This window comes from Rhinopithecus roxellana, chromosome 8 (genome assembly GCF_007565055.1).
Source record: "Rhinopithecus roxellana isolate Shanxi Qingling chromosome 8, ASM756505v1, whole genome shotgun sequence".
In the NCBI taxonomy this organism is placed as follows: Eukaryota; Metazoa; Chordata; class Mammalia; order Primates; family Cercopithecidae; genus Rhinopithecus; species Rhinopithecus roxellana.
The window spans coordinates 13,511,613-13,581,546 of record NC_044556.1 but is presented as its reverse complement, the minus strand read 5'-3'; the positions used below and the strand labels follow the sequence as shown (position 1 = coordinate 13,581,546).

Here is a 69,934-nt window from a genome sequence, read left to right as displayed (position 1 = left end):
GCATCCCTGGCCTCCACTCACACCTCCCCAAGGCGTGAGGACCACAAATGTCTCCAGACACCGTCCAGTGTCCCCTGGTTGGGGGTGCAGAATTACCCCCAGGTGAGAACCACTGGCCTGAGATTGCTCTTGGCCGGGAGCATTTCAGGAAGGCGAAGGCAAGGATGATTTTAGATGATACAAGTTCTGTGGCTTTTTGCGTTGTTTTTGAGACAGGGTCTTGCTCTGTCGCCCAGGCGGGAGTGCAGTGGCGTGATCATAGCTCACTGAAGCCTCCACCTCCTGTGCTCAAGAAATCGTCACATCTCAGCTTCCCCAGTAGCTGGGACCACAGGTGTGCACCCCCAAGCCCAGCTAATTTTTAATATTTTTTGTAGAGACAGGGTCTTGCTATGTTGCCCAGGCTGGTCTTAAACTTCTGGGCTCAAGTGATCCTCCAGCCTTGACCTCTCAAACTGTTGGGATTCCAGGCATGAGCCACCGAGCTCAGAGTCTGTGGTTCATTTTAACATGTGTCAGAAAATCCAGGTTTCCTCATGTCATGTCAGAAAGGTTTCTCTTCAGAGGAATTTAGTTAAAAATCAATAAATTAGGCCGGGCGCGGTGGCTCACGCCTGTAATCCCAGCACTTTGGGAGGCCAAGGCGGGTGCATCATGAGGTCAGGAGATTGAGACCATCATGGCCAACATGGTGAAACCCTGTCTCTACTAAAAATACAAAAAATCAGCCGGGCATGGTGGCGGGCGCCTGTAGTCCCAGCTACTCGGGAGGCTGAGGCAAGAGAATGGCGTGAACCCGGGAGGCGGAGCTCGCAGTGAGCCGAGATCCTGCCACGGCACTCCAGTCTGGGTGACAGAGGGAGACTCCATCTCAAAAAAATAAACATAAATAAGTAAATAAAATAAGTGGGACTTGTAAAGTAAATACAGGCCAGGCGCAGTGGCTCACGCCTGTAATCCTAACACTTTGGGAGGCCGAGGCAGGATCACCTGAGATCAGGAGTTTGAGACCAGCCTGGCCAGCATGGTGAAACCCCCATCTCTACTAAAAAAATACAAAAATTAGCCAGATGTGGTGGTGCACGCCTGTGATCCCAGCTACTCGGGAGGCTGAGGCAGGAGAATCACTTGAATCCAGGAGGCAGAGGTTGCAGGCAGGGAGCCGAGATCGTTCCACTCACTCCAGCCTGGGCTTACGCCATTCTCCTGCCTCAGCCTCCAGAGTAGCCGGGACTACAGGCGCCCGCCACCTCGCCCGGCTAGTTTTTTAGTATTTTTTAGTAGAGACGGGGTTTCACCGTGTTAGCCAGGATGGTCTCGATCTCCTGACCTCGTGATCTGACTGCCTTGGCCTCCCGAAGTGCTGGGATTACAGGCGTGAGCCACCGTGCCCGGCCTCCTGTTCCTAATTTTTTAACTTTTAGCAAAACACACATAGCAAAATTTGCCATCTTAATTATTACTCCCCCCCCCCACCCCGAGACAGTCTTGCTCTGTCACCCAGGCTGGAGTGCAGTGGCGTGATCTCAACTCAATGCAACCTCTGCCTCCCTGGTTCAAGCTAGTCTCCTGCTTCAGCCTCCCAAGTAGCTAGGATTACAGGTGTGTGCCACCATGCCCAGCTAATTTTTGTATTTTTAGTGGAGACGGGATTTCACCATGTTGGCTAGGCTGGTCTCAAACTCCTGACCTCGTGATCTGCCTGCCTCGGCCTCCCAAAGTGCTGGGATTACAGGCGTGAGCCACCATGCCTGGCCAAAAAAGTTGTTTCAATTAAAAATATTTTATTTTATTTTACTTTTTAAATTTAAATTTATTTTTTTTGAGATGGAGTCTCACTCTGTCACCCCAGCTGGAGTACAGTGGTGCAATCTTGGCTCACTGCAAGCTCCGCCTCCCAGGTTCAAGCGATTCTCCTGCCTCAGCCTCCCAAATAGCTGGAATTACAGGTGCCCACCACCACACCCGGCTAATTTTTGTATTTTTAGCAGAGATGGGGTTTCACCATGTTGGCCAGGCTGATCTCAAACTCCTGACCTCAAGCGATCTGGCCGCCTCGGTGTCCCAAAGTGCTGAGATTACAGGCATGAGCCGCTGTGCCCGGCCAAGAATAAAATTTTAAATTAAAAAAAGAAATAGGGTCTCACTATGTTGCTTAGTCTGGTCTCAAACTCCTGGGCTCAAGCGATCCTCCTGCCTTGGCTTCTCAAAGTGCTGGGATTATAGGCATGAGCCACTGCTCTGGCCCCCCAATTTTTTTTTTTAAAGTAGAGACAGGGTCTTGCTGTGTTGTCCAGGCTGACCTCAAACTCCTTGGTCCCTCCTGTCTCTGCCTCCCAAAGTGCTGGGATGCACAGGTGTTAGCGACTACACCCAGCCTGTCTCATTGCTTGCTTGCTTTCTCTCTGTCTCTCTTTTCTCTCTTTCTCTCTCTCTCTTTCCCTCTTTCTCTCTCTCTTTCTTTCTTTTTTGTTTTGAAATGGAGTCTTGCTCTGTTGCCCAGGCTGGAGTGCAATGGTGCGATCTCGGGTCACTGCAACCTTTACTTCCTGGGTTCACGCGATTCTCCTGCCTCAGCCTCTAGAGTAGCTGGGACTACAGGCGTGCCACCACCATGCCCGGCTAATTTTTATATTTTTAGTAGAGATGGGGTTTTGCCGTGTTGGCCAGGCCGGTCTTGAACTCCTGATCTCAGGTGATCCACCCCTCTCTGCCTCCCAAAGTGTTGGAATTACAGGCGTGAGTCACCATGCCTGACCTTGGCTTATTTTACTGAGTGTGACATCTTCAAGGGTCATGCTGTTGTACCCTGTATCCAGATTCCCTTCCTTTTCATGGCTGGGTAAGAGTCCATTGTGTGGATGGAGTACGTTGTGTTCATGCATTGCTCCGTCCATGGACATTTGGGTTGCCTCCGCATTTTGGCTGTGTGAGTCGTGCTCCTGTGAACGTGGCTGTGTAAGGACCTCTTTGAGTCACTGCTGCGAATTTCTTGGGGTGTTGCCCAGGAGCATGATTGCTGGGCCGTATGGTAATTCCAGGTTTTTTTTTTTCTGAGATGGAGTTTCACTCTTGTCGCCCAGGCTGGAATTCAGTGGCACCATCTCCACTCACCACAACCTCCGCCTCCTGAGTTCAAGCAATTCTCCTGCCTCAGCCTCCTGAGTAGCTGGGATGACAGGCATGTGCCACCACGCCCAGCTAATTTTGTGTTTTTAGTAAAGATGGGGTTTCTCCATGTTGGCCAGGCTGGCCTTGAACTCCTGACCTCAGGTGATTCACCTGCCTCGGCCTCCCAAAGTGCTGGGATTACAGGCGTGAGTCACCGGGCTCCGCCTATAATTCCATGTTTAATTCTGAGAAATGGCCAGACTGTTTCTCCCCATGCTCACCGTGTTCCATTTCCCCCTGCAGAGCACAAGGATTTTGCTATCTCCACATCCTCGCCAACCCTTATCATCTTCCGTTTTTCAGTTGGTTACCTTGGTTACCCTGTGGCTACTGTTCCCCTTCTTGTTTTTGTGTTGTTGTTGCTGGTGGTTTTTTGTTTTTTGTTTTTGTTTTTGGAGATGGGGTCTTGCCCTGTTGCCCGGCCTGGAGTGCAGTCATGCAATCGTAACTCATGGCAGCATCAACTTCCTGGGCGCAAGGGATCCTCCACCTCAGCCTCCCAAGTATCTGGGACTACAGACGTGTGCCATCGTGCCTGGCTAATTTTTTGTAGAAACAGGGTCTCACAGCTGGGCATGGTGGCTCATGCCTGTAATCCCAGCACTTTGGGAGGCCTAGGCGGGTGAATCACCTGAAATCAGGAGTTCGAGACCAGCCTGGTCAACATGGTGAAACCCCGTCTTTACTAAAAACAAAAAAATTAGCTGGGCATGGTGGTGCATGCCTGTGATCTCAGCTGCTTGGGAGGCTGAGGCAGGAGAATCGCTTGAACCTGGGAAGTGGAGCTTGCAGTGAGCTGAGATCGTGCCACTTCACTCTAGCCTGGGCGACAGAGCTAATATAAATAATATTTATTATTTATTTCTCAATATATAAAATAAAATAAATAAATAAATAAATAAATAAAAACAAAAACAGAAACGGGGTCTCAGTATGTTGCCCAGGCTGGTTTCAAACTCCTGGGCTCAAGCAATCCACCTGCCTCGGCCTCCCAAAGTGCTAGGATTACGGCCATAAGCTACCACGCCTGGCTAATATTTTATCATTTTTTGTAGAGATGGGGGTCTCACTATGTTGCCCAGGCTGGTCTGGAACTCCAGGGCTCAAGTGATCCTCCCACCTCAGCCTCCCAAAGTTCTGGGATTACAGGCATGAATCTTTCTTTTTTTTAAACAATAATGCCCAAGGTGTCTGGGCTGCCAGCAGGGCTTCTGCTATCCTGGAACCACCTCTCTCATGTCTCTGTCCTGTCCTGGACTATTTTGGGCACAGTGACTGGCAGATCATCCTTACTACACTCCGTGCTTATGGTGAAGGACAAGCCTTGGCAAGCTACCTCTTCCACGTCATCCTCTCATTCCATATCCACTCCTGCCTCCCCTCCAGCACACAGACCTCAGACCTTCCCTGTGGCCCTGGACTCGACCTGCCGTACACCACACTGTTCAGCACACGTTTTGCACAGAGGGGCAGGTAGTAAATATTTTTGGCTTTGCAGGCTTTGCAGACAGACCTCTTCTGTCGGGGTGACTCAACATGCTATTGTAGTACTAAACCAGCCACAGGGCTGACACATGCAAATGGCAGGGGCCAGGTGCCAATAAAACTTTATTTATAGACATTGAGAAAAAAATTTTTTTGAGCAAGGGGCTCACTTTGTCACCTAGGCTGGAGTGCAGTGGCCTGATCACAGCTCACTGCAGCCTCAACCTCTTGGGCTGAAGCAATCCTCCTGTTTCAGCCTCCCGTGTATCTGGGGCTACACAGGTGTACCACCATGTCCAGCTAATTTTTAATTTTTTTTTTTGAGACAGCTCTCACTCTGTCACCCAGGCTGGAGTGCAATTGCGCAATCTTGGCTCACTGCAAGCTCTGCCTCCTGGGTTCAAGCGATTCTCCTGCCTTGGCCTCCCAAGTAACTGGGATTACAGGCATGCGCCACCATGCCTGGCTGATTTTTATATTTTCAGTAGTGACAGGGTTTCACCCTTTTGGCCAGGCTGGTCTCGAACTCCTGACCTCAGGTGCTTTGCCCGCTTTGGGTGCCACCCAAAGTGCTGGGATTACAGGTATGAATCACCGCACCTGGCCTGACAGGATCTTAAACAGAACACAGTAGACACCAACAGTTAAAAAAACAGGACCCATAGCCGGGCGCAGTGGCTCAAGCCTGTAATCCCAGCACTTTGGGAGGCCGAGACAGGCGGATCACAAGGTCAGGAGATCGAGACCATCCTGGCTAACATGGTGAAACCCCGTCTCTACTAAAAATACAAAAAAACTAGCTGGGCGAGGTGGCGGCGCCTGTAGTCCCAGCTACTCGGGAGGCTGAGGCAGGAGAATGGCGTAAACCCGGGAAGCGGAGCTTGCAGTGAGCTGAGATCTGGCCACTGCACTCCAGCCTGGGTGACAGAGCGAGACTCCGTCTCAAAAAAAAAAAAAACAAAAACAAAAAAACAAAAACAGGACCCAGTTTAATATTTAAGCTGCAGCGAGGTTACAGAGGTGTCTTGGGGCTCAGTCCCTGAGCTCTGTGACACCCAACTGGGAGTGGGGCCTCCATTCTCCAACGTACAGACCTCCCGCTTAGGCAAACAGTCACACAATGTCTGGCTGGGACGCCGCAGGCCTGGCTGTTCTGTGGCCGCATCCGCGTCCGGGTCCCTGTGGCCTGGCTGGGCGAGCCGAGGAGGGGGCTGATTCCTGGGAGTGGTTCAGCAGCGAGTTCTGAATGTCTTCCAGGACTTCACGGAAGAGCTCCTCTCGGGACTTCGTGCCGTCTAGGTAGACTGAAATCAAAAAGGCCGCAGTCAGGGCCGCCAGGAGAAGGGGGCCAGAGCACAGCGGGAGGAGTGGACGGCTGGGTCGGGAGCAAGGAGACCTGCAGAGTCAGGCTGCTGGAGTCCGTTTCCTGGACCAACAGCAAGAAGGGACCGGGCGCGGTATCTCACACCTGTAATCCTAGCACTTTGGGAGGCCGAGGCAGGCAGATCACGAGGTCAGGAGTTCGAGACCAGCCTGGCCAACATGGTGAAACCCCATGTCTACTAAAAATACAAAAATTAGCTGGGCGTGGTGGCGCACACCTGTAATCCCAGCTACGTGGGAGGCTGAGGCAGGAGAATGGCTTGAACCTGGGAGGCAGAGGTTGCAGTGAGCCAAGATTGTGCCACTTTACTCCAGCCTGGGTTACAGAGCAAGACTCTGTCTTGAAAAAAAAAAAAAGATGGAGAGGGACTGGGCTCAGGGTCCCACCCAGGGCAAGGCCTGGTCATGCTCAGGGGCTTACCCACTTCCACACCGTTGGCCTCCATCTCCTGCCTATACTTCTGGTACATGGGCCACACATGGCCATCGAAGAGGCCGGGGGGATCAGGGACTGTGTAGTTGCGGGTACTGCAGAGGGAGAAGGCAAGGATGGCTTAGAGCACAGAAGGGTGATGCCAAGAATATACCCCCGGGGTGGGGGGGACCTGAAAGCTGTCACAGTCAGGGACAGAAACTCTGAGCAAAGGGACCCTCGGTCAGAAGTCTTGGGCTAGAGGCTCCAACCTCCAGCATGTTCCCCCTACGGGCCCAGGAAATGCCCTGGACAGGGTTGGCGTGGGCCATGCTATCCAGGCCTCAGGCTCTGGGCGCCTGGCACAGAGCTCCAGCCAGCTAAGTGCCCAGTGCCTGTGGCTTTGGGATGTGGCCTGTGTTCAGTGGTGTTTTTTTCTTTTTTTTGAGACAGAGTCTTGTTCTGTTGCCCAGGCTGGAGTGCAGTAGCCTGATCTTGGCTCACTGCAACCTCTGCCTTGTGGGTTCAAGCCATTCTCTTGCCTCAGCCTCCCGAGTAGGTGGGATTACAGACGCCCACCACCACGCCAGGCTAATTTTTTAATTTTCAGTAGAGACGGGGTTTCACTATGTTGGCCAGGCTGGTCTCGAACTCCTGACTTCAGGTGATCCGCCCACCTCAGCCTCCCAAAGTGCTGGGATTACAGGCGTGAGCCACCATGCCCAGTTGCCCTTTTTATTTTTTTTTTTGAGACAGAGTCTCCCTCTGCCACCCAGGCTGAAGTGCAGTGACCCAATCTCAGCTCTGCCTCCCGGGTTCAAGCGATTCTCCTGCCTCAGCCTCCCAAGTAGCTGGGATTACAGGTGCGTGCCACCACGCCCGGCTAATTTTTGTATTTTTAGTAGAGACAGGGTTTCACCATGTTGGCCAGGCTGGTCTCGAACTCCTGACCTCAGGTGATCCGCCAGCCTCGGCCTCCGGAAGTGCTGAGATTACAGCCTGGAGCTACCACACCCGGCCCCTAGTGGCATTTTCTAGATTACTGCTGGTCCCACCTGGGAATTCAAGACAGGGCCCTTGGGAGCCCACCACACCCCAGACACCAAGCGCACCTTCTCCTCCACTTGCACTCTTCATACGGGACGGTCAGGAAGTACCGGCGGCTGTACAAGTCCACCAGGGGCCTGGGAGGGGTGGGGGAGACACGGTCAGCACCTGTGAGCTTTCCTTCCACTGCGGTCAAAATATGCAGCCTCCTAGCCTTGGCTCTCAGAGGGTGGCAAGGGCAAGGGGTGGTCTGGGCCGGTGAGTTTAGGGGTCAGGGAGGGAAGCTGAATTGACCAACATCCCTGCAGCAGCCCCCCACAAAATTGAATCATGCCTCTTCTCCAACTTGGACGGGCACAGAGAGACAGAATGTCTTGCTGAGGGCCACACAGTGAGAGGCTGGAGGGCGCAGCCTAGGTTACTGGTCTGCCTGAGAAGGCTGAGGTTCCAGAATAAAGACTCAGTTTCCCCAAGAAGGGTGGCTGTTTACCCCAGACTTGAGATTTTACATTTAAATTTGTTTTTGAGACGCTGTCTCTCTCTGTCGCCCAGGCTGGAGTGCGGTGGCGCTATCTCAGCTCACTGCAACCTCCACCTCCCGGGTTCAAGCGATTCTCTTGCCTCAGCCTCCTGGGTAGCTGGGATTACAGGCACACGCCACCACACCTGGCTAATTTTTTGTATTTTTAGTAGAGACGGGGTTTCGCCATGTTGGCCAGGCTGGTCTAGAACTCCTGACCTCAGGTGATTGATCCACCTTGGCCTCCCAAAGTGCTGGGATTACAGGCGTGAGCCACCACGCCAGGCTCCAGGCTTGGGTTGATCCCAGCTGTGCCCCCAACTCCTGACTTCTCGTGGTGGCTCTGCTCCTGGGTCTCCTGCCTGTTAAAATCAAGACGTGAGCCAGGCGTGGTGGCTCATGCCTGTAATCCCAGTACTTTTGGAGGCCGAGGCAGGCAGATGGCTTGAGGTCAGAAGTCTGAAAACAGCCTGGTCCAACAGGGTGAAACCCCATCTCTACTAAAAATACAAAAATTAGCCAGGTGTGGTGGCGCAGGCCTGTAATCCCAGATACTTGGGAGGCTGAGGCAGGAAAATTGTTTGGACTGGGAGGTGGAGGTTGCAGTGAGCCAAGATCTCACCACTGCACTCCAGGCTGGGCAACAAGAGCAAAACTCTGTTTCAAACAAACAAACAAACAAACAAGAGATGGCTATACTCGCCCAGGGAGGGCCATGCCTGGGGCCAGAGCCTGCAGACGCTCACTTGTAGCTGTAGAGCAGGAAGCCTTCCAGGAGGAGGATGTGGGTGTCCGAGGCCTCTGGCTGGACGCTGACTCCGTGGGCACGGGCAAACTTCCGTGGGCTGCTCAGCCAGGCCTGCACGGTGTTCAGCATGGCCTCCATGTCCAGGGACTCCAGCACTGGGGACAGGGGAGCAGGCATTGCAGGAGGGTGGACCCCGGGGACAGTGGAGGGGAGCAGGCATTGCAGGAGGGCGGAGCCCGGGGGACAGTGGAGGGGAACAGGCATTGCAGGAGGGTGGACCCCGGGGGACAGCGGGGCTCGGAGGTGATGCAGGGGCTGCCATCGTCCTTACCGTCCCACTGTTTGAAGCCGTCTTCCCCAACTGCTATTTGGTCTTGGGGCTGAAACAGAGGAGCCTGAATCTCGGGCCCAGTGCCCGGTCCTGCCTTATCCCCGCCCTGGGTGATGGAGTCTTACGGGGTCCCTCGCTGGAGCTGCTGCTGACAGGGTCGGAGGTCCCTGAGGGGTGGGGGCTCTGGCTGACCCTCAGATTCTCCCCAGACCATCAATCACCTCATTAGCCCTCACCCCCACCCACGCAGCGAGCTGGGCTCAGAGTCCGTTTTGCAGATGGGAAAGGGGAAGTGGAGAGGGATAAAGGGTATTCGGCCAGAAAGCCACAGCCGGCTGGCCCTGTTGAGGAATGGCGATTTTCCCATCCGTCTAATCAGGGTCCCCACTGTAGGGATGTCCAGTGAGAATGGGCTGGGTATGAAATAGGTGCTCAGGAAATGGGAACACGACACCCATCCCTAACTCTCCTGGCCCAGTTTATCCCAGAGAACCCGGGAGGGGTCAGGCAGGGAGCAGAGCTGGTGTCCAGCCCACATGGGCACCGGGCAGCGGAGGGCGGGGTTGGCTGGGCCTGGCTGCCTGCCCTGTGTCCCCTCCCGGCTCCACCTCCCCGGGCGAGGGCAGGCACCTTGAAGAAGTCATCCTGGTGGATCACGCAGCAGTTGGGCAGGGCTCTGAGCAGGCTGTTGGTCAGCGTGGTCTTGCCGCCGTTGGTCATGCTGGGGAGAGAGCGTGTGCGTGAGACTGCCTGGGCACCCCCCAGAAGGTCAGGGTGCTCAGAAGGGGGCCTGAGATACAGCCTGGGCTCCCCGGGGCCTGTCCAAGTCTCAGGGTCTTCCTGCAAATGAGCTCCCAGGATTTATCTTTATCTTTATCTTTTTTTTTTTTTTTTGAGACCATGTCTTGCTCTGTTGCCCAGGCTGGAATGCAGTGGTGTGATCTCAGCTCATTGCAACCTCCGCCTCCCAGGTTCAAGCGATTCTCCTGCCTCAGCCTCCCAAGTAGCTGGGACTGCAGGTGCACGCTGCCATACCCGGCTAATTTTTGTATTTTTAGCAGAGACGGGGTTTCTTTCTTTTTTTTTTTTTTTTCTTCCTGAGACGGAGTCTTACTCTGTTGCCAAGGCCGGAGTACAGTGGTATGATCTCGGCTCACTGCAACCTCTGCCTCCCAGGTTCAAGCAATTATTTTGCCTCAGCCTCCCAGGTAGCTGGGATTACAGGCGTGCACCACCACACCCAGCTAATTTTTGTGTTTTTAGTAGAGACGGGGTTTTGTCATGTTGGCCAGGCTAGTCTCGAACTCCTAACCTCAGGTGATCTGCCCACCTTGGCCTCCCAAAGTGTTGGGATTACAGGTGTGAGCCACCGTGCCTGGCAAGATGGGGCTTCACTATGTTGGCCAGGCTGGTCTCGAACTCCTGACCTCAGGAGATCCGCCATCCTCAGCCTCCCAAAGTGCTGGGATTACAGGCATGAGCCACCATGCCTGGCAATTTTTCTTTTTTTCCTTTTTCTATTTTTTTTTTTAGAGACAGAGTTTCACTCTGTTGTCCAGGCTGGAGTACAGTGACACCATCGTAGCTCACTGCAGCCTTGAACTCCTGGGCTCAGGCAATCCTCTCATCTCAGCCTCCCTAGTAGCTGGGACTACAGGCACCTGCCACCACACCCAGGGAATTTTTTATTCTTTGTAGAGATGGGGTCTCACCATGTTGCCCAGGCTGGTCTCAAACTCCTGGGCTCAAGTGATCCTCCCACCTCTACCTCCCAAAGTGCTGGGATTATAGGTGTGAGCCACCACACCCAGTCCTAGGATTAGACTTAAATATAAAACACGAAACTGTAAAACTGTAGTGAAGACAGGACATTTGTGTTCACGGAGGCTTTCTGGGCAAAGAAAAGAGGCAGAAAGTACAAACACATAAACGTTAATGTACACAGACGCGGCGTGCACCCAGAATATTCTATGTCCTCCTCTGATGTGTGGGCTCATGTCGTCCTTACCAAAACACAGGAGGTGGGACCATTCACCTGTCTTTTTTTTTTTTTTTTTTTTTTTGAGACAGAGTCTCACTGTGTCACCCAGGCTGGAGTGCAATGATGCAATCTTAGCTCACTGCAACTTCCGCCTCCTGGGTTCAAGAGATTCTCCTGCCTCAGCTTCCTAAGTAGCTGGGATTGCAGGCATGCGCCACCACACCCAGCTAATTTTTGTGTTTTTAGTAGAGATGGGGTTTTGCCATGTCGGCCAGGCTGGTCTCAAACTCCTAACCTCAGATGATCCACCTGCCTTGGCTTCCCAAAGTGCTGAGATTACAGGTGTGAACCACTGGGCCCAGCCCACCTATCTTTACAGATAAGGAAACTGAGGCCCATGCCTGATTTAGTCTCAGCAGGGCTTAAAAAAAAATAAAACAGCACAGTGGCTTACACCTCTAATGCTAGCACTTTGGCAGGCCGAGGCAGGAGGATCGCTTGAGCTCAGGACTAGGCTGGGCAACATAGTAAGATCCCATCTTTACAAAAAATTAAAAACTAGCCAGTTGTGGTGGTGCATGCCTGTAGTCCTAGCTACTCCAGAGGTTAAGATGGGAGGATAGCCTGAGCCTGGGAGTTCGAGGCTTGCAGTGAGCTGTGATCACCCCACTACAGTCCAGCCTGGGTGAGAGTGAAATCCTGTCTTTAAATAAATAAACAAATAATATAAACAATTTTAGGAAGGTGCGGTGGGTCATGCCTGTAATCTCAGCACTTTGGGAGGCCGAGGCAGGCAGATCACCTGAGGTCAGGATTTCGAGATCAGCCTGGCCAACCTGGTGAAGCCCCGTCTCTGGTAAAAATACAAAAATTAGCCAGGTGTGGTGGTGGGCGCCTGTAATCCAAGCTACTGGGGAGGCTGAGGTAGGAGAATCACTTGAACTTGGGAGTCGGAGGTTGTAGTGAGCTGATATCGTGCCACTCTACTCCAGCCTAGGTGACAGAGCAAGATTTTGTCTCAAAAAAAAAAAAAAAAAAAAAAAAAGGAAAAGAAAAAGAAAAATGCCTGATGTTGGTCAGGTGTGGTGACTCCTGCCTGTAATCCTAGAACTTCGGGAGGCTGAGGCAGGATGATTGCTTGAGCCCAGGAGTTTGAGACCAGCCTGGGCAACACAACAAGACCCTGTCTCTACAAAAAATTAAAAAATTAGTTAGGCATAGTGGTGTTCACCTGTAGTCCCAGTTGTACAGGAGGCTGAGGCTGGAGGATTACTTGATCCTGGGAGTTTCAGACCAGCCTGGGTAACATAGTGAGACTCCCATCTCTATTATAAAATTTAAAAACCAATTTTTAAAATGTAAGCCCCCGGGTATTAATAATTTTTTTTTTTTTTTTTTTTTTGAGACGGAGTCTCACTCTGTCGCCCAGGCTGGAGTGCAGTGGCCGAATCTCAGCTCACTGCAAGCTCTGCCTCCTGGGTTCACGCCCCTCCCAGGTTCACACCATTCTCCTGCCTCAGCTTCCCGAGTAGCTGGGACTACAGGCGCCCCCCACCATGCCCAGCTAATTTTTTGTATTTTCAGAAGAGACGGGGTTTCACCGCGTTAGCCAGGATGGTCTCGAGGTATTAATAATTTTTTAAATAAAAATTAATAAAAAGAAAGTGCCTCACGTGAATCCAAGTTATCTTGTGCCCTGGGTGGGCTGTGACATTTGCATTTCATTTTGCTGAGTGCAAAATGAAAATTCGAGGCCTCTTATTTGAAAAATATTAGGGGCTGGGCACAGTGGCTCACGCCTGTAATCCCAGCGCTTTGGGAGGCCAAGAGGGTTGAATCACTTGAGGTCAGGAGTTTGAGACCAGTCTGGCCAACATGGTGAAACCCCGTCTCTACTAAAAACACAAAGTTTAGACAGGCGTGTGGTGAACGCCTGTCATCCCAGCTACTTGGGAGGCTGAGGCAGGAGAATCTCTTCCAGATACTTGGGAGGCTGAGAGGAGAATCGCTTGAACCCGGGAGGCAGAGGTTGCAGTGAGCCGAGATCACGCCACTGCACTCCAGCCTGGGCGAACGGAGCGAGACTCCGTCTCAAACAACAACAGCAACAACAACCCCCGCCCCCCCCCCCAAAAAAAAAAACTCCAAAAAGCAAAAAATAGGAAATTCAAGAGGGAGGCCGTCCAGCATTAGACCAAGCTCCAGTCCCTTCCGAGGCGGGGGTGTGAGCACCACAAAACCAGCCCTGCAGGTTACAGAGAGTTTTTATCTCCTCTAGCCTGAGGTCGTCTGAGAGAGGCTGCAAAGGCACAGTCATGTGGAATGACGTTTTGAGGACCCCACCCCACCTGGCCGCGTGTCAGTCCCCGATTTAGCCAGGACAGCCCCGAGGCGGGAGCAGGGTTCACCGGAGCTTCAGTTGATTTTCTATCCCTACCGATGTTTTTTGAGACGCAGTCTCACTCTGTCGCCCAGGCTGGAGCGAAGTGGCATTGTCTCGCCTCACTGCAACCTCCATCTCCCGGATTCAAGCGATTTTCTCACCTCAGCCTCTCCAGTAACTGGGATTACAGGCATGCACCACCGTGCCCAGCTAAGTTTTGTATTTTTAGTAGAGACGGGGTTTCACCATGTTGGCCAGGGTGGTCTCAAGTTCCTGACCTCAGGTGATCCACCCACCTCAGCCTGCCCCAAAGTGCTAGGATTCCAGGCCTGAGCCACCGTGCCTGGTCTATTTTTTTTTTCATGCTGAGTATAATTGGAAGGTGGCAGGAATCATTTCCATTTAAAAAACGAAATACGGGGCTCAGTGTCCAGCCCCCCTCCCCACTGGGGACACCGAGACCCCCAGAGCAGAAAATCCTCCCTGCACTCAGACCTCAGGCGGCGGGTCGGCGACCTCAGGCGCCGGGCATCCCTCCATTCATTCCCGGGCCTCCCCTTCTGCGCGCACAGGGGGCTCTGCCCCTCAGGACCGCCCGCCAGGTTCCCCGGCGCTCACCCTCCGATGCCCACGATGAGTTTCATGCCGGCGCGGAGGGGCGGCGGGGACGACTCCCAAGGCAGCCCGGGCAGGGCGCGACCACGCAGTGCGCTCCGGAGCGCGTCCCGGCTTCATTGAGAAAACCCGGAGCCTTTATAGGTCTCGGCAGCCTGGAGGCCGCCCCGGGGGAGGCGGCCCGTGGGGGTGGGGCGGAGGCGCAGGCACCTGTTCCCGCCGCCGAATGGAAATAGCTTCAGGCTGCCTTTTGCCTAAATTAGTCACGAGCTGGCCGGGCAGGGGGCTGCCTCTTCCCTCCTCCCACCTCCCTGCCCCCTCTCCCCTCCCTCCTCTCCCCTCCCCTCTCCTTCTTCCTCCCACCTCCCTCCTCCCTCCTCTCCACCTCCACCCCCTTCCCTCCTCCTGGCCAGAGAGTTCAGATCAGCAGCCCCACACTTTTCTCTCCCTAAAAATATCCCACTCTCTGTGTCCTGTGGCCTGACCCTGACATTAAGACTGGTTCTCCGGGCGTCAAGGAAGCGAACGCACCCACCCCCGCCCGCACAGCAGCCCTAGAGGCCGGGGCCCTGCGGGGAGCCTCCTTTTCCAATGAGGTCAAGGCCAAGGTGGGCTTCAGATCCTTTGCAGTGAAACACAAGCTAGCCTTGCCCTGGTGACCGGGGGCGGGGGAGGGCAGCCACAAGATCTCAGCGTGACACCAGGCACCATTCATCCAGCACCTGCCCTGTGGCTGGAGTCCTTTGACTGGGGGCCAGCGGGGCGGGGAGGGGGGTAATGAGGAGGAATGACCCTCTGCTGCTCCTCTCTTCTACCGGTGAAGGGAAAAAGTATTCCCTTATTAAATGTTTTAATTTTCTTTTTTTTTTAATTTGAGATGAGGCCGGGCGCGGTGGCTCACGCCTGTCATCCCAGCACTTTAGGAGGCCAAGGCGGGCAGATCCACGAGGTCAGGAGTTCGAGACCAGCCCGGCCAACATGGTGAAACACCGTTTCTACTAAAAATACAAAAAAAATTAGGCCGTGCACGGTGACTCACGCCTGTAATCCCAGCACTTTGGGAGGCCGAGACGGGCGGATCACGAGGTCAGGAGATCGAGACCATCCTGGCTAACACGGTGAAACCCCGTCTCTACTAAAAATACAAAAAATTAGCCGGGCGTGGTGGCAGGCGCTTGTGGTCCCAGCTACTTGAGAGGCTGAGGCAGGAAAATGGTGTGAACCCAGGAGGCGGAGCTTGCAGTGAGCTGAGATCCGGCCACTGCACTCCAGCCTGGGCAACAGAGCGAGACTCCGTCTCAAAGAAAATAAATAAAAATAAATAAATAAAAAAATAAATTTGAGATGGAGTTTTGTCCTGTCACCCGGGCTGGAGTGCGGTGGCGCCATCTCGGCTCACTGTAACCTCCGCCTCCTGGGCCTGTCACCCGGGCTGGAGTGCGGTGGCGCCATCTCGGCTCACTGTAACCTCCGCCTCCTGGGCCTGTCACCCGGGCTGGAGTGCGGTGGCGCCATCTCGGCTCACTGTAACCTCCGCCTCCTGGGCCTGTCACCCGGGCTGGAGTGCGGTGGCACCATCTCGGCTCACTGTAACCTCCGCCTCCTGGGCCTGTCACCCGGGCTGGAGTGCGGTGGCACCATCTCTCGGCTCACTGTAACCTCCGCCTCCTGGGCCTGTCACCCGGGCTGGAGGGCAGTGGCGCCATCTCGGCTCACTGTAACCTCCGCCTCCTGGGCCTGTCACCCGGGCTGGAGTGCGGTGGCACCATCTCGGCTCACTGTAACCTCCTCCTCCTGGGCCTGTCACCCGGGCTGGAGTGCGGTGGCGCCATCTCGGCTCACTGTAACCTCCGCCTCCTGGGCCTGTCACCCGGGCTGGAGTGCGGTGGCGCCATCTCGGCTCACTGTAACCTCCGCCTCCTGGGCCTGTCACCCGGGCTGGAGTGCGTGGCGCCATCTCGGCTCACTGTAACCTCCGCCTCCTGGGCCTGTCACCCGGGCTGGAGTGCGGTGGCACCATCTCGGCTCACTGTAACCTCCGCCTCCTGGGCCTGTCACCCGGGCTGGAGTGCGGTGGCACCATCTCGGCTCACTGTAACCTCCTCCTCCTGGGCCTGTCACCCGGGCTGGAGTGCGGTGGCGCCATCTCGGCTCACTGTAACCTCCGCCTCCTGGGCCTGTCACCCGGGGCTGGAGTGGGTGGCGCCTCTCGCTCACTGTAACCTCCGCCCCTCCTGGGCCTGTCCCCCGGCTGGAGTGCGGGGCGCCATCGATCGTCGCTCACTGTAACCTCCCGCCTCCTGGCCTGTCACCCGTGGAGGGCAAGTGGCGCCTCTCGGCTCACTGTACCCCGCCTCCTGGGCCTGTCACCCGGCTGGAGTGGGCGGTGGCGGCCATCTCGGCTCACTGTAACCTCCGCCCTGGCCTGTCACCCGGGCTGTAGTGCGGTGGCCGCCATCTCGGCTCCACTGTAACCTCCTCCTCCTGGCCTGTCCCCGGCTGGAAGTGCGGTGGCGCACTCCGGCTCACTGTAACCTCCCGCCTCCTGGGCCTGTCACCCGGGGCTGGAGTGCAGGGGTGGCTGGCGCATCTCGGCTCACTGTACCTCCGACTCCTGGGCCTGTCACCCGGGCTGGAGGGCAGTTGGCGCCATCGCGGCTCACTGTAACCTCCGCCTCCTGGCCTGTCACCCGGGCTGGAGTGCGGTGGCGCCATCTCGGCTCACTGTAACCTCCGCCTCCTGGGCCTGTCACCCGGGCTGGAGTGCGGTGGCGCCATCTCGGCTCACTGTAACCTCCGCCTCCTGGGCCTGTCACCCGGGCTGGAGTGCCGTGGCGCCATCTCGGCTCACTGTAACCTCCGCCTCCTGGGCCTGTCACCCGGGCTGGAGTGCGGTGGCGCCATCTCGGCTCACTGTAACCTCCGCCTCCTGGGCCTGTCACCCGGGCTGGAGTGCGGTGGCGCCATCTTGGCTCACTGTAACCTCCGCCTCCTGGGCCTGTCACCCGGGCTGGAGTGCGGTGGCGCCATCTCGGCTCACTGTAACCTCCGCCTCCTGGGTTCAAGTGATTCTCCTGCCTCAAGCTCCCAAGTAGCTAGGATTATAGGCATGCACCACCACACCCAGATAATTTTTGTATTTTTGGTAGTAGAGACAGGGTTTCACCATGTTGGCCAGGCTGGTCTCGAACTCCTGACCTCAGTTGATCTGCCTGCCTCAGGCCTCCCAAAGTGCTGGGATTGCAGGAGTGAGCTACCATGCCCAGCCTACATTTTTAAATTTTTTGAGACAGGGTCTCACTCTGTGGCCCAGGCTGGAGTGTGGTGATGTGATCACAGCTCGCTGCAGCCTCAACCTCTCAGACTGGAGCGATCTTTCTGCTTCAGCCTCCCGAGCAGCTGAGACGACAGGTTCGCACCACCACACCTCACCACACCTAACTTTTTAATTTTTTGTAGAGATGGGGTCTTACTGTGTTGCCCAGGTTGGTCTTGAACTCCTGGCCTCAAGTGATGATTCCTCTGCCTCGGCCTCCCAAAGTGCTGGGATTATAGGCATGGGACAGCCTCTCCCAGCCAGAAAATAATTTTTCTGATGCTTTTTTTTTTTTTTTTTTTTTTTGAAACAGAGTCTTGCTCTGTCACCCAGGCTGCAGTGCAGTGGCGCAATCTCGGCTCACTCCACCTCCTGGATTCACGCCATTCTCCTGCCTCAGCCTCCCGAGTAGCTGGGACTACAGGCGCCCGCCACCGCGCCCAGCTAATTTTTTTTGTATTTTTAGTAGAGACGGGGTTTCACCATGTTAGCCAGGATGGTCTCGATCTCCTGACCTTGTGATCCGCCCATCTCAGCCTCCTAAAGTGCTGGTATTACAGGCGTGAGCCACTGCACCCGGCCTCTGATGCTTCTTAAAATAGTAAGGCTGACTTTATTGAGGGGGTTGGGGGACTACTACCATGGGGCTTTGTAGTATGGGAGGGAGATTGGATTCAATCTTCTCCCCTTCCACCAATGCAAGGAAAAGTGGGGAATTGTAGCCCAGGAGCAGGGGGTGATCAGAGGATGGGAAGTGACTAGGAAGGTGGGCTGACAGGATGGCCAGGTTTGTATGCCTGTATGCAGTAAGAGATCAATACACCAAAGAGAGAGAGAATTTTTAAGAGATGAGATCTTGTTACATTACCTAGGCCAGTCTCGAACTCTTGGCCTCAAGTGATCCTTCCTCCTCGGCCTCCCAAAGTGTTGGAATGACAGCCTTAAGGCGCCATGCCCGACCAGTGATGTATTTTATGAGTCCTGTTAACAAAATTGTGAGCCTGGGCTTCAAGAGCTCTTGCAAAATGGACTGGAAATCTTGGGGTATTCATGAAGAAAGCTCAGAAAAGCAGTTCCTCAGCCACAGGATCTGTGGCAGTGTGGCAGGGTGGCTGTGTTTGTGGCCTGAGCTCCTTCAGGCGCTCAAACAGACACCCAGGAAAGCCCGGCTCCTGGGCTTCACCTCTGGCCCAGTTTCGGTGGCAGGCAGTTCCTGGCAGCCTCTTGGTGGGTCACGTGGCCCGGGGCCTCAGGTGACAGTGACATGCCCAGATAAAGGCCCTGGCAGGGCACCTCTGGGAGGCCTCCCTGTACCAGCCCACCCCGGTGGGAAGGAGAGGGAGGAGTCACAGGAGCTACAAATGCCTATCAGTCCCCAAGCAGTCTCAGATCCCAGGGTATTGATTAGCAACCTCACTGCCACACGGTGCGTGATCCCACTTACACGAAGTGCCCAGGACGCGCCAATCCACAGGGACAGGAAGGGGAGGCGTGGGTGCCAGGGGCTGGGGGAGGTGGGTGGGGATGACTGTGCCTGCTGGGGACGGATTTACTTTTGGGGTAATGGAAAGTTCTGGAATTTGATAGAGGCAGTATTTGCAAAACATTGTGAAGGTACTGAGTACTTCAGAATGTACTCTTTTTTTTTTTTTTTTTTTTTTTTTTGAGACGGAGTCTTGCTCTGCCACCCAGGCTGGAGTGCAGTGGCCGGATCTCAGCTCACTGCAAGCTCCGCCTCCCGGGTTTACGCCATTCTCCTGCCTCAGCCTCCCAAGTAGCTGGGACTACAGGCGCCCGCCTCGTCGCCCGGCTAGTTTTTTGTATTTTTTAGTAGAGACAGGGTTTCACCGTATTAGCCAGGATGGTCTACGATCTCCTGACCTCCTGATCCGCCCGTCTCGGCCTCCCAAAGTGCTGGGATTACAGGCTTGAGCCACCGCGCCCGGCCCAGAATGTACTCTTAAAAATGGTTAATTTTGGCTGGGCGCGGTGGCTCACGCCTGTAATCCCAGCACTTTGGGAGGCCGAGGCAGGCGAATCATGAGGTCAGGAGATCAAGACCATCCTGGCTAACACAGTGAAACCCCGTCTCTACTGAAAATACAAAAAAAAACATTAGCCGGGCGTGGTGGTGGGCGCCTGTAGTCCCAGCTACTCGGGAGGCTGAGGCAGGAGAAAGGCATGAACCTGGGAGGCGGAGCTTGCAGTGAGCTGAGATCACACCACTGCATTCCAGTCTGAGTGGCAGAGCGAGACTCCGTCTCTCCAAAAAAAAAAAAAAGGTTAATTTTATGTTAAGTGACTCTCACCTTGATTTATTAAAAAAGTATTTGCCGTGGCTCACTACTGTAATCCCAGCACTTTAGGAGGCCAAGGTGGGAGGATCGCTTGAGACCAGGAGCAGGAGTTCAAGACCAGTCTGAGCAACCTTGTGAGACCTCCGCCTCCTTGCCCCCCACCATCTCTACCAAAAAATAAAAACAATTAGCTGGGTGTGGTGGTGTGCTTCTGTAGTACCAGCTACTTGGGAGGCTGAGGCAGGAGGATCCATCCCTTGAGCCCAGGAGGTCGAGGCTGCAGCGAGCTGTGATTGCACCACTGCACTCTAGCCTGGGCAACAGAGGAAAACCCTGATTTAAAAAAAAAAAAATGCTGGGCACAATAGCTCACACCTGTAATCCTAGCACTTTGGGAAGCCAAAGTGGGAGAACCATTTGAGGACAGGAGTTCGAGACCAGCCTGGCCAACATGGCAAAACCCTGTCTCTACTTAATACAAAAATTAGCCAGGCATGGTGGCAGGCATCTGTAATCCCAGCTACTCAGGAGGCTGAGGCAAGAGAATTGCTTGAACCTAGGAGGCAGAGGTTGCAATGAGCTGAAATTGTGCCACTGCACTCCAGCCTGGGCGACAGAGTGAGACTCAGAAAAAAAAAAAAAAAAGTAATAATGATAATAAAAAGAAAGTGACCAAATGATGAAGCCTTTAATTTAGTCCTGGGTTTTTCTGAAACACTGGTGGCAGCTGATCTGGCCCTCGGGCCCTTCTCTGGCTGCCCCAGCTCTGCCTGCCCCAGGCCTTGGTCCCCATGGGTCACTCTGCCGAGGACACCCCTCCTCCTGCTGGCTTGGTTGACGGCTGTTGTGTATTGGTTCTCTGATCAGAAAGGTCCCTTCCTCCTGGTTCCCAGGAAGGTTCCGTGTCCCTGGGTTGAGCCCGCCCCTTGGGCTGGGAGTGGCGTGAGGGACTGGACCCCCTGCGCCCCAAAATGCATGAAGGAGTGAGGTTTTCTTTTCTGTTTTTTTGGTGGGGGGTTCGGAGTCTCTGTTGCCCAGGCTGGAGTGCAGTGGCACGATCTCTGCTCACTGAAACCTCCGCCCCGCCGGGTTCAAGCGATTCTCCTGGCTCAGCCTCCCGAGTAGCTGGGATTACAGACACGCACCACCATGCCCGGCTCATTTTAGTATTTTTAGTAGAGATGGGGTTTCGCCACCCTGTCCAGGCTGGCCTCAAACTCCTGACCTCAAGTGATCCACCTGCCTTGGCCTTCCAAAGTGCTGGGATTACAGGCGTGAGCCACCTGGCCATGAATGAAATTTTCAAGAAAGCTCTCAGGGTAATCAGAGACTCCATGCAGTGGGATAAAGGAGGGGGCTGTCACTTCCAAACTGGGAGTGGCTCTCCAGGATCCCAGCACCAGCTCCACCCTCTTTATCCCCTCCATCCACCCACGAAGACCCCATCTTTTCCCCTAAAGGGCACCTGCTGACATAAACGCCTCTCCCCAGCCAGCCCGTCCAGGAAGGGCCCCTGGCCTGACATCACAGGACAGAGGGTGATACGGCCAGGTGGGCTCACACCTGCCAGTTTTCTCCGTCCACCCAGCGGGGACATTGTGCGGCGGCCATGTCATACCCACCTTGATGTCTGTGTCACCAGCAGGTCCCAAAGACCCAGGCATGGACGATGGTGCAACTCCTGTTGCACCTGGAATTGGAGGTCCAACTCCAACCCTTCGAGAAGCACGGTCCCCCAGTTCTCCGCAGCCGTCAGAGGGCCACAGGTCCCCCCAGCTGTGGGATGGGGTGACTGTAGCTATAGGGCTCAGGATCAGGCGTCAGAACCCTCACTCACTGCCCGTGTGACCCTGGGGGAGCCATGTCATCACTCTGTGCCTCAGTTTCTCTCTCAGTAACATGGCAACTGTACTAGGTTGGCAGAGGCTATTATTATTATTATTATTTTGAGACCGAGTCTCACTCTGTTGCCCCAGGCTGGAGTGCAGTGGCACGATCTCAGCTCACTGCAGCCTCTGCCTCCTGGGTTCAGGTGATTCTCCTGCCTCAGCCTCCTGAGTAGCTTGGACTACAGGCGCCCACCACCGCGACTGGCTAATTTTTGTATTTTTGGTAGAGACGAGTGTTTCACCATGTTGGCCAGGCTGGTCTGGAACTCCTGACCTCAGGTGATCCTCCTGCCTCCGCCTCCCAAAGTGCTGGGATTACAGGCGTGAGCCACTGAGCCCTGTCTGTTACTAGTATTGAAAAGGAACAAACCTCCCTTCTCAGTGATAATTTCTTTATTCCACATAAAAATCCCCCCAAAGCTCACTGGAGACGATGCCTTAACCTCACGACCGTCGTCAATCATAATGATCATTTCTGTTCTGAAAAACCGTAAAACTCATCGTTCGAAGGATGGGCGTGCTGGCCAGGACTTTGGGGGAGGGCTTATGATTGATGCATCCCATGTGTCACCAGAAGGAAACCCAGCGTCCTTTTACAAGGAGGGGTTGGGGTCCATTGCATTTTGGCCAAAACCACACCCCCCCACCCTGATACAAATCCATCTCAAAGCCCATCTGTGGGTGGTGCAGTTTGCAGCTGGGAACGGTGGGCCCGGCTCTTCCACCTCGGCATGCCTGCTGACAGGTGGCCTCGCCGGGGGTCTCTTTTGCTCTGGAGGGTCCGCTGGGGCTGAGTTGGGGTCTTCAGTTTCGCCTGCCTGTTGTCTGTGACTGCTGGTGATCCAAAGGGGCGTGGGTGAGCCACGGTATAACGGGCGGTACCCCCGGAGTTTCTGGTGGGGCCAGAATGTTCAGCCGGCAGGCACCTTCTGGGTCAGGTCGAGCCTCACTTGTCACTTGGCTGCTGCTGTAGACACTCAATTATTCGGTGTCCGATTGGGTGGAACGAGTTCTTTCCTGTCCCTGTCTCCTGTCTGTGACTTGGAAGGGGCGCCCCCAGTCTTCTATGAAGATTAAGGCCCAGGAGTTCTTGTCACTGTCGGGTTAGAACGATTCATGCTGGAGCCACGTGCCTTTGGTCACCGGGGACACATCGTGGCAGCTGGGCCTGGCTGGCATCTCTCTGCTGGAGCCTCTCTCCTCAGGGCAGTCTGATAAGCAGGCTTCTGTCTTTTTTTTTTTTTTTTTTTGAGTCAGAGTCTCACTCTGTCTCCCAGGCTGGAGTGCAGTGGCACAATCTGGGCTCACTGCAAGCTCCGCCTCCCGGGTTCCAGCTATTCTCCTGCCTCAGCCTCCCAAGTAGCTGGGATTACAGGCACCCACCACCACACCCAGCTAATATTTGTATTTTTAGGAGAGACAGGGTTTCACCATGTTGGCCAAACTGGTCTCGAACCCCCGACCTCAGGTGATCTGCTTGTGTTGGTCTCCCAAAGTGCTGGGATTACAGGCGTGAGCCACCATGCCCGGCCACTTCTGTTATCTTGTGTTGGCTTTGGCAGTGGCACCATTCACTGGGGTGGGAATTCGGGACAGGGTCTCGCTCTGTCACCCACACTGGAGTGCAGTGACTTGATCTCGGCTCACTGCAGCCTCCACCTCCTGTGCTTAAGCAATCCTCCTGCCTTAGCCTCTCAAGTAGGTGGGATGACAGGTGCACTCCAACATGTCCAACTAATTTTTTTTTTTTTTGTAGCCATGGGGTCTTGCTCTACTGCCCAGGCTGGTCTCCCAAACTGCTGGGTAACAGATGTGAGCCACCGCACCTGGCTGAGTTTGGGACCTTCTGAGCCATGCACGGATCTCAGTTCTGCAGGGCCGGCTCCAGAGCCTGGAACTTAGGCAGATTCTCAGAACACCTTTTATAAAAGGAGGTGCCCTGAGCAGGGGCAGGGGAGAGGCAGGCCCACGGCAGCAGGGTTTGCTGGAGAGCAGTCGGGAGAGACCCATCCATCAGCCTCTGCTTCTCAGGCTCCACGTGACACAGCTGGTTCCAGGACATGATTTTTTTTTCTTTTTTTTTGTTTTTTGTTTTTTTTGTTTGTTTGTTTTTGAGATGGAATCTTGTTCTGTCGCCCAGGCTGGAGTGCAGTGGCTCGATCTCAGCTCACTACAACCTCCACCTACCGGGTTCAAGTGATTCTCCTGCCTCAGCCTCCCAAGTAGCTGGGATTGCAGGCATGCGCCACCATGCCTGGCTAATTTTTGTATTTTTAGTAGAGATGAGGTTTCACCATGTTGGTCACGCTGGTCTCAAACTCCTGACCTCAGGGGATCCGCCCACCTCAGCCTCCCAAAGTGCCAGGATTACAGGCGTGAGTCATTGTACCTGGCCTAGCCTTCTCTTAAATGCTTCCAGAGACAGAGAGCTCACTGCTTCTAGAGTCCATCTGACCAGTGACCGGCATTTGGACCACATTAGAAAAGTCTGTCTTCTTTTTCCAAGGGAAATTTGCCTCCCGAACAAGAACCCGCTGGATACCCCGTATCTTCCTTTTGCTAGGTCTATTTCAGAGCCAGCTTCTGAGCCTCTGCTGTTCCAACCTGGAGCAGCGTTGGCGTGTCCCAGCCCGATGCCGGGTTGGGGGAGCAGTGAGGTCCACATATCTCATTCCTTGGTGGGAGGTATTGACTGGGTTTGCCCTGTGGCTTGGCATCTGAGTTAAAGGGGCTTGAGAATGTTCTAGATTACCGGGGTGTCATTTTGCAATCAGAGGACCAGGATGGTTGACAGCAGCTCTTCTTGTGCAATGGGCTCTGATCCTCTCAAAGGAGCTGGCTGTCATTATGAGCGAGAAGGGGGCGGGTCAAATGAAAAACCACGGGTGTGAATTTTGGACGTAAGGTCGGAGGCCAGGAGGTACCTCGGGACGTGGCCCTCCTGGGGGGTTGAGCTTCTAGGTCCGGGGCCGGGTTCTGGGGGGAAAGGCACAGGAAAGGATGCAGACCCAGCCGGGGTGGTGGTGGGCGTCTGTGGCTCCAACCCAGAGCGGGTGACAAGCAAGAGGAGGGTCTTGAATCTTGTATCCAGCTCTGACCACGGCGGCTGCGAGCAGAAGCGGAGGCCACCGATGCCACGCGGGCCACCCCCTGCACTTCTTGCCTTCCTCGGCTGAGAGTTTGTGAGTGTGGTAGGGTGAGGGGCTCAGAGCTGGGCCGTTTTCTGGAACGCACACATACTGCATCGTTAAAAAAAAATACAGTGTTTTCAAGCAGCTGAAAAGGATGCTGGGTTTCAGAGATGAACGGAGGGGCTGGCACCCTTGGAAGACTGGGACTCAGGATGAGGCAGGATGAGATCTGGGGCCAGTGGGCGTCTGACAGAGGTTTCCTGGCATCTGGAATCTTCTTTTATGTCCTTCGTTATGCTCAAGTCGCCTCAGGACATGCTAGGGAGGGAAAGACACAGGCCAAGTTATTACTGTTAATGTTAAAAGTGCAAAATGCTCTCTTCCACATGTATGTAATCCAAAAGAATGATCCCACCTGGCATGGGTGAGCTCCCAGCAGCAAGAGTGGCACATGCCCTTCAGGGCCTGGCTCCTGCCATGCACTTTCTAAGTGTGGCTCTGAGGGCCTCCTTCCTGGTACCTCAGCAGAACAGGCCCTGGAGACTGGCACCCTCAATCAGCCTGGAGGGAGGCTTCAACCCACCTACCCATTCACTCATCCATCCAACCAACCATACAACCACCCACACATCCATCTATCCATCCATCCATCCATCCATCCATCCATCCATCCATCCATCCATCCATCCATTCACACACTCACCCACCCATCCATTCATCCATCTGCCCACACATGCAGCCACTCACTCATCCATCCATTCACCCGTCCACCCACACATCTATCCATCCATCCATCCATCCATCTATCCATCCATCCATCCATCCATCCACACACTCACCCACCCATCCATTCATCCATCTGCCCACCCATCCATTCATCCACCCGTCCACCCATCCATTCATCCACTCACTCATCCATCCATCCACCCATCCACCCACACATCCAACCACCCATCCACCCACCCACCCATCCATTCATCCATCTGTGCACCCATCCAGCCACTCAATCATCCACCCATCCACCCACCCACCCACATATCCATCCATCCATCCATCCATCCATCCATCCATCCATCCATCCACCCACCCATCCATCCATTCATCCATCTGCCCACCCATCCATCCACCCACTCATCCATCCATCCATCCACCCACCCACTGACTCATCCATTTATCCATCCACCCATCCATCCAACCAACCATACAACCACCCACACATCTATCCACTCATCCATCCATCCATCCACTCATCCATCCATCCATCCACCCATTCATCCATTCATCCATCCACTCACCCATCCATTCATCCATCTGCCCACCCACCCATCCACCCACTCATCCATCCATCCATCCATCCATCCACCCACTCATCCATCTATCCATCCACCCATCCATCCATCCATCCACTCATCCATCCATCCATCCACTCATCCATCCATCCATCCATCCATCCATCCATCCATCCATCCACACACTCACCCACCCATCCATTCATCCATCTGCCCACCCATCCATTCATCCACCCGTCCACCCATCCATTCATCCACTCACTCATCCATCCATCCACCCATCCACCCACACATCCAACCACCCATCCACCCACCCACCCATCCATTCATCCATCTGTGCACCCATCCAGCCACTCAATCATCCATCCATCCACCCACCCACCCACATATCCATCCATCCATCCATCCATCCATCCATCCATCCATCCATCCATCCACTGACTAATCCATCTATCCATCCACCCATCCATCCAACCAACCATACATCTATCCACTCATCCATTCCATCCATCCACTCATCCATCCATCCATCCATCCATCCATCCATCCATCCATCCATCCACTCATCCATCCACTCATCCATCCATCCATCCATCCATCCATCCATCCATCCATCCATCCACCCACCCATCCATCCATCCATCTGCCCACCCATCCCGCCACTCACTCATCCACCCACCCACCCACTCACCGATTCAACTATCCATTCATCCATCCATCCATCCATCCACCCACCCACCCACCCATTCATCTACCCAACCATTCATCCAACCAACCATTCATCTACCCATTTACCCATTCATCTGCCTACCCATCCATGTATCCATCAATCCATCTTTCCATCCCTCCACCCATCCATTCATCCACCCATCCATCCACAGAATCAACCTCCACCCATCCATCCATCCATCCACTCCACTCATCATCCATCTATCCTCCCATCCATCCACTCATTCATTCATCTATCCATCATCATCCATTCATCCTTCCATTCACCCATTCATCCATCCATTTATCCATCTGTCCACCCATCCATCCATCCATCCATCCATCCATCCATCCATCCACCTATCCATTCATCCATTCATCCATTCATCTATTGCTTCTTAAAATTCCTTCTTTTGTGCTTTTAATCTTTTAAAACATGCTTATTATAGCTTCTCCACCTAAGGATCTCCAGACAGGATCTAATCCTTCTATTTGTTTTCTCTGCTGTCTTTTGCTCATGGTGGATGATTTCCTTGTGTTTCCTGTCTGCATATGTGAACTCATCTCCAGAGAGCCTGGGTTGAGGTGGTCTTTTCAGAAATGCATTGAGAACTTGCTTTTACTCAGTGCCCCTGAAGCAGCACTGTTCTAAGGCCCTTTTTGATGTTTATTTCTTAGCTTGGAGCTTCCTGGGTCACATGGATAGTAAGGCATAGAGATTTATAGATTTGTATAAAACTGTGTGGTCGGCTGAGCACAGTGGCTCACGCCTGTAATCCCAGCACTTTGGGAGGCCGAGGCGGGAGGATCACGATGAGGTCGGGAGATCGAGATCATCCTGGCTAACATGGTGAAACTCCGTTGCTACTAAAAAATACAAAAAATTAGCTGGGCATGGCGGCGGATGCCTGTAGTCCCAGTTACTCGGGAGGCTGAGGCAGGAGAATGGAGTGAACCCGGAAGGCAGAGCTTGCAGTGAGCCGAGATCACGCGACCACACTCCAGCCTGGATGACAGAGCGAGACTCCATCTCAAAAACAACAACAACAACAACAACAACAACAAACAACTCTATGGTCAAGGATAAATCCCACACATTTTAAAGAAAAGTTTGGTCCTTCCCTGGCTCCTGGGAGTAACCTCTAAACTCTTGGACCATCCTGCCTGGAGTGTCTCTGTGGGTCATGCCAGATAGTCTATGCTAACTGATATGGTTGGACTGTGTCATCACCCAAATCTCATCTTGAATTGTAGTTCCTGTAACCCCCCTTGTGGTGGGAGGTACTCAGTGGGAGGTAACTGAGCCATGGGGGCGGTTACCCCCATGCTATTCTTGTGATAGTGAGTTCTCACAAGATCTGATGGTTTTATAAGGGGCTTTCCCCCTTTGCTCAGCACTTCTCTCTCCTGCTGTGCAGTGAAAGGTGCCTTCCGCCAGGATTGTAAATTTCCTGGGGCCTCCCCAGCCATGCAGAACTGTGAGTTAATTATACCTCTTTTCTTTATAAATTACCTAGTCTTGGGTATTTCTTCATAGCAGCATGAGAACGGACTAATACACTCACAACGTGACTTAGGGTGGGAACTTGGGCCATGTGGCATCAGCTCGATCTGTGCAGGGGCTGGAGGCTAAGAACAGCCATGCAGACAGTCAGCCAGGTGTATGTAGTTGACTCTCAATGAACACCCTAGCCACTAAGGCTTGGGTCAGCTTCTCTAATTGGCAGCACTTTGTGTGTTTTGCCACACATCCCTGCTGGGAGAAATAAAGGCTGTCCACACAACCCCACTGGGAGAGGACACTTGGAGGCTTCCACCCGATCTCTCCTGGATCCTGCCCTATGCACCTCTTCCTTTTGTTGATTTTTTTTTTTTTTTTTGAAACGGAGTCTCGCTCTGTTGCCCAGGCTGGAATGCAATGGTGCAATCTCAGCTTACTGCAACATCTGCCTCCCAGGTTCAAGCAATTCTCTTGCCTCAGCTTCCTGAGTAGCTGGGACCCCAGGTGTGTGCCACCACGCCCAGCTAATTTTGTATTTTTAGTAGAGATGGGTTTTACCCCGTTTGGCCAGGCTGGTCTTGAACTCCTGATTTCAAGTGATCCACCTGCCTCAGCCTCCCAAAGTGCTGGGATTACAGGCATAAGCCACCATGCGCAGCTTTTTGCTGATTTTTAACTGTACCCTTCTACTGTAATAAACCATTCCACTGTGATAAACCATAACCGTGAATATGACGGCTTTACTGAGCTCTGTGAGTCCTTCTGGCAAACCATTGCATCTGAGGGTACTCTTGGAAACTAACACACAGTGAGGCTTTCTTTTCTTTCCTTTTTTTTTTTTCTTTTTTGAGACAAAGTCTAGCTCTATTGCCCTGGCTGTGGAGTGCAGTGGTACGATCTTGGCTCACCTGGCTAATTTTTGTATTTTTTGTAGGGACGGGGTCTTGCCATCTTGCCCAGGCTGGTCTTGAACTCCTGATCTCAAATGATCCGCCTGCCTCAGCCTCCCAAAGTGCTGGGATTACAGGCGTGAACCACTGTGCCCGGCCACAGGGAGGCTTTTCTTGGCATCCAGAACCAAGTGGAGAATCGGAGGCAGAGTGTGGACAGTCTGCCCTTTTGTGGCATCATATCCTGGGCTTCGGGGACCCTGGCTCTGTGTGGGTTTTTCCTTGAGGGCCGCTCCACTGCATAACTCTGGGACCTCATTTGCATCCTGGTCTAGGTAATGGCGCCCCCTGGAGTTGTGCAAGGAAGGCCTGACTGGTTAAGGGAACCACCATCTCCCTGTCTCCCAGGTGCCGCATCCCCCACTCCCAATAAGTCACGGGGCAGTTTTCCTGGGATTAGGCTCCCTGCCTGCTTTATATTCGCTGGCAGCTGATTCGATTTTCTGTTCCTCTAGAGAACCCTGACTAATACAGGTCCAGGCAGGACATTTTTTTTTTTTTTTTTTTTTTTGAGACGGAGTCTCGCTCTATCGCCCAGGCTGGAGTGCAGTGGCCGGATCTCAGCTCACTGCAAGCTCCGCCTCCCGGGTTTACGCCATTCTCCTGCCTCAGCCTCCCGAGTAGCTGGGACTACAGGCGCCCGCCACCTTGCCCGGCAAGTTTTTTGTATTTTTTAGTAGAGACGGGGTTTCACCGTGTTAGCCAGGATGGTCTCGATCTCCTGACCTCGTGATCCGCCTGTCTCGGCCTCCCAAAGTGCTTGGATTACAGGCTTGAGCCACCGCGCCCGGCCTAGGCAGGACATTTTGAAAACAGCACGAAGACCACCCTGCATGACACCCACCTTGTTTCCTCATCTTCTGTGACTGGAGCAGACCTGTGGAGGAGAGACGGAGACTGGGCATTTTCTTTTTTTTTTTAACTTGATTTTTTTTTTTTTTTTTTTTTTTTTTTTTTTTTTAAGATACAGGGTCTTGGCTGGGTGCAGTGGCTCATACCTGTAATCCCAGCACTTTGGGAGGTTGAGGCGGGCTGATCACTTGAGGTCAGGAGTTCGAGACCAGCCTGGCCAACATGGTAAAACCCTGTCTCTACTAAAAATACAAAAAGTAGCTGGGCGTGGTGGCGGGTGCCTGTCATCTCAGCTACTCGGGAGGCTGAGGCAGGAGAATCACTTGAACCTAGGAGGCGGAGGTTGCAGTGAGCCGAGATGGCACAACTGTACTCCAGCCCCTGGGCGACAAGAGTGAAAATCTGTCTTAAAAAAATAAAATAAAATAAAAAAACAGATACAGGGTCTTGTGATGTTGCCCAGGCTGGAGTGCAGTGGTGCAATCATGGCTCACTGCAGCTTCCAACTCTGGGCTCACTCCCACCTCAGCCTCCCAAGTAGCTGGGACTACAAACTACACACCATCATGCCTGGCTAATTTTTAAACTTTTTATAGCGATGGAGTCTCAATATGTTGCCCAGGCTGGTCTCGAACTCCTGGCCTCAAATGGTCCTCCTGCTTTGGCCTCCCAAAGTGCTGGGATTACAGGCGTGAGCCACACTGCCCATTCTTGGGCATTTTCTACCTGTTGGTGGAGGCTGTAAGCCCTGTGAGGACCGACACTGCTGTACCTGGTACAAAACAGATGTTGGTGTGCATCTGCTGCATAACAAATTAGCCTGAACAATCAGTTTTGAGAAAATTGGTCAAGGCCCTTCAGTAACACAAAATGAAGCCAATAAAATTGCTCAGGGTCTGCTGGACTTGGGGAGTCTGAATCTACCTGCTGGGACTTGGACAAAGGTCACCTTTCGTCATTATGATAACATTGAGATTGTGATAATATGGGAACATTGTGAAAACTTTTTTTTGAGACAGGGTCTTGCTCTGTTGTCCAGGCTGGAGTGCAATCATAGCTTGCTGTAGCCTTGACCTCCTGGGCTCTAGCCATCTGCCTACTTCACCCTTCTAAGTAGGAACTACAAGTGTATATCACCACACCTCGATATTTATTTATTTGTTTATTTATTATGCGATGGAGTCTCGCTCTGTCGCCAGGCTGGAGTGCAGTGGTGTGATCTAGGCTTACTGCAAGCTCCGCTTCCCGGGTTCAAGTGATTCTCCTGCCTCAGCCTTCCAGGTAGCTGGGACTATAGGCGCAAGCCACCACACCCAGCTGATTTTTGTATTTTTAGAAGAGATGGGGTTTCACTGTGTTAGCTAGGATGGTCTCGATCTCTTGACCTTGTGATCCTCCCGCCTCGGCCTCCCAAAATACTAGGATTACAGGCGTGAGCCACTGCGCCCGCCCGATAATTTTTATTTTTATTTTATTTATGTATTTATTTTTTTCAGATGGAGTCTCACTTTGTCGTCTAGTGCAGTGGTGCTATCTCGGTTCACTGCAACCTCTGTCTCCTGGGTTCAAGTGAATCTCCTGCCTCAGCCTCCCAAGTAGCTAGGATTACAGGCACCCACCACCACACCCAGCTAATTTTTGTATTTTTAGTAGAGATGAGGTTTCACCATGCTGGCCAGGCTGGTCTCGAACTCCTGACCTCATGTGATCCGCCCACCTTGGCCTCCCAAAGTGCTGGGATTACAGGCGTGAGCCACCACGCCCAGCCACTTAGTTCCATTTTCTGTCCTTAAACAAGGACCCGCCTCCTACCTAGCCTCCCCCAAGGGACTAGGCAGCCTCCCGTGACTGTCAGGTCTCTGCCCATAGTCCCCTGCACACCTACCTGTTTTCCACTGGTGCCACCTCTGGCTTCTCTTCAGACCTGGGCATCACAAACTCCGGCTGGGGCCTCGCGCTGTGGACAGAGAGAACGAGGTGATGAGGGTGACTAGCCCAGCCAGGCCAAGGGGCTCTCGGCTAGTATTGGCCTCTCTGATTTTCCTGTCCCTGGGACCTGTTTTCCAAACCAGTGAGACGTTCCCCACCTTTGCTATTTGAGAAAACTTCTGGGACCAAGACTCTGTCTTGCCTCTGTTTCCCCTCAAAGCTGACATTGGACCTGGCATGATAAAGGCTGTTTTTTTTTTTTTGCTTTGAAACAGGGTCTTGCTCTGTTGCCCAGGCTGGAGTGCAATGGTACAATCATGGCTTACTGCAGCCTCAACTTCCTGGGCTCAAGCAATCCTCCCAATTCAGTCTTCCCACAAGTAGCTGAACTACAGACGCATGCCACCACACCTGGCTAATTTTTATTTTATTTTATTTTTTTGAGACAGAGTCTTGCTCTGTCACCCACGCTGGAGTGCCATGGCACGATCTCGGCTCCCTGCAAGCTCCCCCTCTGGGTCCAAGTGCTTCTCCTGTCTCAGCCTCCCAAGTAGCTGGGATTTCAGGCACGCACCACCACGCCTGGCTAATTTTTGTATTTTTGGTAGAGATGGGGTTATTCCATGTTGCCCAGGCTGGTCTCCAACTCCTGCCCTCACATGATCCTCCTGCCTCAGCCTCCCAAAGTGCTGGGATTACATCCTCCCAAAGGGCTGGGTGAGCCACTGCGCCCGTCCTGACTTTTATGCTTTAGGGAGCATGAAGTCTGTGCGCAACCTTTTTTTCCCAAGGGTCCCTCATCTTGCACAATAACCTCCAAGGTGGTTGTTAGCATTTTATTTGCTTAATGTAACCTTGCAGCTAAATGCGGGAGCCAGGATTTGAACCCAGGTCTGAGTTTAACGTCCTTGCCAGAAGGGTAGCATCTTTTTTTTTTTTTTTTTTTTTTTTTTGAGACGGAGTCTCGCTCTGTCAGCCCAGGCTGGAGTGCAGTGGCCGGATCTCAGCTCACTGCAAGCTCCTGCCTCCCGGGTTTACGCCATTCTCCTGCCTCAGCCTCCCGAGTAGCTGGGACTACAGGCTGCCGCCACCTCGCCCGGCTAGTTTTTTTTGTATTTTTTAGTAGAGACGGGGTTTCACCGTGTTAGCCAGGATGGTCTCGATCTCCTGACCTCATGATCCGCCCGTCTCGGCCTCCCAAAGTGCTGGGATTACAGGTTTGAGCCACCGCGCCCGGCCAAGAAGGGTAGCATCTTAAGCCCTGCACAGGACAATGGTCCCTGCTGCCTGGAAGTCACTGGGTTTCCCTAACTGAGAGTCCAGCTCAGCCCCCCGCTGCCCTGACCCAAAGCCCCAGCAGACACCACTCTGCACACACCTCTCCCTCCTGGCCTTCAGTCTTTCCTCTTCGTATCTGAAAGAAAGAAAAATATGTCAGAGATGACCTTCCTTTTTCCCCTGAGATACACTTTCTGGGGGAATTCCTTTTTCTTTTCAACCAGAGAAACAAGCTCTCGTTTTTCTTTCTTTTCTTCTTCTTTTTTCTTTTCTTTTTCTTTTTCTTTTTTTTTTTTTTTTTTTTTTTTTTTTTTTTTTGAGATGGAGTCTTGCACTGTCACCCAGGCTGGAATGCAGTGGCACGATTTGGCTCACTGCAACCTCCACCTCCTCGGTTTGAGTGATTCTCCTGCTTGAGCCTCCCAAGTAGCTGGGACTACAGGCACCTGCTACCACGCCCAGCTAATTTTTTGTATTTTTAGTAGAGATGGGGTTTCACTATGTTGGCCTGGCTGGTCTCAAACTCCTGACCTTGTGATCCACCCGCCTCGGCCTCCCAAAGTGCTGGGATTACAGGCATGAGCCACTGCACCTGGCCCATAGATGCATTTTTGATTATAAATGTTTATGTGTTGGCCGGGCGCGGTGCCTCACGCCTGTAATCCCAGAACTTTGGGAGGCCGAGGCAGGCGGATCACCTGAGCTCAGGAGTTTGAGACCAGCCTGACCAACATGATGAAACCTTATCTCTACTAAAAATACAAAAATTAGCTGGGCGTGGTGGCAGGTGCCTGCAATCCCAGCTACTTGGGAGGCTGAGGCACAAGAATCGCTTGAACCTAGAAGCCGGAGGACATGGTGAGCCGAGATTGCGCCATTGCACTCCAGCCTGGGTGACACAGCGAGACTCCGTCTCAAAACAAACAAACAACAACAAAAAACAGGCTGGGCACAGTGGCTCATGCCTGTAATCCCAGCACTTTGGGAGGCTGAGGCGGGCAGATCACCTGAGGTCAGGAGTTCAAGACCAGCCTGACGAATATGGAGAAACCCTGTCTTTACTAAAAATACATACACACACACACACACACAAAATTTAGCTGGGCATGGTGGTGCATGCTTATAATCCCAGCTACTTGGGAGGTTGAGGCAGGAGAATTGCTTAAACCCGGGAGGTAGAGGTTGTGGTGAGCCGAGATGGCACCATTGCACTCCAGCCTGGGCAACAAGAGCAAAACTCCTTCTCAAATAAATAAATAAATAAATAAAATTAAAATAAAAAAAGAAATGGTTAAGATGCCAAGTTCTATGTTACGTGTATTCTACCACAATAAAAAAATGTATGTTTAAGGAGATTTTTGCAGCATGAACCTAGGGGAGGTGTTGATGATGTAACGTTCAGTGAAAAAAGAACAGGACTTGATACTGCCCATCCCTTCCCCAAGCTCCAGGTCCCTGAGGGGCTCCAGGAAATAAATTGGTGGGTTCTAGTCCCCGCATTCCAAGTCTGCGTTTCCCCTCATTGCTGGCTGCTGGCAGCCAGGGGGACCCAGTAGGGGGGTGTTGGGGTGGTATGGTTTGACTGTATCTCCACCCAAATATTTTTTTTTTTTTTTTGAGATGGAGTTTCACTCTTGTTACCCAGGTTGGAATGCAATGGTGCGATCTCGGCTCACCGCAACCTCTGCCTCCCGGGTTCAAGCGATTCTCCTGTCTCAGCCTCCTGAGTAGCTGGGATTACAGGCATGCGCCACCACACCTGGCTAATTTTTGTATTTTTAGGAGAGACGGGGTTTCACCATCTTGGCCAGGCTAGTCTCGAACTCCTGACCTCAGGTGATCTGCCCGTCTCAGCCTCTCAAAGTGCTGGGATTACAGTGCTGGGATCACAGGCGTGAGCCACCTTGCCTGGTCTCTCCACCCAAATCTCATCTTCAATTGTAGCTCCCATAATTCCCTCGTGTTGTGGGAGGGACCTGGCGGGAGGTCACTGAATCACGGAGGCAGGTCTTTCCTGTGCTATTCTCGTGATAGTGAGTAAGTCTCACGAGATCTGATGGTTTTATAAAGGGGAATTTCCCTGCACAAACTGCCTTCTCTTGCCTACAGCCGTGGGAGATATGCGCCTTCCACCATGACTGGGAGCCACCCCTTCCAAGCCGTATGGAATTGTGAGTCCCTTACCTTAAACCTCTTTTTTAAATTAATTTATTTTTTTGAGACAGAGTCTCGCTCTGTCGCCCAGGCTGGAGTGCAGTGGCGCGATCTCAGCTCACTGCAAGCTCCGCCTCCCGGATTCACGCCGTTCTCCTGTCTCAGCCTCCCGGAGTAGCTGGGACTACAGGCGCCCGCCACCATGCCTGGCTAGTTTTTTGGTATTTTTAGTAGAGACGGGGTTTCACCGTGTTAGCCAGGATGGTCTCAATCTCCAGACCTCGTGATCCACCTGCCTCAGCCTCCCAAAATGCTGGGATTACCGGCGTGAGCCACTGCGCCCGGCCCCTTAAACCTCTTTTGTAAACTGCCCTGTCTCAGGTGGGTCTTTATCAGCAGCACGAAAATGGACTAATATGGTGGGGAGGACTGTGGGGCCACTCACTGCAGGACGCAGTCTGGGATCTGGACGTGTTCCATGGGGATGAGTTGCTCCAGGTCTTCCAAGCTGTGCACATACTGGATCTTGTTGATGAACTTGACGCTGGTAGGGGGAGAAGGAGGGAGAGGTCTGAAATGCAACCCATGGGGTGGGGGTTACCTAGGTCCAGACAGAGCCATGGCGACAGGGATGCCCACAGGACCCCACTCCAGGATGCCCCAGGGCAGATGACGACACCTCCCTTGCGCCCGATGACAGCCTTAATTCACCTGCACCCCATGTATGGGGTGGAGACCCCGGGTCTGCCCCGAGACCCTTGCAAGCAGGGCCATGCACTCATTGCAGGCCAGGGGTTCCTGCAATGAGGATCTTGTTGGAAGCAAGTCAGGAGGCGGGGAGATGGTCTCAGGCTCTACAGGCTGTTTTACCATCATCTAAAAAAGTTGCTTGTCTGTGTTAATTTTCCCCAAGAATGCTTTCCCTCCATGTCACTGCACAGGACGGCACAGCCAACACTCAGTTGGGCACAAGAAGGGGGCACGTGGGGCTGCCAGTTGATTCTCGTTTTTTTTTTTTTTTCTTGAGACAGAGTCTCGTTCTGTCACCCAGGCTGGAGTGCAGTGTTGCAATCTCGGCTCACTGCAACCTCCGCCTCCCAGGTTCAAGCGATTTCCCCTGCCTCAGCCTCCCGAGTAGCTGGGACTACAGGCATACATCACCACTCCCGGCTAATTTTGTATTTTTAGTGGAGATGGGGTTTCATCATGTTGGCCAGGCTGGTCTCCAACTCCTGACCTCACGTGATCTACCCGCTTCTACCTCCCAAAGTGCAGTCATGAGCCACCCCGCCTGGCCCAATTCTCTGTTCTTTAGGGCTGAATGGTTCTTTCCTGTCCAGCCCTGAACTCTGGCCATCTGGTACCACGTGGTTTCGTCACCAGCACGTCATGGTATTCTTTTTTTTTTTTTAGAGACAGAGTCTCACTCTGTCACTCAGGTTGGAGTGCAGTGGTGCAATCATGGCTTACTGCAGTCTCGGCCTCCTGGGCTCAAGTGATCCTCCTCCCTCAACCTTTGAGTAGCTGGGATCACAGGTACGTGTCACCAGGCCTGGCTAATTAAAAAAAATGTTTTTTGGCCGGGCGCGGTGGCTCAAGCCTGTAATCCCAGCACTTTGGGAGGCCGAGACGGGCAGATCACGAGGTCAGGAGATCGAGACCATCCTGGCTACCACGGTGAAACCCCATCTCTACTAAAAATACAAAAAATTAGCCGGGCGAGGTGGCCGGCGCCTGTGGTCCCAGCTACTCGGGAGGCTGAGGCAGGAGAATGGCGTGAACCCAGGAGGCGGAGGTTGCAGTGAGCTGAGATCCGGCCACTGCACTCCAGCCTGGGCGACAGAGCAAGACTCTATCTCAAAAAAAAAAAAAAAAAAAATTTTTTTTGTAGAGATGGAGGTGTCACTCTGTTGCCCAGACTCATCTTCAACTGCTGGCCTCAAGCGACCCTCCTGCCTCAGCCTCCCAAAGTGCTGGAATTAGAGGTGTGAGCCACCGTGCCCGGTGTTTTATGGATATTTTTAGAGGTTACAGATTTATTTAAATTATTTATTTATTTATTTTTGAGACAGAGTCTTATCCTGTCGCCCAGGCTGGAGTGCAGTGGTGCAATCTCAACTCACTGCAACCTCCGCCTCCAGGGTTCAAGCGATTCTTCTGCCTCAGCCTCCCGAGTAGCTGGGATTACAGGCACGCGCCACCATGCCTGGCTGATTTTTGTATTTTTAGTAGAGACGGGGTTTCACCATGTTGGCCAGGCTGGTCTCGAACTCCTGACCTCAGGTGATCCACCATCTTGGCCTCCCAAAGTGCTGGGATTACAGGCTGAGCCACCACGCCCAGCCACATGCCGAATGTTTAGATCATCGTGGCACAAATAGAAATTTCCTTTTCATTTATATAATCGTGAAACCTCAGGGTTGTAGAGGAGCCCATAATCAGCCTCCAGTCTCATTGGCTTTTATGGGGATAGCTTACAGCTCCTTCCCCCTTTGTAGAGTCAAAAATTACACCTTCAACATTCTCCACGGCCAAATAAACCAAAAGTGATAGAATTTAATTCTTTTATTATTTATTTATTTTGGAGACAGAGTCTTGCTCTGTTACCCAGACTGGAGTGCAGTGGCCCGATCTTGGCTCACTGCAACCTCTGTCTCCCAGGCTCAAGCAATTCTTGTGCCTCAGCCTCCCGAGTAGCTAGGACTACAGGCGTGAGTCACCACTAATTTTTGTCATTTTTAGTAGGGATGGGATTTCACTGTGTTGGCCAGGCTGGTCTTGAACTCCTGACCTCAAGTGATCCACCTGCCTCAGCCTCCCAAAATGCTAGGATTACAGGCCTGAGTCACCACACCCGGCCGTATTTAAAAAAAATTTTTTTCTTGTAGAGACAGGGTATTGCTATGTTGCCCGGGCTGGTCTCGAACTCCCGGGCTCAAGCGATTCTCTCATTTCGACCTTCCAAAGTGTTGGGATTACAAGCGTGAGCCATGGCGCCCGGTGAAGAATAGAATTATTGAGTTGGTGCAAGATTGATTGTAGTTTTTGTAATGAAAAGCGTGGCAAGAACTCCCATTATTTTTGCACCAACCCAATATCTATATTAAAGGTAAAGGCAGGCCGGGCGCGGTGGCTCAAGCCTGTAATCCAAGCACTTTGGGAGGCCGAGACGGGCGGATCACGAGGTCAGGAGACTGAGACCATCCTGGCTAACACGGTGAAAGCCCGTCTCTACTAAAAAAAAAAAAATACAAAAAACTAGCTGGGCGATGTGGCGGGCGCCTGTAGTCCCAGCTACTCGGGAGGCTGAGGCAGGAGAATGGCGTAAACCCGGGAGGCGGAGCTTGCAGTGAGCTGAGATCCGGCCACTGCACTCCATCCTGGGCGACAGAGCGAGACTCTGTCTCACAAAAAAAAAAAAAAAAAAAAAAGGCAAAGGCAATCTATGTTACTGAATTCTGGAATATAGAGGAGAAAGTGCAGTTCTTTTAGATGGAAATGCGTGTTTGCCATTTTGCCTGTGTGGTTCATTATTAGAGCAAATGATCCATAATTAGTGTATTCCTCATCTCATTTCGCTAATATGTAAATAAGCCCTTTCAGGGTACTTAGCAGTCCTTGAAAACAGCATGTTTAAAGAGCCTGCCTTGAAAATCGTGCCTGCTGTGAATCTGTTCTGTCGTGCAAGGCAGAGTGAAGCCCTCGTCTCTTTCACTCATCCCAGATTTGTAACTGGGAACATGAACATTAGGAATCTTTATTCAATTCAGTGTTTTGTATCAGATTAAATTAAATTTGCATGACATTTTATTGGATTGAATAAGGTATTTAACATGCCTAATTTTATTTCACTTGATCTGTTTTACTCTATGCTTAACATAGTAACTATGATATACATTATAGAATATATGTAGTTTTACATTTTAAATTGTTATTAATTAATCATATTATTTATGCATATATTTTATTTTTATTTTAATTTATTATTTATTTATTTATTTGTTTGTTTTAATTTTTTTTTTGGAGACGGAGTCTCGCTGTGTCGCCCGGGCTGGAGTGCAGTGGCCGGATCTCAGCTCATCGCAAGCTCCGCCTCCCGGGTTTATGCCAGTCTCCTGCCTCAGCCTCCCCAGTAGCTGGGACTACAGGCGCCCGCCACCTCGCCCGGCTAGTTTTTTGTATTTTTTTTTTTTAGTAGAGACGGGGTTTCACCATGTTAGCCAGGATGGTCTCGATCTCCTGACCTCATGATCCGCCCGTCTCGGCCTCCCAAAGTGCTGGGATTACAGGCTTGACCCACTGCGCCCGGCCTATTTTTTATTTTTAGAGACAGGGTTTTGCTCTGTCTCCCAGGCTGGAGTGCAGTGGAGCGATCATAGCTCACTGCAACCTCTACCTCTTAGGCTCAAGTGATCCTCCTGCCTCAGCCTCCTGAGTAGCTGGGACTACAGGCGTGTGATGCCATGCATGGCTGATTTTCTTTTGAGACAGGGTCTCACTCGGTCACCCAGGCTGCAGTACAGTGGCTTGATCACGGCTCATTGCAGCCTTGACCTCCTGGGCTCAAGCCATCCTCCCACATGAGCCTCCCAAGTAGCTGAAACTACAGGTGCACACCACCATGTCCTGCTAATTTTTGTATTTTTTGTAGAGATGGGGGTTTTGCTATGTTGCTCAGGCTGGCCTCAAACAATCCTCCCACCTCAGCCTTCTGAGTAGCTGGGATTACAGGTGTGAGCCACGGTGCCTGGCTGTGTGCAATTTAAAACTGTTTAAAGCAATAATATGTATTCATCATAGAGAAACTGGAACATGCAGATCAAACACGCACATGGATGCACACACACACAGATGCACACACACGCACACACGTGCACACACAGATGCACACACAAGTGCATGCACACACACACAGATGCACACACAAATGCATGCACACACACACACAGATGCACACACAAATGCATGCACACACACAGATGCACACACAAATGCATGCACACACACACAGATGCACACACACACACAGATGCACACACACACATACACAGATGCACACACACACAGATGCACACAGATGCACACACACACACACAGATGCACACACACACACAGATGCACACACAGATGCACACACACACAGATGCACACACAAATGCATGCACACACACACAGATGCACACACACAGATGCACACACACACAGATGCACACACAAATGCATGCACACACACACACAGATGCACACACACACAGATGCACACACACACAGATGTACACACACACAGATGCACACACACACAGATGCACACACAAATGCATGCACACACACACAGATGCACACACACACAGATGCACACACACACACAGATGCACACACACACAGATGCACACACACACAGATGCACACACAAATGCATGCACACACAAATGCATGCACACACACACAGATGCACACACACACACAGATGTACACACAGATGCACACACACACAGATGCACACACAAATGCATGCACACACACACACAGATGCACACACACACAGATGCACACACACACAGATGCACACACAAATGCATGCACACACACACAGATGCACACACACAGATGCACACACACACAGATGCACACACAAATGCATGCACACACACACACAGATGCACACACACAGATGCACACACACACACACAGATGCACACACAAATGCATGCACACACACACACAGATGCACACACACACAGATGCACACACACACACACAGATGCACACACAAATGCATGCACACACACACACAGATGCACACACACACAGATGCACACACACACACACACACAGATGCACACACACACCAGACTCGGGATGTAGCCTCCTCGTCTCACCTGATGAAAGGGCGAGAGATGGCCAGCACAGTCCGAATGAACCACGAGGGGTGGACGATGATCAAGGACTTCAGGTTTTTCCGCAATCTGTGTGGGGCCGCAAAGGAAGCAAGATGGGCTCCTGGGGCGAGCCCTGGGGAGGGGGAGTTGGGTGGGACGGGAGAGCCACAGGCAAGCATTCGTCACTTTGCTCATTCCACATGTGGTCTCCAGGTACCTGTCAAATCCCTGTCCCCATCCAAGACATGGGGGTCCCATGGTGGGATAAAGACACACCCTTTGAGTCCCTAAGACGCTAAGGTGGATGAGGTAGATAGAGACCCCATGGTGCAGAGCAGGTGAACCAGGTTGGCAGTTATTTGAGCAGCCAAGATTGTATTTTTTTTTTTTTTTTTTTTGAGTCAGAGTCTCGCTCTGTCGCCCAGGCTGGAGTGCAGTGGCGCGATCTCGGCTCACTGCAAGCTTCGCCTCCCGGGTTCACGCCATTCTCCTGCCTCAGCCTTCCGAGTAGCTGGGACTACAGGCGCCCACCACTGTGCCCGGCTAATTTTTTGTATTTTTAGTAGAGACGGGGTTTCACCGTGGTCTCGATCTCCTGACCTTGTGATCCGCCCGCCTCGGCCTCCCAAAGTGCTGGGATTACAGGTGTGAGCCACTGCGCCCGGCTCAATATTGTATTTTCACCACCTAATGCCCTAGGAGGGACCAGCCTGTCCTTGGAGCCTCCCTCCACTAACCAGGGTGCAAGGATGGATTGGCTGGCTCAATTTTAATGTCACTCTGAGGCTATTTACGATAACCCAGGGGTGAAAGCAACCCTCGTCCATCAAGATGAACGGAATGGAGGCCGGGCGCGGTGGCTCAAGCCTGTAATCCCAGCACTTTGGGAGGCCGAGACGGGCGGATCACGAGGTCCGGAGATCGAGACCATCCTGGCTAACACGGTGAAACCCCATCTCTACTAAAAAATACAAAAAACTAGCCGGGTGAGGTGGCAGGCGCCTGTAGTCCCAGCTACTCGGGAGGCTGAGGCAGGAGAATGGCGTGAACCTGGGAGGCGGAGCTTGCAGTGAGCTGAGATCCGGCCACTGCACTCCAGCCTGGGTGACAGAGCGAGACTCCGTCTCAAAAAAAAAAAAAAAAAGAAGATGAACGGAATGGATAAACCAAATGTGGTATGTCCGTGCAATGGAATATTATGCAGCCATGAAAAGGAAGGAGGCTCTGACAAAGCCTACAATGTGGATGCACCCTGAGGACGTCACACTCAGTGAGGAAAGCCAGATACAAAAGGACAAATCCTGTGTGATTCCAGTCCTAGGAGGTCCCTAGAGTCATCAGATTCACAGAGACAGAAAGTAGGATGGGGGGGTGCCAGGGCCTGGGGAGAAGGAATTGGGAGTGACTGTTCATGGGGACAGAGTCTTGCTCTGTCGCCCAGGCTGGAGTGCAGTGGCATGATCTTGGCTCACTGCAAACTCCGTCTCTTGGGTTCAAGTGATCCTCCTGCCTCAGCTTCCCAAGTAGCTGGGACTACAGGCGTTCATCACCACGCCCAGCTAATTTTTGAATTTTTTTAGTAGAGATGGGATTTCACTATATGTTGGCCAGGCTGGTCTTGAACTCCTGACCTCATGTGATCTGCCCACCTTGGCTTCCCAGAGTGCTGGGATTACAGGTGTGAGCCCCCTCGCCCAGCCTGTAAGTTTTTCTGTAGAGACAGGGTCTTGCTGTGTTGCCCAGGCTTGTCTCAAACTCCTGGGCTCAAGGGACCCTCCCACCTCGGCCTCGCGAAATGCTGGGATTCCAGGTGTGAGCCACCAAGCCCGGCCCCCTGTGTGATTTTCATGCCCCCGCTGTGCATCCTGAGGCATCCCCACCTCACCTCCGATCGATCATCTGGTAGCACTTCTTCAGCCAGCCGATTCCTGGCATCCTTCGCCGGGGCGTAGCGCCGTTCAGGTACACGATCATGTAGTCCTCAGCCACCAGGAGCTCTAAGCTGCTGATGACGTACCTGCTCACGGGGCACAGAAGGCAGGGACCCAACATGGAGGGGTCCAGCGTCAGGACACCTGCGGTGCCGACCCCGCCTGCCTCCACCCCTGCCCTGGCTGGGCAGCCGCAGCAGTCCAGGTGTTGTCTGCTGTCCTGGCGGACTGCAGGGTGGGAGCAGATGCGGATGATCCCAGCACACTCCACATGGGTGTCAGCGGGCAGCCTCCTAGGGCAGTTACCCTTTTATTGACTCTTGTTTTTTTTTTTTGAGACGGAGTTTTGTTCTTGTCGCCCAGGCTGGAGGGCAGTGGTGCGATCTCGGCTCACTGCAACCTCCGCTTCCCGGGTTCAAGCGATTCTCCTGCTGCAGCCTCCCTAGTAGCTGGGATTAAAGGCACCTGCCACCAAGCCCAGCTAAGTTGTTGTATTTTTAGTAGAGACGGTTTCACTATGTTGGCCAGGCTGGTCTCTAGACCTTGCTTTTTTTTTTTTTTGAGACGGAGTCTCGTACTGTCACCCAGGCTGGAGTGCGGTGGTGCCATCTTGGCTCACTGCAACCTCCGCCTCCCGGGTTCAAGCGATTCTCCTGCCTCAGCCTCCCGAGTAGCTGGGACCACAGGTGCCCACTAATATGCCCGGCTAATTTTTGTATTTTTAGTAGAGACGGGGTTTCACCATGTTGGCCAAGTTGGTCTCAAATTCCTGGACTCAAGCGATCCTCCCACCTCAGCTTCCCAAACTGTTGGGATTACAGACGTGAGGCCTTGTCCCCGGCTTGAAGATGGAAATCTTATTAGTAACAATGATAAGAGTTGTCATGATTGATGAGCTCTTCATATCAGCTATCAGGTGCTGTGTGTGTATTGCCTGTATCTGTCATAATAAAATGACACCTGTGTGTCTTTGGGCAAGTGACTCAACCTCTCTGTGCTCAGGGTGCTCACCTGTAGAATGGGAGGCAATGGTGTCTACCTTACAGGGCTATGGTCAGGGTGGGATGTGTTAGCAGATGGGAAGCACTTAGCCCACAGCTGCCACAGAGTAACTGCTCAGTAAATGATAGACAAGAGGACGAAAAGGAGGAAGAGGAGAAAAGAAGGGAGAGGAAGGGGAGGAGGAAAAGGAAGGGGAGGAGGAGGAAGAGGAGGAGGACGGTGAGGAGAACAGGGTGGCCCAGAAGGAAAGCCACTGTGAGCCTCAGGGCCAGCAGGGACTCAGATCAAGGTCCTATGGCCGCCACGCCCTTCCTTGGTGCCAGGCAGGCTTCCTAGGCCCACAATGCAATCCTTGCAGCCTGGTGCCCCTGTGTCCAGGGAGGCGTCAGACCTGGCCCGAGGCTGCCCATGCAGGCAGGGACTCACAGGAAGAGGTTCTCCATGATGTAGTGGTAGTCAGGGAGGCTGCTGTCTGGAAGGAAGCAGGCTGCAAAGACGATGATGGCGTTGAGGCCTTCGCCATAGTACCCTGCGGAGAGGCAGCCGGTCGGCAATGTCAGACTCCTCTCCCAGCCCTGAGCTGCCTCCTGTGCACCACCCACCACGTCCTGGTGCCCACACGCTCGGGAGGGCAAGGCTCTGAGCCACAGCAGCCAGCGACCCCTCAGCCAGTCTCTGCCTTCGGTGGGGAGTGACGGCGACCATCAGGAGCCCCCACTGTGCCTGCCTGGCCATGCACACCTGGCCCACAGTCCGTCCACCCCAAGCGAGTTGACGGCTTAACATCCCAGTGCATCAGACAAAGAGACTGAGGTTCAGAGAGGGGCACTGACGAGCCTCCTGTTGCCCCGCGGGCCGGGCTGGAGCCCCAAGGGGGTGCTAAGGGGCGGGTCTCACCTCCGTGGGTGACTACTTTCATGTAAGGCCGGATCATGTGCAGGTCTATACGGTGTTCTTGCTCCCCAATGATCACTGTCCGCCACAGGCGCCCGTTGGCGGCACTGCCGTCCTCTGTCGTGCCGTCCCCAAATAGATCCGCGCTGTCCCCGGGCATGTTCTTGGCGGTGGCCACAGGGGTGTCATCTAGAAGCAGGAGGGGAAGAGTCACATGGACGTGAGTCCAGATACCTCCCGCCCTCCCGCTCGGCCTTCCTTCCCCTCTCCCGTGTCCCTTGCTTCCGGGACCCACACGTCCTTCGCTTCTCCCCGCCTGGCTGCCCTGCTGACCCATTTCCCTCTCCCAATCCCCCTTCAAGGCGTGGCTCAAATGCTGCCTCCTCCAGGAAGCCTTTCTGGACATTCCCTTTGCTGGCCTCCCAGGGTGCTCTGTTGGTTAAGGACCTGTGTCCTGGAGCTTCTCAGAGCTGGTGAACGCATCTGCTTCATCAAACCGCGAAGGCACTCGGGACATGCGTGCCTGGGTTTTACTCTCCCAGGAGCCTGGCACACAGAGAGCAGTCCTCATGCCTCAGCCTCCCACATACCTGGGACTACAGTTGGGCACCACCACACCCAGCTAATTTTTGTATTTTTGTAGAGATAGGGATTCGATATGTTGCCAAGGCCAGTCTCAAGCTCCTGGCCTTGAGCGATCCTCCTACCCTGGCCTCCCGAAGCTCTGGGATTACAGGCATGAGACACTGCATTGTGCTGAATTATTTTCTTTTTTGTTTGTTTGTTTGTTTTTTGAGACGGAGTCTCGCTCTGTCACCCAGTCTGGAGTGCAGTGGCCGGGTCTCAGCTCACTGCAAGCTCCGCCTCCCAGGTTCACGCCATTCTCCTGGCTCAGCCTCCCGGGTAGCTGGGACTACAGGCGCCGCCACCTCGCCCGGCTAGTTTTTTGTATTTTTTAGTAGAGACGGGGTTTCACCGTGTTAGCCAGGATGGTCTCGATCTCCTGACCTCGTGATCCCCCCGTCTTGGCCTCCCAAAGTGCTGGGATTACAAGCATGAACCATGGCGCCCAGCCCCACCTCGCTCTCTTTTTTAAAAATTTTATTTTTGAGACAGGGTCTCACTTTTTAAAAAAATTTTTATTTTTATTTTATTTTATTTTTTTGAGACGGAGTCTCGCTCTGTCGCCCAGGCTGGACTGCAGTGGTGCGATCTCAGCTAACTGCAAGCTCCACCTCCCGTGTTCATGCCATTCTCCTGCCTCAGCCTCCCTGAGTAGCTGGGACTACAGGCGCCTACCACCACACCCAGCTAACTTTTGTATTTTTAGTAGAGACAGGGTTTCACTGTGTTAGCCACGGTGATCACGAGGTCGATCTCCTGACCTCGTGATCTGCCTGCTTTGGCCTCCCAAAGTGCTGGGATTACAGGCGTGAGCCACTGCGCCTGGCAAAAATTTTATGTTTAAGACAGGGTCCCATTCTGTTGTCCAGGCTGGAGTGCAGTGGCACGATCATGTCTCACTGCAGCCTTGATCTCCTGGGTTTAAGGCTAGACAGCTTAGAGCCCCTGCCCCACTTGTAACTCTCTCAGCCTATGGGAATCCAGAGACAGAAAGGTGGGGGCCCTCCAGCAGGCCCCAGAGAGACCCGATCTTTACCTTCCCACTCCAGTTCGTTGCCATTCCCCAGGAACTCCAGCGAGTCAGTCTCATCGGGGGTCTCAATGTCATCCACGTTAATATCCAGGTCATCGGGGGTATCCAAGAAGTCGTCGGACAGCAGGGATCCCTCACTCTGATCCAGAGAAATGTTGATATCTGGGGCCACCAGCGTCTTCCTCTTACGATGTGCTCCGTTGAAGTTTAGCGTGTTGGGAGGAGCTGCAGGGAAATGAGAAACACGGAAAAAATCTTTGCTTTCTCTCTTTTACCTCCTCCCCATTTTCCTACCTGGTGGAAGCTGTTTTATCATACAGGAATGGGGGAGAGAGGGTAGGCTCCCTTCTGTATCCATGCCATTGTTGGGGGTGGGCAGAATGAAGCAGGCATCATCCTGACAGGGTGAATGTTATAACCACTGTCCTGTGGGCAGGGGCAGGGCACTTGCCTCAGAGATTAAAGATGGATGCTTGGACATTGGGTAGACATGAGTTCAAAGCCTGACTTTGGCCCAGGGTGCTGTGGCTCACGCCTGTAATCCCAGCACTTTGGGAGGCCAAGGCGGGCAGATCACCTGAGGTCAGGAGTTCGAGACCAGCCTGGCCAACATGACGAAACCCCGTCTCTACTAAAAATACAAAAATTAGCCAGTCGTGGTGGTGGGCGCCTGTAATCCCAGCTACTTAGGAGGCTGAGGCAGGAGAATCACTTGAGCCCAGGAGGCGGAGGTTACAGTGAGCCGAGATCATACCATTGCACTCCAGCCTGGGTGACAGAGTGAAACTCTATCTCAAAAATAAATAAATAAATAAATAAATAAATAAATAAATAAATAAATAAAGGAGAAGAGACACATCTCTTCTGCAGACAAATCGTGAAAGCAGCGCATCCTCTTCCAGGCTTTCTCTGACTCTCACCCTCCTGTCTCCACTCATGAGGACCCTGTAGGGATATCAGGCCACCTGGATAATGTAGGATCCGGGATAGTCTCCTATTTTAATCAGAGTGCTCCAGGGAAACATCCAATAGGGTGTGTGTGTGTGTGTGTGTGTGTGTATATATATATATATATGTGTGTATATATATATATATATATATTTTTTTTTTTTTTTTTTTTTTTTTGAGACGGAGTCTTGCTCTGTCGCCCGGGCTGGAGTGCAGTGGCCGGTTCTCAGCTCACTGCAAGCTCCGCCTCCTGGGTTTATGCCATTCTCCTGCCTCAGCCTCCGAGTAGCTGGGACTACAGGCGCCCGCCACCTCGCCCGGCTAGTTTTTTGTATTTTTTAGTAGAGACGGGGTTTCACCGTGTTAGCCAGGATGGTCTCGATCTCCTGACCTCGTGATCCGCCCGTCTCGGCCTCCCAAAGTGCTGGGATTACAGGCTTGAGCCACCGCGCCCGGCCCTTTTTTTTTTTTTTTTAGACGGAGTCTCTCTCTGTTGCCGGGGCTGGAGTGCAGTGGCCAGATCTCAGCTCACTGCAAGCTCCGCCTCCCAGGTTTACGCCATTCTCCTGCCTCAGCCTCCTGAGTAGCTGGGACTACAGGCGCCCGCCACCTCGCCCGGCTAGTTTTTTGTATTTTTTAGTAGAGACGGGGTTTCACCGTGTTAGCCAGGATGGTCTCGATCTCCTGACCTTGTGATCCGCCTGTCTCGGCCTCCCAAAGTGCTTGGATTACAGGCTTGCGCCACCGCGCCTGGCCATGTGTAGATATTTTTTTCTCCCATGTATATGGAAAGACAGAGAGAGGGAGAAATTAATTAATTAATTAATTTATTTATTTATTTTGAGACGGAGTCTCGCTCTGTCGCCCAGGCTGGAGTGCAGTGGCGTGATCTCGGCTCACTGCAAGCGCCGCCTCCCGGGTTCACACCATTCTCCTGTCTCAGCCTCCCGAGTAGCTGGGACTACAGGTGCCCACCACCACGCCTGGCTAATTTTTTGTATTTTCAGTAGAGACGGGGTTTCACCGGGTTAGCCAGGATGGTCTTGGTCTCCTGACCTCGTGATCCACCCGCCTCGGCCTCCCAAAGTGCTGAGATTACAGGCTTGAGCCACCGCGCCCGGCCGAGAAATTTATTTTAAGGAATTAGCTCATGTGATCACAGTGACTGACAAGTTCTCAATTGGCAGGGCGGGCCAGCAGGTGAGATGCCTAAGGAAGGGTTGATGTTGCAAAGGCATCCGCAGGCAGAATTGTCCCTGCCTGGGGGAACCTCAGTCTTTGTCTCTTAAAACCTTCAACTGATTAGATGAGGCCCACCCTCATCACAGACAGCTGCCTGCCTTAATCTAAAGTCCACTAATTTATTTTGTTTTATTTATTTATTTGTTTTTTGAGATGGAGTCTCACTTTGTCACCCAGGCTGGAGTACAGTGGTATGATCTCGGCTCACTGCAACCTCCGCCTCTCAGGTTCAAGTGATTCTCCTGCCTGAGCCTCCCCAGTAGCTGGGATCATAGGCATGCGCCACCACGCCCGGCTAATTTTTTTTTTTTTTTTTGAGACAGAGTCTCACCTTGTCACCCAGGCTGGAGTGCAATGGCACGATCTCAGCTCACTGCAACCTCTGTCTCCTGGGTTCAAGTGATCCTCATGCCTCAGCCTCCAGAATGACTGGGATTACAGGCACATGCCACCATGTCAGCTAATTGTTTTTTTTTTTTATCTTTAGTAGAGACGGGGCTTCACGATGTTGGCCAGGTTCGTCTTGAACTCCTGACCTCGTGACCCGCTCGCCTCGGCCTCCCAAAGTGCTGGGATTATAGGCGTGAGCAACTGCGCCCTATTTTTATTTTTATTTTTGAGACGGAGTCTCGCTCCATTGCCCAGGCTGGAGTGCAGTGGTGCTATCTTGACTCACTGCAACCTCTGCCTCCTGGGTTCAAGCAATTCTCTTGCCTCAGCCTCCTGAGTAGCTGGGACTACAGGCACCTGTCACCATGCCCAGCTAAGTTTTGTAGTTTTTTTTTTTTAGTAGAGACGGGGTTTCACCATGTTGCCCAGGCTGGTCTCGAGCTTCTGACCTCAGGTGATCCACCCGCCTCGGCCTCCCACAGTGCTGGGATTACAGGCATGAGCCACTACGTCCAGCCCAAAGTCCACTCATTTAAATCTTAAGCTCATCTCAAAAAATACCTTCACAGCTACATTCTAGAGTAGCATTTGACCAAATACTCAGGTAACCACGGCCTGGCCACGTGGACACATACAATTAACCATGACATTGACCTATTTTGAGGTCCTTAATTTAATCCTGTCTGCAAAATCCCTTCTGCAGGAAAGGGAACATTGTCAGGTTCCAGGGATTCAGATCTGGATGGGTTGGGGGCTGATATCTAGCCGGCCACACCTAGGAAGTGGGGTGCTGTTGTTAACACCTCCCTTCCTTGGAAGCGGGACCCAGATGGGTGCAGAGACTTGCCTTAGGTTACCCTTTGGGGCTTGACAGCACCAAGCAAGCCCCACATGCAAAGGGCCCCAGATGGCCTTGCCTTCTCTGTGGGCCTCTGCACTCTGTGGTCTGCCTCTGGGGTGACCCACCACCCTGAATGTTCCTGGAAAAGGGAGAGGAGCTGGTCCCTCTAACCTGGCTCTATGGCACAGTGTGGGGCAGCAGGGAGGTGCTGGGTTGGGCAGGGCTTTCATTGCTGTGTGACCTCAGAGATGTGGACGTCCCTCTCTGGTCAGTGTCTCTCCCCTGGAGGAAGGGCATTATGGTGAGTTGCATGGCAGAGATGCGGGCATAGCAAGGGTCCCAGGAGGGCTCAGCGAGGAGATGCCAGTGAGAGCACAAGGTTCAGGGCGGCTCCTCTGGCCGCCCAGGACTCCCGTCCCCGGGATCTGGGGCTTTAGAGCCTGCTACGTTATGATTTTTTTTCCTCTGCTAAAGGAAAAACATGCCAGGAGTGGTGGCTCACGCCCGTAATCCCAGCACTTTGGGAGGCCGAGGCGGGAAGATGGCTTGAGCCCAGGAGTTCAAGGGAAGCCTGGGCAACATAGCTAGATCCCATCTCTACAAAAACTACCAAAAGTAGCCAGCCATGGTGGTGTGCACCAGTAGTCGCAGCTACTCAGGAGGCTGAGGCAGGAGGATCTCTTGAGCCCAGGAGGCTGAGGCTGCAGTGAGCCATGATCACGCCACTGCACTCCAGCCTGGATGACAGAGTATGACCCGGTCTCCTAAAAAATGTATATATTTGGGTCCAATATAATGTATTATACATTAAAATGTATATGTTTAGAGCTCTGGATAGCAGAGCCTCCCAGGGTACCCTTGGCTGTGCTGACTTTGTGCCTCCAGGGCACTTGGCATCACCTCATTTAATCCTTACATGCCCCCTCTGTGAGAAGCTCACTACCTACATTTAGTAGATGAGGCATTGGAGGCACAGAGAGGCTGAGTGACTAGCACAGGGACACACAGCAACACAGCGTGCTGGCTTCATGACAGCACCATCATCCACTGTGTCTCTCACCCACCACGGCCACTTCCACCGTAGACCCCAGGACGGAACATTGTGCCCACGGTGTGGCCTCTGACATTTCTACAGTTACAGCCCTAGGCAGGGCTGAAACCCGGAAGCACTGAGCCCGTTTCCGCCCTTCTGCGGACGTGGAAACTTACAGGATGTGTCTTCCATGGGGCTGCCAAGCAATTCCACCCCCGTCTCTTCTGGGAGTGGTCTACGGACCCATCCAGGAATGGGCATCAGTCGCCGGGCACCAGAGATTCAGGCAGAGGACAATGGAGTAGCCCAGACAGGTCCAGCCAAGCAAGTCAGACAAGAACAAAAGAAAAACGCAGTTAGTTCTGGAGAATCACTGGACTTAAATATATACATTTTTTTTTGGAGACAGAGCCTCACTCTATCGCCCAGGCTGGAGTGCAGTAGCGTGATCATGGCTCACTGCAGCCTCAACCTCCTATGCTCAAGAGATCCTCCTGCCTCAGCCTCCTGAGTAGCTGGGACTGCAGGCACACACCACCATGGCTAGCTAATTTTGTAGTTTTTTGCAGAGATGGGATCTCGCTATGTTTCCCACGCTGCTCTTGAACTCCTGGGCTCAAACCATCTTCCCACCTTGGCCTCCCAAAGTGCTGGGATTATGGGCGTGAGCCACCACAAGCAGCACGTTTTTTCTTTTCATTCATTCATTCTTTTTTTTTTTTTGAGACAGAGTCTCGCTCTGTCATCCAGGCTGGATGGAGTATGGTGGCGCAATCTCGGCTCACTGCAACCTCCGTCTCCCAGGTTCAAGCAATTCTTTTGCCTCAGCCTCCCAAGTAGCTGGAACTATAGGTGCCTGCCACCATGCCCGGCTAATTTTTGTATTTTTAGTAGGGATGGAGTTTCACCATATTGGCCAGGCTGGTCTCGAACTCCTGACCTTGTGATCCGCCCACCTTGGCCTCTCAAAGTGCTGGGATTACAGGCGTCAAGCACCGCGCCCGGCGGGCATGTTTTTTCTTTAGCAGAGGAAGAAAATTATAACGCATCAGGGCTGAAGGGCTCCTTTTAATCATCAAATTAATATTAAGATTTTTGGAGATTTTTAGATGGCTGGAGGAGAATGAAGGTTTTCCCCAGCAGCACATGACTTTAAAAACTTTGAAATATGTTAATAAGTTGAATTCTCTCTAGGGGCAACCCTGCGGAATTTGGTCTCTGATGAGTTGTTAACTCTCAAATGCAGCAAAAAGTATTAAAAATAAATAAAAACCAGCACTTTGGGAGGCCAAGACGGGCGGATCACGAGGTCAGGAGATCGAGACCATCCTGGCTAACCCGGTGAAACCCCGTCTCTGCTACAAATACAAAAAACTAGCCGGGCGAGGTGGCGGGCGCCTATAGTCCCAGCTGCTCTGGAGGCTGAGGCAGAAGAATGGCGTGAACCTGGGAGGCGGAGCTTGCAGTGAGCTGAGATCCGGCCACTGCACTCCAGCCTGGGTGACAGAGCAAGACTCTGTCTCAAAAAAAAATAAAAATAAAAAATAAATAAAATAAATAAAAAACCCCACAAAAACCTGAGTCAACCAGAAGAGATCTCTATGTCAATGCTGAAACAGTTTGTGCAACCAAATAAATAATGCAATATTGAATTATAACCCAAGATATGAAATAAATGTCTACGAGTCCATACGGATATAAATAAGTCACTGAACAAATAGCAGAGAAGAGATACATTTCTTGTGCAGAAAAATTGAAAATAGTTTATGTACAGATCTGCCCTCAAGAAAGTGAAGGATAGGCTGGGCATGGTGGGTGGCTGACGCCTGTAATCCCAGCACTTTGGGAGGCCGAGGTGGGCAGATCACGAGGTCAGGAGATTGAGACCATCCTGGCTAACACGGTGAAACCCCGTCTCTACTAAAAAATACAAAAAAGTAGCCAGGGCTGGTGGTGGCGCCTGTAGTCCCAGCTACTTGGGAGGCTGAGGCAGGAGAATGGCATGAACCCAGCAGGCGGAGCTTGCAGTGAGCCGAGATTGTGCCACTGTACTCCAGCCTGGGCGACAGAGCAAGATCCCATCTCAAAAAAAAAAAAAAAAAAAAAAAAAAAAGAAGATGAAGGATAACTCTCTGTAGGCTGTGTGTAGTGATGTCATTCCAAAAAATACAGGATGGGCCGGGCACAGTGACTCATTCCTGTCACCCCAGCACTTTGGGAGGCTGAGGTGGGAGGATTACTCGAGCTCAGGAGTTCAAGACCATCCTGGACAACATGGTGAAACCCCGTCTCCACTAAAAATACAGAAATTAGCCAGGCATGGTGGAGGACACCTGTAATCCCAGCTACTCAGGAGGCTGAGGCAGGAGAATTGCTTGAACCCGGGAGGCGGAGGTTGCAGTGAGCCGAGATCGTGCCACTGCACTCCAGGCTGGGTGACAGAGCGAGATTACATCTATAAAACTATCAAGGGCATGAAAACAAGCAAGCCCGGGAGACCGCCACCATCCAGAGGAGTGTCAGGAGATGTGATAACTAAATGTCATCTGGGATCCTGGATGGGGTTGTGGGGCAGAAGGAAAAGGACAGTAGGCCAGCCTGGGCAACATGGCAGAACTCCGTCTCTACCAAAAATACAAAGATTAGCTGGACATGGTGGTGCCTGTAGTCCCAGCTATGCTGGAGGCTGAGGTGGGAGGACTGCTTTAGCCCGGGAGGCGGAGGCTGCAGTGAGGTATGATCGCACCACTGCACTCCAGCCTGGACGACAGAGTGAGACCCTGTCTCTTAAAAAAAAAAAAAAATGGCCGGGCGCGGTGTCTCAAGCCTGTAATCCCAGCACTTTGGGAGGGCAAGACGGGCGGATCATGAGGTCAGGAGATCAAGACCATCCTGGCTAACCCGGTGAAACCCCGTCTCTACTAAAAAATACAAAAAACTAGCCGGGCGAGGTGGCGGGCGCCTGTAGTCCCAGCTATTTGGGAGGCTGAGGCAGGAGAATGGCGTGAACCCGGGAGGCGGAGCTTGCAGTGAGCTGAGATCCGGCCACTGCACTCCAGCCTGGGCGACAGAGCGAGGCTCCCTCTCAAAAAAAAAAAAAAAAAAAAAAGTTAATTATGGGAGAAACCAGGTGCCCAGTCTGCACAGTCTGCAGGAATTCTCTGTACTAACTTTGCAACTTTTTCTTTTCTTTTTTCTTTTCTTATTTTGAGCCACCGTGCCTGGCCTAATTTTTAATTTTTTAAAATTTTATTTTAGGCCGGGTGCGGTGGCTCAAGCCTGTAATCCCAGCACTTTGGGAGGCCGAGGTGGGTGGATCACAAGGTCAGGAGATCGAGACCCTCCTGGCTAACACGGTGAAACCCCGTCTCTACTAAAAATACAAAAAAAAAAAAACTAGCCGGGCGCGGTGGCAGACGCCTGTAGTGCCAGCTACTCGGAGGCTGAGGCGGGAGAATGGCGGGAACCCGGGAGGCGGAGCTTGCAGTGAGCCGAGATCGCGCCACTGCACTCCAGCCTGGGCAACACAGCGAGACTCCGTCTCAAAAAAAAAAAAAATTATTTTAGTTATTTATTTTTTGAGACGGAGTCTCGCTCTGTTGCCCAGGCTGGAGTGCAGTGGCATGATCTCGGCTCACTGCAAGCTCCGCCTCCTGGGTTCACGCCATTCTCCTGCCTCAGCCTCCCGAGTAGCTGGGACTACAGGCGCACACTGCCACACGCAGCAGATTTTTTGTATTTTTAGTAGAGACGAGGTTTTGCCGTGTTAGCCAGGATGGTCTCGATCTCCTGACTTTGTGATCCGCCCACCTCGGCCTCACAAAGTGCTGGGATTACAGGTGTGAGCCACCGCGCCCAGCCACCCAGCTAATTTCTATATTTTTCCACAGATGGGGTCTTGCAGGCTGGTCTTGAACTCCCGGGCTCAAGTGATCCTCCTGCCTCGGCCTCCCAAAGCGCTGGGATTACAGGAGTGAGCCACTGTGCCTGTCTGGAAGTGACTTTTAAGTGTAGACTTTTAAGCATGACTTTGGCATCCTGCAGAGACCAGGCAAGAGCACTCCAGATGGAAGGCACTGCAGAGCTCCAGGCTCTGGGACTGGAATAAGCTTGCCAAGTTCAAGGGCAGATCAGAAAGCAGACCCAGGATGCCTGGTGCAGAGAGAGCAGTGGGGGAGGAGGGAGTGGTTGGAGGATGGAGGGTAAGGAGGGAGGGAGGGAGGGCCAGGGGGAGGCAGTGTGGCAGGGATGGGATGAGGTCCTGAGGCTGAGCCGCCCATTGCAGTGGATGTTCAGGAAAGGTTTAAGATCACGCGGAACTGGAGAAGCCGACCTGGCAGGGCTCCAGGCTCCCTGAAGGAGGACCCACTGTTCCCAAACATGGGTGGAGCAACCTCTCCCCGCTTGTTCATGAAGCTGCAGTTTCCAAGATCAGGTGAGATCCTGTTACTTCCGCAAGCTCCAAGAAAACCTCAGACTCTCCAGACCTGGAGATCCCCTCCATGGCCCATGGGTATAATACATCCACTTAGTCCTCTGCAGAGTCGGCTCTCAAAGTCTGTGATGGGCAACCCAGGTAAAAAGTGGAGGTCCCAGGCGGGCATGGTGGCTCACAGCTGTAATCCCTGCACTTTGGGAGGCCGAGGCAGGCGGATCACCAGGTAAAGAGATCGAGACCAGCCTGGCCAACATGGCGAAACCCCGTCTCTACTAAAAATACTAAAATGAGCCTGGCGTGGTGGCGCATGCCTGTAATCCCAGCTACTCAGGAGGCTGAGGCAGGAGAATTGCTTGAACCCGGGAGGCGGAGGTTGCAGTGAGCTGAGATCGTGCCACTGCACTCCAGCCTGGGTGACAGAGCAAGACTCCGTCTCAAAAAAAAAGAAGAATGTGGGGGTCCCCCCATATGCAAGATGCACAGTGTGGCTTCGTCCTGCTGAGGTGGGTTGGATCGTGTTCCCCCAGAAGAGACAAGTTTAAGTCCCAGTGCCTGGTGAGACGCACGCCCCAGTAGACACACAACCCAGTATACTCAATCTGATGCAATGAGTTGTTCCAGACTGGGTCTTGGATCTGGGGTTTGGAGTGGGGCATTAGCTAAACAGGGACATGGGACATTATTGGGACAATTGAGGATACAATTTTTTTTTTTTTTGAGATAGAGTCTTGCTCTGTCACCCAGGCTGGAGTGCAGTGGCACAATCTCGGCTCACTGCAACCTCCACCTCCCAAGTTCAAGCGATTCTCCTGCCTCAGCCTCCCCAGTAGCTGGGATTACAGGTTCCCGCCACCACACCCAGCTGATTTTTGTATTTTTAGTAGAGACAGGGTTTCACCATGTTGGCCAGGCTGGTCTCGAACTCCCGACCTCAGGTAATCCGCCTGCCTTGGCCTCCCAAAGTGCTGGGATTACAGATATGAGTCACTGTGCCCAGCCCCAAGGGCTGACTTTGATACAAAAGGAGCAAAATGTTAACAATTATATAATCCTTCTAAAGGTGTGCAGATATTCTTTATATCATTGTTGTAATTTTTTTCCAAGTCTGGAAGTATTTCAAAACAGGCCAGGCGCAGGGGCTCATGCCTGTAATCCCAGCATTTTGGGAGGCCGAGGTGGGAGGATCATTTGAACCCAGGAGTTTGAGACCAGCCTGGGCAACACAGTGAGACCCCGTCTCTACAGAAAATAAAAAATAGCTGGGTGTGGTGGCATATGCCTGTGGTCCCAGATATTCAGGAGGCTTCATTGGGAGGAACGCCTCAGCCTGGGACATGGAGGCTGTAATGAGCTATGATTACTTCACTGTACTCCAGCCTGGGTGACAGAACAAGACCCTGTCTTGAAGAAAAAGAAAAAATTAATTAAAAAGTTACAAGCAGCCAGGCATGGTGACTCACACCTGTAATCACAGCACTTTGGGAAGCTGAGGTGGGTGGATCACTTGAAGTCAGGAGTTCGAGACCAACCTGACCAATGTGGTGAAACCCCATCTCTGCTAAAAATACAAAAATTAGCTGGGCATGGTGGTGGGTGCCTGTAATCCCAGCTACTCGGGAGGCTGAGGTAGGAGAATCGCTTGAACCTGGGAAGTGGAGGTTGCAGCGAGCCGAGGTCATGTCATTGCACTGCAGCCTGGGCGTTGCAGCGAGACTCTGTCTCAAATAAATAAACAAATAAAACCCCCCAAAAAACCCACAACAAAAAACAGAAAGTTACAAGCAAGCAGACAAAACCGGCAGCCACTCAGTTGTGAGGGGAGGAGAGTAGAGGGACCTGTGGGGCAACTCACCCTGCACTGACCCTCCTCAGCTATGATGCCCTGGGCAAGCTCCTCCCCCAGTCCTCAGTTTCCCCACGCAGCCTTCCTCAGTCCCTCAACCTGCTTCCACTGAGCCCAGGGCCTTTGCACATGCTGTCCTCTCTGCTTGGAATGCGAGGCCCCCTACGCCCCACCTCCTTCCCTGGCTCATCCGTCCTCACCCTTCGCAGCCAGGAATCACAGCTCCCCTTCCCTCCCTGACCTGATCAGAAGCGCCATGAACCCAGCTGCCACCTTGCATTGGGTTGTGAGGCTACAAGGGACTGGTATACAGTCGGCGCATAGCATCAGAATGAGTGAATGGAGAAATCGAGGCAGTAAGCAATCTCTGGGCTGCCTTCAGCGCTAGCTCCGTAGCAGGCTGCAGAAGGGTGAGAGTGAAGGAAAATGCTAGAAAGAGGCCAGGCGTGGTGGCTCACGCTTGTAATCCCAGAACTTTGGGAGGCCGAGGCAAGCGAATCACTTGAGGTAAGGAGTTCAAGACCAGCCTGACCAACATGGTGAAACCCTGTCTCTAACGAAAATACAAAAATGAGTCAGGTGTGGTGGTGCGTACCTGTAGTCTCAGCTACTTGGGAGGCTGAGGCATGAGAATTGCTTGAAACCTGGAAGCGGAGGTTGCAGTGAGCTGAGACTGCACCACCGCTCTCCAGCCTGGGTGATAGAGTGAGACTCTGTCTCAAAAAAAAAAAAAAAAGTGCTTGAAGGACAGAGGCCATGCAGAGCTCTATCTGACATCCTTAGAGGAAGTACAAAGACCACTTCTGCAGTCCCCAGGGGAGGGGATGGCTGGGCTGGGAGAAATAGAATTGTGAGCTGTTTTGCAGCAGACAGAGGTTGTTATGTGTGGCCGCAGCTGGACCTGCACCGAGGAGCTGCACTCAGTCCCTCCGGAGACGAGGAAGACAGAGGCCTCGTGGAGGAAGTGCCCTGTTGGCAAAGGCGTAGCTTGTGGGGTCCAGGCTGGCACAGCGAGGCTGCTGTCCTGCAAACGCAGAGCTGCTGCAGCGGGCGGGGGGGCGGGGGGGCGAGCAGCCTTGCAGCTGTAAGAAATCCACCAGAAACACTCCCTCCTCCTGCTCCCGCTGGCCTTACCCCTTCCAGAACCGGCCTCCAGCTCACATTTGCAGCTGTGCTCAGCCTCGGTCTTTGTCTCAAGAAGGCTTGGGTGAGACGAGAGCTTTTAAACTTATCGGTGGAGGCCGGCTGGGGTGGCTCGCACATGTAATCCCAGCACTTTGGGAGACTGAGGCAGGCAGATCACTTGAGGTTGGGAGTTCGAGACCAGCCTGGCCAACATGTTGAAACCCCGTCTCTACCAAAAATACAAAAATTAGCCGGGTGTGGTGGTGTGTGCCTGTAATCCCAGCTACTCGGGAGGCTGAGGTGGGAGAATTGCTTGAACCCGGGAGGTGGAGGTTGCAGTGAGCCGAGATTGCACCACTGCACTCCAGCTTAGGTGACAGAGCAAGACTGTCTCAAAAAAAAAAAAAAAAAAAAAAAAATTATCAGTGGAGCTGGGCCCAATGGCTCATGCCTGTAATCCCAGCACTTTGAGAGGCTGAGGTGGGTGGATCACCTGAGGTTGAGAGTTCGAGACCAGCCTGGCCAACATGGTGAGCCCTCTCTCTATTAAAAATACAAAAGGCCGGGCGCGGTGGCTCAAGCCTGTAATCCCAGCACTTTGGGAGGCCGAGACGGGTGGATCGCGAGGTCAGGAGATCGAGACCATCCTGGCTAACACGGCGAAACCCCGTCTCTACTAAAAAATACAAAAAACTAGCCGGGCGAGTTGGCGGGTGCCTGTAGTCCCAGCTACTTGGGAGGCTGAGGCAGGAGAATGGCGTAAACCCGGGAGGCGGAGCTTGCAGTGAGCTGAGATCCGGCCACTGCACTCCAGCCTGGGCGACAGAGCGAGACTCCGTCTCAAAAAAAAAAAAAAAAAAAATACAAAAATGAGCTGGGCATGGTGGCGGGCGCCTGTAATCCAGCTACTTGGGAGGCTGAGGCAGAAGAATCACTTGAACCCGGGAGGCGGAGGTTGCAGTAAGCTGAGATCGCACCGCTGCACTCCAGCCTGGGTGACAGAGTGAGACTCTGTCTCAAAAAAAAAAAAAAAAGAAAAGAAAAAAACATCAGTAGGGGGAAAGGGAGCTAAGCTAATAATAATAATAACACTGGAGATGATTATTTATTTGTGCTGCCTTCGTCATTTGCACAGCCCATGTCGGCTGTTTCATCGAAATTTCACAACCATCTGGTGCGTGGGAGGTTATTGTCCTGTTTTACAGATCAGAAAACAGAGGCACTGAGACGCCCAAAGAGGTAGCCCAGATGGCAGAGCAAACCTGCTGGGGAATTGGGATTTGAACCATGGGCGTCTGATCCCAAAGCTTATGTGCCTTTGTTTATGCTGTGCTGCTTGAAATGACATTATTTTAAAATTATTATTATTTTTCTTAGAGATGCAGTCTTGCTCTGTTGTCCAGGCTGCAGTGCCGTGGTGTGATCATAGCTCATTGCTGCAATCTCCCAGGTCCAAACAATCCTCCTGCCTCAGCCTCCTGAGTAGCTGGAACTATAGGTGCACACCAGCATACCTGACTGTTTTTATTTATTTATTTGTTTGTTTGTTTATTTATTTATTTATTTATTTTGAGACGGAGTCTCACGGTCGCCCAGGCTGGAGTTCAGTGGTGCGATCTTGGCTCCCAAGATCCTGCAACCTCAACCTCCCAGGTCCAAACGATCCTCCTGCCTCAGCCTCCTGAGTAGCAGGTGCACGCCAGCATAGCTGACTAATTTTTTTTCATTTTCTATTTTTTTTATTTATTTATTTATTTATTTTGAGATGGAGTCTCACTTTCTCGCCCAGGCTGGAGTTCAGTGGTGCAATCTTGTCTCACTGCAACCTCCACCTCCCGGGTTCAAGCGATTCTCCTGCCTCAGCCTCCCGAGTAGCTGGGATTACAGGCATGCGCCACCAGGCCTGGTTAATTTCGTATTTTTAGTAGAGACAGGGTTTCTCCATGTTGGTCAGGATGGTCTCGAACTCCTGACCTCAGGTGATCTGCCGCCTTGGCCTCCCAAAGTGCTGGGATTATAGGTGTGAGCCACCAGGCCCGGCCAGTTTTTGCTTGTTTTTGTTAAGAGATGAGGTCTTACTATGTTGCCCAGGCTAATCTTGAACTCCTGGGCTCAAGGGATCCTCCCACCTTGGCTTCCCAAAGAGCTGGGATTACAGATGTCAGCCTCCGTTCCCAACCGTGATTGTTGGCTATTCTGAGAACAGGGACCTCTTGCTACAAAGAAACACACACAGGTGCATGGGCCTTAGAGGCTTGGCAATGACTGGATTCAGGAGCGGGCTGAAGTTCTTGAATATCAAGGTGCCATCTTCAACAGTCCTCCTTCTGCTTGGACGTGAATGGGAAGGAAGCTCTCGGCCTCCCACACCAGCCTGACTCATTTTGACGGAGACCGACTGCTCCAGGCATTCTTCTGTATCTCCTTCAAACCCCATTCTCTTTTAAGTTCGTTCTTTCGGCCTCGTCCCGCCCTCCGGAACCCTCTCAGATTGAGATTTCTCTGGAACTGGAGATTCTTTTTTTTTTTTTTTTTTTTTTTTTTTTTGAGACAGTCTCACTCACTTCACTGCCCAGGCTGGAGTACAGTGGCATGATCTTGGCTCACTGCAACCTCCGCCTCTCGAGTTCGAGCAGTTCTCCTGCCTCAGCCTCCTGAGTAGCTGGGATTACAGGTGCCCACCACCACACCCAGCTAATTTTTGTATTTTTAGTAGAGACGGGGTTTCGCCATGTTGTCCAGGCTGGCCACGAACTCCTGACCTCAAGTGATTTGCCCGCCTCGGCCTCCCAAACTGCTGGGACTGCAGACGTGAGCCACTGCGGGCGGCCTGGAAATTCTTTTCAAATTCTCTTTTCAGGCGAAACACACCTGATTTTTTTGACTGAACCTCACCCAGTAGTTTCTATAACTGACCCTCAGGCATTGCGTCTGGGGGATGGATGAACTCCTGGCTCTGAAAGGGAAGAGGGATCTCTAGCCAGCAAATCAGAGTCACACATCTCAACAGCAAATTCGCACAGCTTCCTTTCCACGTAGTTTTTTTTTTTTTTTTTTTTTTTTTTTTTAGACAGAGTCTCGCATTGTCACCTGGGCTGGAATGCAGTGGTGCATCTCGACTCACTACAACCTCCTCCTCCCGGGTTCAAGTGATTCTCCTGCCTCAGCCTCCTGAGTACCTGGGATTACAGGCACCAGCCATCATGCCCAGCTAATTTTTTATTTTATATATTTTTAGTAGAGACAGGGTTTCACTATATTGGCCAGGCTGGTCTCAAACTCCTGACCTTGTGATTCACCCACCTCGGACTTCCAAAGTGCTGGGATTACAGGCCTGAGTCACTGCAACTGGCCTTTCTTTTCTTTTCTTTTCTTTTCTTTCCTTCCCTTCCTTCCCTTCCTTCCCTTCCTTCCCTTCCTTCCCTTCCTTCCCCTCCTTCCCCTCCTTCCCCTCCTTCCCTTCCTTCCCTTCCTTCCCTTCCTTCCCTTCCTTTCTTCCCTCCCTTCCTTCCTTCCTTCCTTCCTTCCTTCCTTCCTTCCTTCCTTCCTTCCTTCCTTCCTTCCTTCCTTCCTTCCTTCCTTCCTTCCTTCCTTCCTTCCTTTCTTTCTTTCTCTTTCTTTCTTTCTTTCTTTTCTTTCTTTCTGCAGCTGGGCATGGTGGCTCACGCCTGTAATCCCAGCACTTTGGGAGGCTGAGGTGGGTGGATCACGAGGTCAGGAGATAGAGACCATCCTGGCTAACACAGTGAAACCCCCTCTCTACTAAAAATACAAAACAATTTGTCAGGCGTGCTGGCGGACGCCTGTAGTGCCAGTTACTTGGGAGGCTGAGGCATGAGAAGGGCGTGAACCCGGGAGGCAGGGCTTGCAGCAAGCAGAGATCGTGCCACTGCACTCCAGCCTGGGCGACAGAGCGAGACTCCATCTCAAAAAATAATAGTAATAAATAAATAATAAAATAAATAAATAGAGACAGGGTCTCGCTCTGTCACCCAAACTGGAGTGCAGTGGTGCAATCATGGCTCACTGCAACCTCTGCCTTCTGGGCTCAAGTGATCCTCCTGCCTCAGCCTGCCAAGTAGGTGAGACTGCAGGTGCACACCACCATGCCCAGCTGTTTTATTTTTTTAGTAGAAATGGGGTCTCACTATCTTGCCCAGGCTGGTTTCTAACTCTTGAGCTCAAGCATTTCCCCAGCCTCAGCCTCTGTAAGTGCTGGGATCATAGGCGTGAGCCACCACACCCAGCCCCTGTGATTTCTTATTCTGACTAGTGACCAGCACCTGTCACCCAATATTTGTTAAGCGCCGACTGTATGCCAGGCACTATCCTTAGGTTGGGATACATCATTGAGCTAAACAAAGACCTGTGCTCTTGTGGGGCTCCTTGTGGTGGGGAGACAGAGTGTAGACAAGATGTCCCTGCAAAATGTTCAGCATAGGGGCTGGGTTTGATGGCTCTTGCCTGGAATCCCAGCACTTTGGGAGTTTGAGACCAGCCTGGCCAACAATGGTGAAACCCAGTCTCTACTATTTATTTATACTAAAAATACAAAAATCAGCCAGACGTGGTGGCAGGCGCCTATAATCCCAGCTACTCGGGGGGGATAAGGCAGGAAAATCACTTGGACCCAGGAGGTGGAAGTTGCAGTGATCCGAGATTGCACCACTGCACTCCAGCCTGTGGGACAGAGCGAGACTCAAAAAAAAAAAAATTCAGCATGTTAGGGGAGTTAGGTGTCTCCTAAAGGCTGCTAATAAATCACCATGTTGCCTCAACCTGGAATTACAGGCGCGTGCCACCATGTCCAGCTAATTTTTTTCTTTTTCTTTAGAGATGGAGTCTCGCTCTGTCGCCCAGGCTGGAGTGCAGTGGCGAGATACCGGCTCACTGCAAGCTCTGCCTCCCAGGTTCACGCCATTCTCCCACCTCAGCCTCCTGAGTAGCTGGGACTACAGGCACCCGCCACCAGGCCCAGCTAATTTTTGTATTTTTGGTAGAGATGGGGTTTCAACGTGTTAGCCAGGATGGTCTCGATCTCCTGACCTTGTGATCCTCCCGCCTCAGCCTCCCAAAGTGCTGGGATTATAGGCATGAGCCACCACTCCTGGTATGCCCAGCTAATTTTTGTAGTTTTAGTAGAGACGTGATTTTGCCATGTTGGTCAGGCTGGTCTTGAACTCCTGACCTCAAGTGATCCACCCGCCTCGGCCTCCCAAAGTGTTGGGATTACAGGCGTGAGCCACTGTACCAGGCCAGAATGTTAAGAACTCTTAAAATGGTGTAGGGGTGGGGGCTCCTTTGGAGCCTTGAGGCAGGGAGGACAGAAATGGATCTTAAAAGAATGAGCAAATACCCATTATGTGCCTGGCCTGGACTACCCCACTGTGAGGCCACAGAGAAGACTCGCACATAGGGCCTCAGCCCTCCCAGAGTGTGCGGTAGATGAGGACACGCAGATGGAACCAGGCCAGCCCCGGGCCATTCCCACTTAGAGACGGCCTGGCTCCTGCGTCCCACCTGGGAGAGACACCTGCTCCCCCGACGGCTGACTCAGGGGTGTGGAAGTCCTACCTGGGAAGGTCTTCGTCCTGCCATTCCTCCTTCACGTCCACGTTTTCCATCCGGAGCGTGGCTTCGGTGGTCCCCATAGGAGCCGGAAAGAGGCACCGGCTTGAAGCAGGGGTGACCCTTGGAAAGAATGGGTTTTACTGGACAATAATCCTAATGACAGTGCCCTACCCCATGCAGCTCTTCCCCCTCCCCCCTCCCTCCCTTCTCCTTCTTCTTGAGACGGCGTCTTGCTCTGTTGCCCAGGCTGGAGTGCAATGGTGCAATCTCAGCTTATTGCAACCTCCACCTTCTAGGCTCAAGTGATTCTCCCGCTTCAGCCTCCCAAGTAGCTGGGATTACAGGCACCTGCTACCACGCCTGATTAATTCTTGTATTTTTGTAGAGACAGGGTTTTGCCGTGTTGGCCAGGCTGGTCTCGAACTCCTGACCTCAGGTGATCCACCCGCCTTCGCCTCCCAAAGTGCTGGGATCACAGGTGTGAGCCATCATGCCCGGCTAAATTTTGTATTTCTAATAGAGATGGGGGTTTCACTATGTTGGCCAGGCTGGTCTCAAACTCCTGAGCTCAAGTGGTCTGCCCGTCTCAGCCTCCCAAAGAGCTGGGATTACAGCAGTGAGCCACTGAGCCTGGCTCTTTTTGAGACGGAATCTCGCTCTGTCGCCCGGGCTGGAGTGCAGGGGCACAATCATAGCTCATGGCAGCCTTGAACTCTTCAGCTTAAGCAATCCTCCTGCCTCAGCCCCCCACCAGTGGCTGTGACCACAGGTGTGCACCACCATGCCTGGATAATTTTTAAAAATATTTTTTAAGAGATTGGGTCTTGCTATGTTGCCCAGGCTGGTCTCAAACTCTTGGGCTCAAGCAATCCTCCTGCCTTGGCCTCCCAAAGCGCTGAGATTACAGGGGTGAACCACTGCACCCAGGCAACACTTCTTATTGAACCATCACCCAGTCCCATGAGGTTCCCCTGTTTTACAGTAGCTGGGACTACAGGCGCCCACCACCATGCCCGACTAATTTTTTGTATTTTTAGTAGAGACGGGGTTTCACCGTGTTAGCCAGGATGATCTGTGTAGAGGCACAGAAAGCTTAGGATGCACAGTGGGGTTCAGAGTTTGAACGTGGGCGAGAGGCTGAGCCTTCAGATACAAGCCCTGCTCCCTTGGAAACTCTGAAATCCACCTTCTCCAAGGTAAGCCATGACCCAGATAGACTTATCCTCCCTCTTGTACCTTGGACCTCAACTAGAAAGCAAGAAATCCAAATCGTCATTCATACTAAAGTGTAAATGGCTGATATACTTCAGCTTCCCTGCTGGGAATGCCAAGTTCAAAGAGAACCCAGTAGGCTGTAACCCATCACTATCTGGCATCTCTACCAGGCCACCTGTCCTGCCCCTCTGTCCTCCCTCAAGCAAGTCCTAGCGACCTTCTGATCCCAGGGCTCACAAAGACAGTGTGGAAAGAGACTGGGGTTAGAAAGGAGACCCTCATCTTTACTAACCACAAAATGCCACTTTATTTATATATTTATTTAGAGACGGGGTCTTGCTCTGTCACCCAGGCTGGAGTGCAGTGGTGTGATCCCAGCTCACTACAGCCTCCAACTCCTGGGATCAAGCGATCCTCCTGCCTTAGCCTCCCAAGTAGCTGAGAGCATGGGCATGTGCCACCATGTCTGGCTAATTTTTCTGATCTTACTATGTCACCCAGGCTGGTCTTGAACTTATGGGCTCAGGTGATCCTCCTACCTCAGCCTCCCAAAGTGCTAGGATTATAAGCGTGAGCCACTGCGCCACCCCACCCCCCACACCAGTTTTGTTTTTCTTGTTCTAAGGAGCTCACTGGGCAGGGGGAAGCAGTCTGGGTGGGGGCCAGGATCAGAGCTGCCAGGTGAGACTGAGTTCCAGTCTGCTCTGGGGCATGACAGACTCTCAGACCATCTCACTCTCTGGGTCTCAGTTTCCCCTTCTGTAAACAAGAGTTGAATTAGAGATGACCTCTACGATACCTTTTGGATATAACATACCGGCATTTTATGACTCAACCAACCCCATCTGTTTTGTGCTTTGAAACCAGTGCTTTGCACCTGTGGACAATTCTGCCACCCCTGCTGCAAGGGGACACTTGGCATCGTCTAGAGGCACTTTTCTCACAACTGAGGGAAAGGAGTGCCCCCTGGGGCAGACCAGGGGTGCTGCTCAGTACCCTACAGTGCCCAGGATGGCCGCCCATGACCAAGAATGACTGAGCCCCAAATATCCATAGATCCAAGGTGGAGAAATCTCGTCTTAAAGGCAATAGTCATTTCTGTGTGCATTCCCGTGTTTGCAAAAGGATTTCAGGCCCGTGTCCGGCAGTCATTACACAGCATGGTACACTCCTTCCATTACCTCCATGTGTCCTCTCAACAGTTCCTGAGTAGCAAGATAAAAATTTTTTTTTTTTTTTGAGACGGAGTCTCACTCTGTCACCCAGGTTGGAGTGCAGTGGTGCGATCTCAGCTCACTGCAACGTCCGCCTCCTGAGTAGCTGGGACTACAGGTGCGTGCCACCATGCCCAGCTAATTTTTGTATTTTTAGTACAGGCGAGATTTCACTATTTTGGCCAGGCAGGTCTCGAACTCCTGACCTAGTGATCCGCCTGCCTCCCAAACTGCTGGGATTACAGGCGTGAGCCATCGCGCCTGGCCACTAGATCCACTTTTTAAATAATCTGGGGGCTGGGTGCAGTGGTGCATGCCTGGAATCCCAGCACTTTGGGCAGATCGCTTGAGATCAGGTGTTCAAGGCCAGCCTGGGCAACATAGCAAGACCCCATCTCTCCAAAAATTTACAAAAACTAACTAAGCATGATGGTGGTTGCCTGAGGTCCTAGCTATTCAGGGGGCTGAGGTGAGAGGATTGCTTGAGCCCAGAAGGTCAAGACCAGCCTGGGCAACATAGCAAGACCCCATCTCTACAAAAAACAAAAACAAAAAGAAAAATTAATCAAACATGGTGGATGCCTGAAGTCACAGCTATTCAGGAGGCTGAGGTGGGAGGATTGCTTGAACCCAGGAGGTCGAGGCTGCAGTGAGGTATGATCATGCCACTGCATTCCAGCCTGAGCCACAGAGTGAGGTTCTATTTCAAAAAATAAAATAAAATAAAATAAAAGGCATCTGGCGGGTGCAGTGGCTCACACCTGTAATCTCTAGCACTTTGGGAGGCTGAGATATGAGGATCGCTTGAGCCCAGAAGGTCAAGACCAGCCTGGGCAACATAGCAAGACCCCATCTCTAAAAAAATAAATAAATACAAAAATTAACCAAACATGGTGCTGGGTGCCTGGTGCCTGAGGTCCTAGCTGTTCAGGAGACTGAGGTGGGAGGATCGCTTGAGCCCAGGAGGTCGAGGCTGCAGTGAGCTATGATTGCGCCACTGCATTCCAGCCTAAGCAACAGAGTGAGGTTCTATTTCAAACAATAAAATAAATAAAATAAAATAAAATAAAATAAAATAAGGCATCTGGCTGGTGCAGTGGCTCACACCTGTAATCCCCAGCACTTTGGGAGGCTAAGATAGGAGGATCGCTTGAGCCCAGAAGGTCAAGACCAGCCTGGGCAACATAGCAAGACTCCATCTCTAAAAAAAAAAAAAAAAAAAAAAAAAAAAACCAAAAATACAAAAATTAACCAAACATGGTGCTGGGTGCCTGGTGCCTGAGGTCCTAGCTATTCAGGAGTCTGAGGTGAGAGGACTGCTTGAGCCCGGGAGGTCAAGGCTGCAGTGATCTATGATGGTGCTGCTGCATTCCAGCCTGAGCAACAGAGACCCTAGTTCAAAAAATAAAAATAAAAAATAAAGCATCTGGCTGGGGGAAGTGGCTTACACGTGTAATCCCAGCACTTCAGGAGGATCGCTTGAGCACAGGAGGTCAAGACCAGCCGGGGCAAGATAGCAAGACCCTGTCTCAAAAAAGCAAATACATAAAGCATCTAAGGTCCCCAACTCGCATGGCGTCCTGGCTGCCTCTCTGCGGAGTAGGTTACCTGCAGCCCCCCAGCCTTAGATATGGGCTTTACATGGGGGACGGTGGATTACAGGAAGGACCCAGAGGCAGCTTCAGTCAGATAAGGAAGTGGGGGGAGGGGATGGCTAAAACTAGACCCTCCCCCGTACAGGGTGAGCGTTTCTCACTCGATTCTCTGTCCTCAATGTCGTCATTCATTCTTGGAGGAGGGACAGTAACACGCAGCATGGAAAAAAAAAAAAAAAATCCCTCCTGGATGCTATGGGGTGAGGGGTGGGGGTGGCAGCTACCAGCCAGGCCCTTCCCGCGACGGTAAGTTCTCCTAGGCAGTAGAAACGCGTTTGCTCTCCGGAGGAAGGGGACTTCGCCTTCCTTATAGTGAGCTGGGTGTGACCTCAGCCCCCAGGAACACTTCCCCCAGCCCCGCCCCCGACGCCCACCCCCTGCCAGCTGCAGCCACAGGCGTTGACTCCACAGTCTTCTAAGGATGGGGTGTGGTGGGTCCTCAGTGGGCCCCGGACCCTCCTGCACTCAGATCCTGGCTTCGCATTTGGGGACGGCCAAAAGAAGACAGTGACATCAAGGAACCAGAGTGAAGCGCTCATTTGAGCCCTGAGGTCTGATTATTAGCAAATCACATACGAGTTCCGATAAGGAGGAGACATCTGTGTCTTAAACCATAAACCACCCCCTTCCTCCCCACCCCACAGGCAAGCCTTTATCGACATACTTAATTTTTTTTTTTTTTTTTTCAAAATCGACAGCTGGTGGCCTTCCCAGCGTTATAAATAGCAAATACACAGGGTTAGGATGGGTCTATTTCAGCGTCCCAGAGAGAAGCTGAGGTTTTCATCCGCCCAAGCTCTCAGCGTGTCCTGAAAATGGTGCACTTATCTGCCTTCCAGGGGAATGGTGCGCGCGGAAGGTAAACTGTGTTGCTGGGCGCAGCTCGGGAAACGGTTTGCCCTGCTACCGGGAACACGGATGTGAGGGCCTTCACGGAGTCACAAGACCGTGGCTCTCTGCTCCCACCCGCCCCATCTGCTGGAAAGGGATTTAGAGGCGGCAAAAGGCTGCCGGATAAACCTTCCAGGGAGACGGTTTATCCTGGGAGAAGGGGAGATGCGCGCACTCACCTCTGCAGCTGAGACAGCCTCTCCTCCTTACTGGCAAACAAAGGCGAGCCCTGCCCGGGTGCAGCTGGGCATCGCTCACGCTCCCCAGGCCTTCAGAGCCTGGGAGGAAGAGGATGCTCGCAGGGACGGATTCTGCATCCGAGGAAGGTCACCCAGGGCGACGTGGCCAGCGCCCTCCAGCTCTTTTGTGCAGGGGTGGGTGGGGTGCAGGGTTAGGGGTGGGCTCCCCCTCGCGGGGCTGCGGCTGCGCCCGCTCTCATCGCCACCCGCCTGCGCGCCCTGCCTCGGAGGTAGCTGCTTCTTCCCAGCTCACGGCTGGCAGAGGCTCGGCTTCCAGAAGACAGTTAATTTATGCTGCTTTTGTGTGCAGGGAGGAGGGGGTGGGGGGTGGCGGCCTGACCGAAAGGCACAGCCCCCTGCCAGAATCCGGTCCTCTCCATTGGCTGACAGACAAGCATCTCCGAAAGCCACGCCAGGGGCAGAGGCAGAAATCATCTTCTGATGGCGCATCACAGATTTAAAAACAAAACAACGGACAAATAAATAAATAAATGGCGAGATGGCCTCATTCCTTAGAGAACGGGGGTGGGGAGGGCTGGGGAAGGTCCTCTTGGCA

General features: G+C 52.5%; 2 protein-coding genes across 3 annotated transcripts; both read right to left on the bottom strand.

Annotated features, from left to right (window-relative positions):
- Window positions 1–5,625: 5,625 nt before the first annotated feature.
- NMRK2 (nicotinamide riboside kinase 2) lies at window positions 5,626–14,319 on the bottom strand. Of its 2 annotated transcripts, none has more exons than XM_010367268.1 (7): window positions 14,080–14,319; window positions 9,728–9,818; window positions 9,098–9,146; window positions 8,765–8,921; window positions 7,564–7,635; window positions 6,461–6,567; window positions 5,626–5,960 (listed from the first exon to the last, which is right to left on the bottom strand). In XM_010367268.1, the coding sequence occupies exons 1-7, from the start codon at window positions 14,103–14,105 to the stop codon at window positions 5,770–5,772; spliced, it is 693 nt and encodes a 230-aa protein (XP_010365570.1). In that variant the 5' UTR covers window positions 14,106–14,319; the 3' UTR covers window positions 5,626–5,769. The 2 variants fall into 2 exon arrangements, with proteins under 2 accessions (XP_010365570.1, XP_030792227.1); XM_030936367.1 differs by lacking the exon at window positions 14,080–14,319 and adding an exon at window positions 13,957–14,077.
- A 10,698-nt stretch (window positions 14,320–25,017) lies between these two features.
- ATCAY (ATCAY kinesin light chain interacting caytaxin) lies at window positions 25,018–64,244 on the bottom strand. The gene is made up of 12 exons (XM_010367269.2): window positions 64,168–64,244; window positions 51,364–51,422; window positions 46,737–46,958; window positions 45,080–45,265; window positions 44,609–44,711; window positions 43,135–43,266; window positions 41,250–41,336; window positions 35,816–35,914; window positions 33,317–33,352; window positions 31,895–31,966; window positions 30,002–30,034; window positions 25,018–25,027 (listed from the first exon to the last, which is right to left on the bottom strand). The coding sequence occupies exons 1-12, from the start codon at window positions 64,242–64,244 to the stop codon at window positions 25,018–25,020; spliced, it is 1,116 nt and encodes a 371-aa protein (XP_010365571.2).
- Window positions 64,245–69,934: the final 5,690 nt, after the last annotated feature.

Excerpts from the sequence above, each read along its gene's own strand:
- NMRK2 (XM_010367268.1), bottom strand. The coding sequence starts at position 14,105 with ATGAAACTCATCGTGGGCATCGGAGG. Across the intron at positions 9,147-9,727 it reads ACCAGGATGACTTCTTCAAG|CCCCAAGACCAAATAGCAGT; the intron begins GTGCCTGCCCTC and ends CCTCTGTTTCAG. Across the intron at positions 5,961-6,460 it reads GGCCAACGGTGTGGAAGTGG|TCTACCTAGACGGCACGAAG; the intron begins GTAAGCCCCTGA and ends TTTTGATTTCAG.
- ATCAY (XM_010367269.2), bottom strand. The coding sequence starts at position 64,244 with ATGGGGACCACCGAAGCCACGCTCCGGATGGAAAACGTGGACGTGAAG. Across the intron at positions 43,267-44,608 it reads ATCATGGAGAACCTCTTCCT|GTACGTCATCAGCAGCTTAG; the intron begins GTGAGTCCCTGC and ends CCCCGTGAGCAG. Across the intron at positions 30,035-31,894 it reads GTGGCACCAGTGGAAAACAG|GTCTGCTCCAGTCACAGAAG; the intron begins GTAGGTGTGCAG and ends TCTCCTCCACAG.